The following is a 72,089-nucleotide window of genomic DNA, read 5'->3' as shown; positions in this document are numbered from 1 at the left end:
CTTGAGCCTTGACCAGGAGGTGGTTGCAGTAGCAGAGATAGACTGGGTGTGAAGGAGCAAACACAAGGATGTGGCACTTCCCTTGAGTAGCAGAGAAGGTCATTGATCAGCTTGTGGCACTGTAAACCAATTGTCGACGCGACACTGACCTGGGTGACAACCTTGGGCCAGACTGCCAGGGTTTGGTGACATGACCTCCTCTGCCATTGCTCATGGAAGAGGACCCTCTCCTTTGCATCATTCCTTCACCAGGACCTCTCAGGTTGCTTTGGAGAATCAGGGGACCATCTTCCCCTTCTCCAACTTCTTTTTAATTCCATTTTTGATTGAGCAGAACAGACTTGGAATGCTAACGCTCAAGGAGTAGATTTGGGAGGCTGAATTGCCTAATCCTGCTCCTAGTTCTTATGTTCTTCTGATTCTCTGCACCTCTGGATGCACAGTGGCTTTTTAAATATAACAGGAGTGACAGGGTGCTGGTCTTTTGGCAGGGATCTGGTGAGTGGTGAGTGTTTTGGGGACAATATACAGTACAATAAGATGAAGCTGGAATGGAATATGAGAACATCAAAGGATAGGTTAATTGTTAATAAGATGCACTTGGCACGATATAGTGAGAGATTTCGCTCATCTTAGAAAACAGTCTCTTTGAAAAGTTTGACTCAATAGGTGAGGTCCCAGAAGACTGAAAAATAGCCAATTTTGTTCCTTTGTTTAAGAAGAGGAATATTGGTTAATCCAGGAAATTGGAAGCCCATGAGCCTTGTTTCTGTGGAAGGGAAATTATTAGAGAAGATTCTTAGGCACAAAATTTACTTGTATTTAAGAAAAGAATGGACTATTTAGGGATGGCTTTGTTTGGGGGTAATCTTGTCTCCCAAATTTGAGGAAGTGAAGATGGGTACTGGCAATGCAAGTCATCTACATGGAGTTCACAAAGAAATTTGACAAGGTCCCTCATGATAAACTTGTCCAGAATATTAAGTCATGGGATACATGGTGATTTGATAAGTTAGTTTCAAATTAATTCTGTCTGAGAAGGTAGTGGGTAGTGGTGGAGAAGTGTTTTTCTCACCGGAGATCTGTGACCAGCGGTGTTCCATAAGGATCAGTGCTGGGACCTCTGTTGTTTGTCATATATATTAATGATTTAGATTAAAATGTAGATGGTCTTATTGGTACGTTTGCAGACAGCGCAAATTGGTGAAGTTTTGGATAGTGAGCAAGGTTGTCAAAGGATAGAGCAGGATACAGATAATTTGGAAAGTTGGGCAAAGAAACAGAAGATGGAGTTTAATCCAGAGAAGTGTGAAGGGATGTATTTTTGGAGGTCAAATGCAAGAAGAGAGTATACAGTAAATGGTAGGACCCTCAGGAGCACTGCTATACAGAGAAATCTTTGGATGCAAATTCATTGCTCACTGAAAGTGGCAAAACAAGTGGATAAGTTGGTAAAGAATACAAATGACATGCTTACCTTTATTGTTTGGGTCACTGAGTATGAAAGTTGGCAAGTCATATTGCAACTGCATAAAATTTGACTGATTATTGTGTGTAGTTCTAGTTGCCAGACTATGGGAATGATGTGGAGACTTTGGAGAGGGTGCAAAAGTGTATTGCCAGCATGTTGCCTGGACTGGAGTATACTGGCTACAATGAGTACTACTCCACAACCACCTGATGAAGGAGCAGTACTCCAAAAGCTAGTGCTTCCAAATAAATCTGTTGGACTATAACCTGGTGTTGTGTGATTTTTAACTTTATACATCCGAGTCCAACACCGGCACCTCCAAATCATAGCTACAAGGAAAGGTTAGATAAACATGGCTATAAAGCGGAAAGGCTGTAAGTCACAGTAGGTCAGACAGTATTCATGGAGAGAAAACAAGCTAATGTTTTGATTCTGGATAGCACTTCATCAAAACTGACATGAAGTGTGGAGGGGACAGCATTAATGTAATAGTGATGGGGGAGGTGAAGTGCTAGGGAGAAAGGGTGTTGATGGTGCAGGAATGTGAAAAATGGATGAATTTGAGCTGTTTTTGCTAGACTATCAGAGGCTGAGGGCGAACTGATAGTCTAGCAAATTTAAAAGTATCTGAAGTACGGATAGTCAGAGTCTTTTTTTTCCTGGGTGGAAATGTCAAATACTAAGGGGCATAGGTTTAAGGTGAGAAGGGACAGTGTAAAGGAGATGTGTGAGATAGGTTTCTGCATAGAGAGAGGCTTGTGCCAGTGAGGTGGTAGAAACAGACACGAGAGCAAACTGAAGAGCCATTTAGGCACTTAAGTGAACAGATGGGGAATGGAAGGATAGGAATCGTGTATAGGTAGATTGAATTACATTACAATGGCATTCTGGTCAGCAAAGACATGATGGGCCAAATGGCCTGTTCCTGCACTGTAAGATTCATCTCACCATCTCCAGTTGTTCATATATTCTCTTACGTTCTCTGCCTAAAGGCAAATCTTTGGTGATTATTCAATGTACCATTGCTAAGTACTATGATATTGTAATGACTGGTAGGGCCAGAAGGCAGTGTCCAAGTCTACCTCAGGAATAATGATGATTGAAAGACAAGGACATCTAGAGATGTGCAATAAATGCTGCTGCAATCAGAGACGCACAATCCCATGAATGAATTTTAAAAAAAGAACTCCATGCTGTTGGCATTAATCTGATCTAATCATTCGTCGGCCCTGTTTTCTTCAAATGTAAACTTGTCAAACAGTAACGCATTTCAGAATTTCCACGCAATAATAATTTCACATTTAAATGTGAAACAGTCTAATGAGTTTATCCAACATAATTGATCACAGTTGACTGATTAATTTTTAATTTCTTAATTTATTCATTCATGTCTTATAATTGTAATTGGCAAGCATTGCATTTAATGCCTTCACTACTTGTATTTGAGAGCCATTGCACCTTCTTGAACCATTCTTGAACTTCAAGTTGTCAAAGAAGCCTTTATAACATTTTCTGTTTTTCAGCGGCAGCACCAACTCGAAGAGTGGGAGCTTGAACCAGGGGACTGCCGGAAGTGGTGAGTCACTGATTAGAACCTTTAAAAACTTCCCATGAGCGCGGGATGTAAGGCAGGATTTCAGGGAACACGGGTGGAAGCTGAGAGCTAGAACAAACAGAGTTGTTATCTCTGGTTTGTTATCCATGCCGCATGATAGCGAGGCAAGGAATGGGGAGAGATATCAGCTGAACACGTGGCTGCAAGGATGGTGCAGGAAGGAGGGTTTCAGGTACTTGAATAATTGGGGCTCATTCTGGGGAAGGTGGGACCTGTACAAACAGGATGGTCTTCACTTGAACCAGAAGGGTACTAATTTTCTGGGTGGGAAATTTACTGGTGCTATTCAGGTGGGTTTAAATCAGCTCAGCAGGGGGATGGGAACCTGAGGTGTAGTTGCAGTGCACAGGAGGATGAGAGTAGGGTGGACAGGGATAGGATATCAGGGTCACAGAAATGTGCTGGCAGACAGCAAGTTGGTTTGAAGTGTGTCTACTTCAATGCCAGAAGTGTCTGGAATAAGGTAGGTGAGCTTGCAGAATGGATAAATACCTGGGACCTCGATGTTGTGGCCATTTCGAAGACATGGATAGAGCAGGGTGAGGAATGGATGTTGCAGGTTCCAGGGTTTAGATCTTGCATTAAGAACAGGCAAGGCGGTAAAAGAGGAGGAGTTGTGGCCTTGTTAGTCAAGGATTCGTCTTCTAAAGTAGTGTGGGCTGAGGTTAGAAACAGGAGAGGAGACGTCACACTGCTTGGAGTTTTTTATCAGCCTCCGCAGAGTTCCAGGGAGGTGGAAGAGAGGATTGGCAAAATTATTCTGGGTAGGAGTGAAAGTAACAGGGTGGTCAATATGGGGGACTTTAAATTCCCCAACATTGACTGGAAATCCTATGATTCTCATAGGTCGGATGGATCAGTTTTTGTCCAATGTGTACAGGAGGGTTTCCTGACACAGTCTGTCAAAAGGCCGACAAGAGGGGAGGCCACACTGGATCTGGTGCTTGGTAATGAACCAGATTTAGTTGTCGGTGAGTACTTTGGAGAGAGTGACCATAATTCAGTTACATTTAGTTTAGCAATGGAAAGGGATAGGTACATGCCTCAGGTCAAGAGTTATCGATGGGGCAAGGCAGTAATAATGCAATTAGGCAAGACATAGGATGCATAGATGGGGCAGCAAAATGCGGGGGATGCAGACAATAGGAATGTGGAGCTGGTTTAAGGAACAGATGTTGTGTGTCCTTGATAGGTATGCCCCTGTCAGGCAGGGAGGAAGTGATAAAGTAAGAGAACCGTGGTTTACTACAGAGATTACATCTCTTGTTAAGCAGAAGAAGAAGGCTTTTGTGTTGATGAGGCAAGATGGTTCAGATGAGGCAATGGAGAGTTACAGATTAGCTCGGAAGGATTTAAAGAGAGAGTTAAGAAGAGCAAAGAGGGGACACAAACAGTCTTTAGCAAATAGAATAAAGGAGACTCCTAAAGCTTTGTATAGGTATGTGATGAATAAGAGGATGACAAGGGTAGGAATAGGGCCAGTCAAAGAGAGAAGTGGGAAGTTGAATGTGGACCCTGTGGAGATCGGAGTGGTGCTAAACGAACATTTCTCATCAGTTTTCACTCAGGAAAAGGGGAATATTGTCGAGGAGAAGAATGAGGATGAGATATTAGACTAGAAAGGATCGCGGTTAGTTACGAACAGGTGTTATCAATTCTAGAAGGATTGAAAGTAGAAAAGTCCCCTGGGCCGGATGGGATTTATCCAAGGATTTTCTGGGACGCCAGGGAAGAGAGAGCAGAGCTTTTGGCTTTGATATTTGAGTCATCATTGTCTTCAGGTTTAGTACCAGAGGACTGGAGGATTGCAAATGTTGTGCCCTTGTTGAAGAAGGGCAGTAGTGATGACTCAGGTAATTATAAGACCAGTGAGCCTTACTTCTGTTGTAGGAAAGGTTTTGGAAAGGCAAATAAGAGATGAGATTTATATTCATCTAGCAAGCAACAATTTGATTTCAGATAGTCAACATGGTTTCATCAAGGGTAGGTCATGTCTCACAAATCTCATTGAGTTTCTTGAGAAGATGACCAAGCATGTAGATGAGGGTTATACCAGTGGTATACATGGACTTCAGTAAAGCCACATGGTAGGCTGTTGGAGAAAATGCAGAGGCATGGGATTGAGGGTGATTTAGCAGTTTAGATTAGAAACTGGCTTTCTGAAAGAAGGCAGCGAGTGGTGGTTGATAGAAAATATTCAGCCCAGAATCCGATAACTAGTGGTGTGCCACAAGGATCTGTTTTAGGACCACTACTGTTTGTCATTTTCATAAATAACTTAGACGCAGGCACAGGTGGATGGATTAGTAAATTTGCAGATGATACTAAAGTCGGTGGAGTAGTGGACAGTTTGGAAGAATGTTACAGGTTGCAGGGGGACTTGGGTAAACTTCAGAATTGGGCCGAGAGGTTACAAATGGAGTTCAATGCAGCTAAATATGAGATGATGCATTTTGGGAAGAATAACAGGAAGGCAGAGTACTGGGTCAACGGAAAGATTCTTGGTTGTGTGGATGTGCAGAGGGATCTTGGAGTCCATGTACATAGATCCTTGTATGTTGATACTGCTGTTAAGAAGGCACACAGTGTCTTAGGTTTCATTGGTGGAGGGATTGAGTTGCGGAGCCGCAATATTATGCTGCAACTATACAAAACGCTAGTGCGGCCACACTTGGAATATCGTGTACAGTTCTGGTCACCATATTTCAGGAAGGGTGTGGAAGCATTCGAAAAGTTGCAGAGGAGATTTACCAGGATGTTGGCTGGTCTGGAGGGAAGTCTTATGAGGAAAGGCTGAGAGACTTGGGTCTGTTCTATTGGAAAGAAGAAGGCCAAGAGGGGATTTGATAGAGACATGCAAGATGATCAGAGGATTAGATAGGGTAGACAGTGAAAGTCTTTTTCCTAGGATGATGACGTCAGTTTGTACGAGGGGGCATAACTACAAATTGAGGGGTGACAGATTTAAAACAGATGTCAGAGGCAGGTTCTTTAATCAGAGAGTGGTAAGGGCATGGAATGCCCTACCTGCGAATGTAGTTAACTCAGTCACATTAGGGAGATTTAAACAATCCTTCGATAAGCACATGGATGATGATAGGATAGTGTAGGGGGATAAGCTGAGAATAGTTCACAAGTCGGCACAACATCCAGGGCCGCTGGGCCAGTTCTGTGCTGTATTATTCTATGTTCTAAAAGTTTTTTTAGTATACCTTGTCGTGTAGTGTACACAGCAACCAACTATTTGCTGCAAATGGAGTGAATGATCAAAGTGGTGAACAGATGTCAATTATGTGGGCAGATTGGTTCTTGATGGTGTTAAGTTCTTGAGTATTACTGGATCTTCACTCATCAAAGCAAGTAAAGAATACTCTGTCACACTTGTAATTTGCCTATGGTTAGTAAATAGACTAAGAGGAGTTATGAGATGAGGTACATGCCACAGAAAACACAGCTTCTGACCTGCTGTCATAGCCATTGCTTTTATACCTGGTCCACTGACTAAGTATAATTTGTCTCCTCTCAGCAGGAAAGTCTGTGAAGTCTCTCTCCACCCCTACTTCATGGGGATTGTGCGAAACTCCGTAATCTCTGTCAAACCTTATAATTTATATTAGGAGATATATTTCCTCTTCATCGCTTGAGTGAAAAACATAATCAAAGTGGAATGCATGGATGATAATTAAACAATAAGAATGGTTATCCCCTTATGTGGCTAGCCTGTTTTTCATCTAATTAAATGAGCAGACAGAAAGCAGAAGAGATATTCTGCCGCAATGATGACATCATCACAAGTACTGGAGAAAATCAAACCTATTTATCTTCTACCAGACCTTTTCCATCCCATGAAGTAAAAGGTTCAGTCACATCTACACTTAACAATAAATTCAAATCTTATTCTCACTCCTGTTTTATGCTGTACTTTCAAAGCAATTAATTAAAATATTATTAACTGCTTTTGCTGAAGGTTTGTTCTGCATGTTCTCAATCTATGTTGGGAGAGGAGGCAATTACTTCCACTCTTAGACCTTGCTTGAACTTCATTAATTTTAAACATGTATTTCTAGTTCTGCACACACAGAGTAAGTTAAATATACTGCTTAAACAGACATAATGTATTCATCTCAGCATTTTAAATAACTGAATAACATTTCCCTTAACCTATTCTCCATGAGAACCAGTTCAATTCTATGAATCTTTTTCATTTACTTAGTGTCATTGCGGCACTGAAATTTGGATGCATCCATTTTTGATTGTGTGACATGGCATATACAATAAATAAAGAACAAAACAGCACAGGAACAGGCCCTTCGGCCCATCAAGCCTGCACCAACACCTTTGTCCTTCCATCTTAAAACTGTCTTCACTTACAGGATCCATATCACTCTATTCCCTTGCTAACCATGTATTTCTCCAGGTGCTTCTTGAATGCTGCTATCGTGTCTGTTTTCTCCACCTCCTCTGGCAGCGTGTTCCAAACACTCATCACCATTTGTGTGAAAAAACTTGCGTCACACATCTCTTTTAACTCTTCCCCCCATTGTACCTTGAACCTGTGTCCCCTAGTAATTGACCCCTACACCCGAGAAAAGCCTCATACTTTCCACTCTATCCATGCCACTCATAATCATAAATGTCTGTCATGCCACCACTCAATGTCCTGCATTCCAGTGAAAACAAACCCAATCTATCCAACCTTTCTTCATAGCTGTGTGAAAATGTGCTTCTCGATTTCACTGCTGAACGATAGAGCTTTAGCTTTAAAATTCTGTCCCCTCACTCACGGTCCTTCACCTTGAAGAAAGAGTTATTCCGTGTCTACCTATTGAATCCTTTTTATAATTTACATACCTTAAACAGTTCAGCCATCTGTGTTTTATACAATTTTTGTTTGGCTCCATAGATTTGCCTATTGAACTTTCTTGAGCATTTTCATGCTGGCACGGTGGCTCAGTGGTTAACGCTGCTGCCTCACAGCACCAGAGACCTGGGTTTGATTCCAGCCTTGGGTGACTGTCTGTGTGAAGTTTGCACAGTCTCCCTGTATCAGTGTTGATTTCTTCCAGCTGCTCTGGTTTTCTCCCTCGGTCCAAAGATGTGCAGGTTAGGTGGATTGGCCATGTTAAATGTGGGGTTACATGGATAGGTTAGGGGTGCGTCTGAGTGGGATGTTCTTAGGAGGGTCAGTGTAGACTTGGTGGTCTGAATGGCCTGCTTCCACACTGTACGGATTCTATAATTAAACTCTTGTTTGCTCCTATACTCATGCTTTGTTTCCTCCCAACCAAAAGCTCTGTGATACTGCACCATAATAGCTGCCTTGAAACTGCAAGCACTAACTCTGTCTGCATTGCCACAGAAAATACCATGAAAGATATCTCAAGAGTCGACAGTTGAAAGCTCAACTGCTTCCTCTCACAAATATATGCAAAAAACTGGCTGTTGCTATTCATTTTTCTCAATCCTACGCATCCATGGGAATTCAGAATGCAGTTCCAACTAGCCAGTACCAACACTTTAGAGAAAGCAGAGCAGAGGAACTGTAATTGAACTTCATACACTTCGCAGATTGCTGCTTGGCTGACGAGTTGTATTACAATCCTCAGTAATTAAATTCTAAACTGGATCTTCGTACTTCGCTTGGGAGTACAAGTGCCACTGCCAGAATTGTTCCTATACTACATGCACTCTTGACATGTAGTCAACCCATATTATAACAAAATGTGACTAACATTTTCATGTAAAGATTTCCTGAGTCTAATTGCTGTAAATTAGGTGACTGTCTAATAAATTGAAGACCTGTTTAGCAGATCACTACTTGGAAATTCTGTAACGAACCTGACCAACAAACAAGTGACTTTAGCCTCCTCCGTTCTGTAGGAAGCGGTTGCAACAGGTCTTGAAATTAGAATAGCATCTTTCCTCACTCTGCAGAGAATTTTAAAAGGAGAAAGTGAGGTCTGCAGATGCTGGAGATCAGAGCTGAAAATGTGTTGCTAGAAAAGCGCAGCAGGTCAGGCAGCATCCAGGGAACAGGAGAATCGACGTTTCGGGCATTAGCCCTTCTTCAGGAAAACTTTCCTGATTTCCTGAAGAAGGGCTTATGCCCGAAACGTCGATTCTCATGTTCCCTGGATGCTGCCTGATCTGCTGCGCTTTTCCAGCAACACATTTTCAGCAGAGAATTTTAAAAGCCTAGTGATAGGGCAGACCATAATGAGATTCTGATTCCTAGTCCCAGTGAGAAATAGGACAGTATGTCAACAGGGCAGCATGGTGGCTCAGTGGTTAGCACTGCTGCGTCACAGCAGTAGGAACCCAGGTTCGATTCTAGCCTCGATGACTGTGTGAATTTTCCACATTCTCCCCGTGTCTGCATGGGTTTCCTCTGGGTACTCTGGTTTCCTCTCACAATCCAAGAGGCGCAGGTTAGACGAATTGGCCATGCTAACTTGCCCATAGCTTAAGGAATGTGTAGGTTAGGTGTATCAGTCAGGGGTAAATGTAGAGGAATGGGCTTAGGTGGGATACTCGTCAGAGGGTCAGTGTGCATTTATTAGGCTGAAGGGCTTCTTTCCACACTGTAGGAACTTTTATGATTCTACCTATTCTGTCATTACTTTCCCATTCCTGCTGACAAATGTGGTCAATCAAATTACTGAAGAGAACATTGTGGCGATCCACCATATTTTCCTTTTTTTTTCTCCATTTTTTGGTGGAAGTGTGAGTTGATATAACAGTTAGTTGAACTTTGAACAGCAGTGTTACTTCAAATCGAAGAAAGCAAATGAAGACATTGCAGTTGATGACAGGCCTGGAACTCAATTACTAATTGAAGGAACATTCTAGATGTTTCAGCATGGAGTGTTGCTATGCCCAGGGGCTGGCAGCTGGTTGGATGTGAATTGTTCAATAATGAGAGAGTCAATACTAATCGATCAACCAACCAACCACAGATTCTATTGATTAAAAATAAAAAAAGAGAGGAAACCATCTCTGACTGGTTTTGACAGGCACTAAATGATTTTGGAAGCTTCGAGATCTACTGCTGTTCTTTATTCTCTAGTTTTATGTCCAGTTAAAGAATTTTTGCATGTTATGAGAATAACAATCCCAGACTGTAATTAATTCTGGAAGCCTCCAGAAAGTTTTTGCATGCATCAACAAATTTAAAATTAGTTATACAGTTACGTGCCTGGGAAGAATTCATTCTCCAAGGATTGCATGAGAGCTTAGCATCCACTAAGCTATTCAATTGAAATGGCAAATTACATTTATTTTATTTTATTTTAATTTATCTCTTAATTTTGTCTGTCTATGTGTGAGTGCATATTATGGCTCAATTCAGATCGGTTTTAAATCATACTTATTGATTACTTTACCTAGATGTTAAGCTTCGTCCTGCTAAAGTTACAATATTAATAATAAATTGTGAGGTTTTGTTTAAATGATAAACTTGATATCCTTATTCATAAAGTCTGGTTAGAAATACTTGGGCAATTTTGAGTGTCAGTGAATATTTTTAGTTCGCTGAATTGCAAAACTAGACTTAGTAATATGGATTTGGTTTGACATGCTGTCTCTGAGTCATAACAATCTATAGCATATGACATTACTGTAACACTTCAAAGGTAATAACTTTTCTGTTCAAGTCAATATTTATTTCTATAATGTTTCTAACTCCAAGGTTTTTGTAGTCTATTAAAAACCGCCCAGATTGTATTATAATATAGTCTAAAGCTGTGTTTTGTAGCAGATCAGTTAAGAGTGAGGTCCGTAGTGGTCTATTATAAAAGGAGTTGAGGGCTTTATGTGATTGAAATCTTGCTGATAGATCTCTAGCCATACAAGGCCAGCCAGTCTGAAACATCTGATATATTCAGAGATTGTGTACGCTATGAACTTCCCTGCAGCCTCACATTTGGTAACTGTGAAATTGGTGTGAGTTGGGGCATGACAAATTTGCTGGAGAGTTTTCAATTTCCTTCTCTTACTTTTTTACAACTTGAAATAACAATTTTGTATTGCTAATCTGAAATACATATTTTATTACCTGTCTCTTCCATCCAAGCAATGCTTCTTTAATCTGAATCACCAAACTTGTGAAAATAAAATTAAGCAATCTGGAATTGTAACAATTTTACCACAGAAGGAGACCATTCACCTCATTACGTTTGTGCAGTTAACACCACACCTGAGCTATATTACTTCAGTCAGGATTTGGAGATGCTGGTGTTGGACTGGGGTGTACAAAGTTAAAAATCATACAACACCAGGTTATAGTCCAACCGGTTTAATTGGAAGCACTAGCTTTCGGAGCGACGCTCCTTCATCAGGTGGTTGTGATGAAGGAACAGCTCTCCGAAAGTTGGTGCTTCCAATTAAACCTGTTAGACTATAACCTGGTGTTGTGTGATTTTTAACTTTGTACTTCAGTCATAGTTTTCTACTCCTTCATCTTTTCTTCTTTGTGTGTTTCAGAATTCTATTTTAAATATTATGATTGATTTGGCCTCAATGACCATTTGAGTAGGTTCTTTTTTTATGTTCCAGTTACTGTGAAATAGATCTGGGGCTAGATTTTCAATTATCTATTGAAACAATCTTTGTTGTTGATCAGCTTTGAAAACTATCAATTTGGATGGGATATGTCCTCCAACTGAAGCCTGAGTCCTGGATATGTTGGAATTTTCAAAGGGAGTGGGGGGAATGGAAACATACAATCTGTGTTAACTGGATCCCAAGCCAGAGGGTAAAGTATCTGCAAATCTTTAATAGTTAGTATATTTGTAGAATTCAACATTCACTCTCCTTGCCTTCTGTCTGCTAACCCAGTTCCAGCAATCTCAATTCTTAAGTACTTTAATTAGTTCAATAACCAATTCCTTCATGTGTGCATCTTATAATATCATTAACATATCACTAAAAATATGAATTTTTATCAATTAATTTGCTGTTACATCTTTTGGAGTGCTTGTTAACAGGGTACCTGAGAGAGACATAATCAAATTTTTAATATTAATAATGGAAAAAGTGTATGATTTTGGATACATTGGTACTCAGGCATTGGAAACACAATAGGATTGTGACTGTTTAACAAAAAGGAAATAGTCAAACTACTTTGGTCCTGCAGTGTCATAAGTTGCCATTGCTTGAGCAGTAGCTGAAGCACTTGAAGAGTGAATGTTTGACCAGTTACTTGGATCATGAAGCTGCTGGCTCTCTGCTCTCCTGCTTCATCCGTACCTCCAGGTAACAGCAAGCCCAGTCATAGCTGACATTTGGCTTTTCGGAATCATCTGTTCTGACAAGGTCCTGTCACAAGTTTGCTTCAGACATCACCACTTGGCTGGTAAGCTCACCCATGGACCAATGAGGGTTTTGGCCTTTGAAAGCCATGTGGTGATCATTATGCTGGCGCAGTGCAAGTTCTGGAACCAAAAACGAACCAGCTGTTTGGTTCCAATCCTTAGATTGAAAATCTGATCTCACGTCTCTCTCTTTATATTTTTTGAACCAACTACAAGTCTGCCTTCCACTGCTACTAATGCACAACCAGTAGAAGTAGTTTTCATCACTTTATCCCCTTGAAACATTTCCATTAGATCTCCCTCTTAACTTTCTCTGCTTCAGTGAATACAGCCTAGGATTTTTTCATACCTGTACAGATGGTGTCCCACTATGAAGATTATATTACACTTATTCCATGGTGAGAATGAAATGAAAAGAAGTAGAAAGACTACATGGAATTAAATGATCCAGTAAGATGTGCACTGTGGACTGCACATCCAGAATTGTCTGAAGTCATATTTGGAACCTACTATCCATCTGCAGCATCAATTTGAAACATACTTTTATATCCAAATTTGCCTGTTCTTTAGTAGTTTCTACCTGCCCATTGATCTACTAAACTAAATGATCTCTCTTCAAACTTTTATCATTATAGCTTCTCTATCAATGATTCCATGTCAACGATTCCTTACTGTTCACCAAATGATGTTAACCTCCTACTTTGGCCTCAATGTTTTTTAAAGAAGCAGTAAACAATCGATCCATAATCAATTAGTTGCATCTGTGAAGCCCTATCATTACTGCAGTTGGCCCATTTGGAGGTCAGATTTTCAGACTTTGTTCCTAACCATTATGCAAACATTTGTTTTTTTAACTATTGCAACAAAGAAGCAGATGATTGAGGATTAGCTAATCCTTCATTCAGTGAGATCACCGCACAGTCTTCATAGGTCTGGATTAAATTGCCAATTCCTTTAACAAAAATTTCAAAAAGAGCCTTTGGTGATTTAAAAAAGCAGAAACATTATTTTAAACTTTACTTCTAAAATACGACATGAATTAAATCATATTTCAAAGTCTGTACATGTAGTCTCTTCAAATATTGCAATTAAGTTATTTGAAATCTGTTCATTCTAATAACCTCTTAAATATATAATTATTTGGGATAATATAAATCTCATTAATCTCCTTATACTTTGAACTGAATTATAATACAGTTAAAAAAAGTCACTGAGGTCAATATAACTGTAAGTTAACGTTCATACAGCTAATTTTCACTTAAATGTGTGTGGGTTATTTCATGGAGTGTTATCAATAAAACAAAAGATTTCAATGCCAGACAAGAAACATGTGACTTGCTCTACAATATATTCAAATTTGGTCTCACTGAAATTATGGTTACAAATTGAAAGGGTTGAAGACTGGCACAAGCTAATAGTTTTCTAGTCAGAAACAGCAGAAAATCAGATGGTTCCTTTGCTCAGGCCTGCTCAGTGGACTGAGGAAAGCTAATTTTCACTTAAATGTGTGTGGGTTATTTCATGGAGTGTTATCAATAAAACAAAAGATTTCAATGCCAGACAAGAAACATGTGACTTGCTCTACAATATATTCAAATTTGGTCTCACTGAAATTATGGTTACAAATTGAAAGGGTTGAAGACTGGCACAAGCTAATAGTTTTCTAGTCAGAAACAGCAGAAAATCAGATGGTTCCTTTGCTCAGGCCTGCTCAGTGGACTGAGGAAAGCTAATTTTCACTTAAATGTGTGTGGGTTATTTCATGGAGTGTTATCAATAAAACAAAAGATTTCAATGCCAGACAAGAAACATGTGACTTGCTCTACAATATATTCAAATTTGGTCTCACTGAAATTATGGTTACAAATTGAAAGGGTTGAAGACTGGCACAAGCTAATAGTTTTCTAGTCAGAAACAGCAGAAAATCAGATGGTTCCTTTGCTCAGGCCTGCTCAGTGGACTGAGGAAAGCACTTGGACTCACTAAAGAGCATTCTATAAATGGTGATATATTGGAAAGTGCAGATGTACAAAGGGAATGTTTTTCTCTCACAGAATTCCTACAGTGTGGAAGCAAGCCATTCAGCAACACAAACTCTCCCAACAAAGATCCCAGCCCCCTACCCTATACCACTGCATTTCTCATGGCTAACCCACTTATCCGTGGACACTATGACTTCAGCATGGCCAATCCACCCAACTTGCACACCTTTGCACTGTGGGAGGAAACCCACACAGACACAGGGAGAACATACAAATGCCACATAGATAGTAGCCTGAGGATGGAATTGAACACAGATTCCTGGTGCTGTGAGGCAGCAGTGCTAGCCACTCAGCCATCATGCCATCCCATCTCCTTGTGTCCTTTGAGTGTCCTTGTGCACTGGTTGATGAACATAGATAGGTATATGAAACAAGCAATTCGGAAGGCAAATTGTATGATACTCCCAATTGCAAGAGGACTTGAATTCAGAAGCACGATATCTCACTGGAGTTATACCTGGCCTTGGTGAGATCACATTGGGAGTACTGCATGCAGTTTGTTGTCCTTATCTAAGGATATTCTTGCCATTGAGAAGTGCAGTGGAGACACATTAGGCTGGTACCAGGGATAGCAGGGTTGTCCTATGAGACGATATTGGTTCAGCTGTGTCTGTATTCAGTGGAGTTCAGAAAGATGAGAGGGGCTCTGGCTGAAATGTATAAAGTTCTAACAGGGCTGGACAGACTAGATGCAAAGAGGGTGTTTTCCCTGGCTGGGGAGCCCAGAATAGTCTCAGATATGGGATAGATCATTTAAGACTGAAATGAGGAAATATTTATTCACTAAAAAAGTAGTGAACCCATGGGATTCACCACCAAATATGCTGTGCAGGCCAGGTCACTAAATATATATACAAGACAGGGGTAGATAAAAAGTGTGGGGATAAAATACGAATATGGCATTGAAATAAAAGATCAGCCAGGATCCTTCAAATAGCAGATCAAGTTCAAAGTGCCAAATGACTTACTCCTGCTCCTAGTTTTTATGATTCTCTGTTAACTACTGTTTCTTTTGGATTCATGAAAGTAAACATGCAAAATCTTCAGCCCCCACCTATGAGCTACATAGCGGTTCCACACAAAACAAAATCACTGCTTCAGCCTTGTGGTGCAGTTAGGTAAGTAGTGCACTATGTCATATTTGGCCATTTGCACCATATTTATGCATGTGACCTTCTATAACTGACAAAGTACCTTGATTTTTACCTTTATGTTTGAGTCCCCTCCTGTCCCAAAGAAGAGTCACATTGCACTCAAAATGTTCACTTTGTTTCTCTTTCCACAGAACTCAAAGTCCTGCACTTTATGTTTGTATTTTGTGAATAAAGGCCTGACTGTTTCTGTTTCTGACTCCACAGTTACATTTGGAATCCTCAAAGTTTTCATCTTTTCTTTCATTTCAGTTCTCCATCTCTCATCAACATACGAGCACTCAGCAACATTACCTGAAAACTTAATGTTTGGCTTTATCAGAGAGATACACAGCTCAACCTCACCAGCAAATCTCTTGACATTTTAAACAGATGGAAGCTAATGTCTACAGCCCTGCCACCAACTCCATGTTCATTGATTCCAAACCCATCCTGGTGACCTTTTCAAGCTGAACTACTGAGGGTAACTTTTGGTGTTCCATTCAACCTTGAGTTGAGCTTACAATACCATATTCTCTCCATCAGTGTGTCATGCTTTGCACAGGCCAGCAAGAAATTGAGCTCTCTGAATAAGTTAGTGTCAACAAATAATGGTTTTGAACACATGAACAAAGTGGACCCAATGCAAAATGAATCATTTATTAGTGAAATTTCATCTTTGAAGAAAACACCCTGTATTGCCCTTAAGTTTTATGTTGATGGCATTGGAGTTGAGCAAGCAAATTTTGATCATGATGCAGAGCTTCCAAGTTATTTTTGGGGTTCTTTTGCCACACTAGCAGATGCAGCATTGTCAGCTGATGTAATCCACCACTGAAAAGTTTTCCTGTCACAGAATCATATGTGTTTCCTATACACACTCCTGTCATGTTAGATTTTCATGGCAATCAAAGGATTCTGGGTAATTCAAGACGGGGAATGGGAAAAGATTGTGGCTGTAAGAGTTGCTCCTTTTTTGAGGTATTTCTGGTGCTGGAGGTGGTTTCCTCAAATTCAGGGAGCAGTTTTTACTGTTTATAAATTGTTGCATTGTTGTGGAACTTTCAGGGAAACAAAGATCAAAACAACAGCACTTTAAAAAGGATGAAGTTAGACAAAGGCAGAGACTACGTCAGATTTTCTCTGTGCAAACGTCTTCTCTAGACACGTACCTCAGAAAATTCTGACTAGCAATCTACAGCTGTTGGTCTGGTAGCAGACCTCCTCCCAACTGTTCAACTTTCCCCAGTCTTATGCCCCAAAACATCAGTTTGTGTCATTGGCTTTTAAGATTGTCAATGCACTTAATTCAAACTTGAATTGAATTTGGTATTTTTTGGGGTATAATTTAAACTAATTGGCCTAATTCAAATCTGTTTTGTACTTCAAGACAACTAGCTACCCTAGTAGCTGGAACGCATGTTACATTGCGTCTTATTGAGAACACTTGATGTTGTCACTGCCATCTTTTACTCTCTTAAAGGTACAGTACACCCACATCTTCATAACACATCCCCCTTTAGATAAAATGAACCATCATAATGAAAAGATGGCTTCATTTTTTTCTCTACTTTTTAAACACATTATCCTAACTTTAATATAAGTTCACATTACCGTGTTCCCATATACCTATATATTAAACAAAGACAAATCTCATCTAAACTCTATCAGTTAAATCTGTGATAATGTCTCAGTGATTACATTCTTCTAACCTGCAACATGTACAAATTTTAAATTAAAAGTCTGTAACATAAGACTCCAATGAAATAGCCTCATATTCTTGTCTTCAAAGTGTTCTAAGAATGTAAGCGGATTATGATCAGTGTACACAACTGTCTCCAACACACTGTTCATGACATACACTTTAAAATGATGTAAGGCCAGTACCAAATTAATTGGTACTTTTTTGATCGTGGAGTATTTCCTTTAGTGGATGTTCATTTTCTTCTAAAGTAAGCAACTGGCAGTTCAATCTCATCCTCATATTCCTGTAGGTGTACAGCTCCAACTCCAATGTCACTAGCATCAATGGTGACTTTAAAAGGTTTTGAAAAGTTTGGTGTAGCTAAAACTGGTTAGGTGATTGATATGGATTTCAAATGGTCAAATGCCTCCTGTCATGGTTGTGTCCACCGAAATTTTGGTTTCTTCTTCAGTAAATCGGTTTACGGTGCCACTACACTGCTGAAGTTTGGAACAAATTTCCAATAGAATCCGCTGAGTCTGAGGAATGGAAGCACCTTTTCTTCGAGGTTGGTTGTGGAAATTCCTCAATGGGCTTCGTCTTTGCGTTCCTTGGAATCAACTTCACATGATCGATGTTATGTCCTAAGAACATCACCTCTGCTTTTGCGAATTCAGTTTTATTTAAGTTTATCACCAGTTTTGCATCTCATAGTCATTCAAAGAGCTCTGCCAACTGTACCATGTGATCTTTCCAGAACTTACTAAAGATCACAACATCGTCCATATAGACTGCACAGTTTGTTAACCCAGCTTCAACTCTGTTCATGAGTCTTTGGAATGTAGCCGGTGTGTTCTTCATTCCAAAGGGCATCACTTTAAATTGATATCGCCCATTTGGGGTGACAGACGCAGAGATTTCTTTCACCAACTCTGATAAATGCACCTGCCAGTAACCACACATTAAGTCCAACTTGGTGGTGTCATTGGCTTGTCCAACTTTCTCGATACAGTCTTCCAATCTAGGAATTGGATATGAGTCTAATTTTGTTACGGCGTTGACCTTCCAATAATCCACGCAGAATCTTTGAGTCGTGTCTGGTTTGGGAACTAAGACTATTGGCGAACTCCACTCGCTCTGGCTTGGTTCGATGATGTCCTCGTCGAGCATGGCCTCCACCTCCAACTGGACCTGTCTGGGTTTGAAAGGATTAAACCGATAGAGGTATTGTTTTATCAGAGCACTATTCTCTACATCTACTTCACGTACAGTAGCATTAGTCCTCCCCATCTGATTCTTACATATGTTCTTATGCTGCAGTAACAAATCTTTCAACTGCGTTCTATGCTCCTGGGACAGATAGCTCAGCAATCTATCCCACTCCTCAAAGATTTCTTCAATTTTTAATCTATTTTGAGGGCAATCAAAATCCACATCCTCTGGATTTGATTCCTCATCCTGGGGGCAGTAACGAACACCTGTATCTCCAGTTCTTTCTCTCTAGTATAATACAGTTTCAACACTTTCACATGACATACTTAATACCTTTTTTCTATCTGGCATCTTCACTAAATAGTTAACCTGACTCAACTTTTTCTCAATTTGGTACCAGTAAACCTGGTTTTGATGGGAAGGTAATAATACTAACATGTTATCCCCTTAGGAAAACATCCGAGGCTCAGTGCTTTTATCTGCCACCTACTTCATTCTACATTGTGCCCTCTTTAGGTGCTGTTTAGCTGACTCACCTTTTCAATTTCGTCTCTCCCTCACCTCTGAGACATAATCTAAGTGTGAAAACTCCGGCTTTGGTCCTGTCAATTTTTCTTTAATTATTTTTAAAGGGCCTCTCACTTCGTGCCCAAATATTAACTCAAAGGGAGTGAACTGAGTAGGTTCATTTGGGGCATCTGTAATGGCATATAATACGAATGGGATACCTTTATCCCAATCATTTGGGTAATCCTGACAGTATGCTCTCAACAAGACAGTATGGTCTTCAAGGTCTGAAGCAACCTTTCTAAAGCTCCCTGGGATACAGGATGATATGCACTGGATTTAAAGTGCCGGATACCTAAGCTATCCAAAACCTCCTTAAACAGCCTAGCAGTAAAATTTGACTATTGGTCTGACTGAATCTCTCTGGGTCGCCCATACCATGTGAAGAAAGCTACTAACTCCTCTACCTTTTTTGCCTTGATACTCGGAATGGAATTGCCTCTGGAAATCTGTAGACACGTTGATTAAGGTTAACAAGTACTGGTTCCCAATTTTGGTTCTCAGAAGGGGACCTATACAATCAGTTATAATCCACGTGAAAGATTTTCAAATGCGGGAATTGGCAAGGAAGGTGCTGGTTTTACTACCGCCTGTGGCTTATCTACCATTTGGCATGTATGACATGTTCATCAAAAGTTAACCACATCCTTGTGCATTCCAGGCCAATAAAAATGTTTTTTTGTATCTTAGCCTGAGTCTTTTGTACCCCAGGTGACTTCCTCCAGGTAGATCATGTGCTACCCATAACACCTCCTGTCTGTATGCTACTGACAACACAATCTGGTGCACTTCGGCATTCTGTCAATCACTCCCACTGCAACTTCCCCAGTCTTGAGTTGGCACTCCAACCTGACCTTACATAAGGAAATGCTAAATTTCTGTTAATCTATCCCACAAATTACCACATTCTCAGATAACCAATCAGAAAGTGTGCACATTTGCTCATCCCTTACTATCAGCAACTGGTTAGATCCTGTATCTCTCAAAATTATAACTTCTTACCCTTCTCCCCTGTTCTTTCTGAGTAAACTTTGCCCAGACAGGCTAATTCTTTGTCGAGCTCAGGTGTTACCTCCATACCCAGCCCTTGCCTGGGCTGTGCACTCTCCTGCAGCTCCTTGGCTCTCCTTGGGGTCTCCGTTATCTTCACTAATGCCACAGGGTTAGCTTCTTTTACCACATCTCTTCCCATAGCGCCTTTCTTTAATGACCAGATCTGTATCTTTGTGTGTCCCACCCTCTGACAGTGAAAACTCCTTTTCCCAGTGCCATTCTGAAACCACTGGCACAGTAATTTTCTGTGTCCCACTTCATTTCAGTGAAAACACTGGAGGCCTTTTATCTCCTTTCCACCTCTTGGGCTTTTTTTTTATCCTATGGCAAATTCTTACCAGTGCTCTCTACTTTTGGTTTAGTAGCGTAGGATCTCCCCTTCTCCCAACTTCTATTCTTCACAGGATGAAATTCTGGCTGGAAGCTTGTCTTATGCACCAACATGTACTCATCTGCTAATTCTGCTGCCCTTCTTACTTCCTGAAATTTCTGTTCCTCCACATGAATTCTTACCATCTCAGGAAGTGAGTTTTTAAACCCCTCCAGCAGAATAATCTCTCGTAGAGCCTCAAATGTCCAATCTATTTTTAAAGCAAACACCCATTGAGTTCTTTTGAACTCAACATAAGTCTGACCTAGTTCCTTCTTTGTGTTTCTGAACTGCTGCCTATATGATTCTGGTACCAATTCATAAGTACTTAAAATAGCCTGTTTAACCACTTCATAATCTCTTGACACCTCATCTGACAATGCAGCAACTACCTCAATTGCTCTGCCTCCCAGTTTAGTCTAAACTAACATTACCCATAAATTCCTGGACCACTCCATCTGCCTAGCCAATTTTTCAAATGAAATAAAAAAAGTCTTCTTCAACATCTTTCTCATGAAAATGTGACAGAGTTTTGACATTTATATATGTCACTACCTTCTCTTTTAATCTCCACCCTGTTAACGTGACTTTGTTGACTAAGTCGCAACTTCTCAAGTTCAAATTCTTTCTCTTTTTGCTCAGCTAAGAACTTTCTCTCTTGTTCTTTTTCATCTCTATCTCTCTCCCTCTCACTTCTCTCTCTCTTTCTCACTCCCTTTCTTCTCTCTCTCTTTGCTCAGCCAAAAACCTTCCCTCTCTCTCTTTTTCCTCTCCCTCTCCTCTCTCTTGTTCTCTCTCCCTCTCTTCTCTCTTGTTCTCTCTCCCTCTCTTCTCTATCTCTTTCTCCTCTCTCTCATTCCCTTTTTATCTCACTCTCTCTTTGTTTATCTTCTGACTCCACTTTCCTCAATTGTAATTGAAGTTTTTCCACCTCTATTCCTCTGACACACTCAAATGTTTGAGTAACTCCTTTACAATTTCAGCTTTACTTTTGTCCTTGGTTAAACCCAAATCTAACTTCTTTGCTAATTCTAAAAGTATGACCTTTTTCTTTCTCTCTAAACTTTCTTGGCAAATTTGAGAATCAACTTCAAATCCCAGAACCGCTTTACCAATTTTAAAAGCCTTTTCTCTTACTTTTAATTTAACCAACCACAAGTCACCAAAATTAAACAAGATCCAGGACACTAACCTGCAAGTGTTTAAATCTGCTGGGATTTTTCATACCTCCAAATCTATTCAAATCTGTCTAAACCAGTTCAAATCCCGGACCCGAGCCCTCAGACTGTCTTGCGACACAGGGTAAACCCTCCTGCTTAATTTTAAACCAGCAACACAGAAAAGCTTTATCCCATGCATTAATCTGTAAAGCATTGAGTGGCTAAAAACTATTTAAAGTAAAAATGAACAGCTTTATTTCTTAAAGTATAACAGGGAATACTTAACTAGCAACTATTTACAATTCCCTCCTCTAACCTATATTTTACCTTCCCTTCTATAATACTAGTCTGGTAAAACTCTCATTTAAGATTTACAGAAAATTCAAATCTTAAAACCAGCCAGTGGTTAAATCTTCTCTTTATCTTCGTCGGTAGATTGGCTCTCCAAGTCAGCGTTGAGGCTTTTCTCTGTACAAACCTCTTCTCTAGACAGGTACCTCTCAGAGAGTTCTGACCAGCAGTTTACAGCTGTTGGCCTGGTGGCAGTTCTCCTCCCATCTGTTCAATTTTCCCCAGTCTTATACCTCAAAGCGTCGGATTATGTCATTGGCTTTTAAGATTGTCAATGTACTCAATTCAAGCTTGATTGGAATTTGGTATTTTTTGGGGTAGAATTTAAACTGGCCTAATTCGAATCTGTTTTGCCGTTTCAAAACAACTAGCTACCCCAGTAGCCGGACCACATGTTACATTGTGTCTTATTGAGAGCACTTGGTGCTACCACTGCTAGCTTTTACTCTCTTAAAGGTACACCCACATCTTCATAACAACTGTGATGTCTAGGAAGGGGAGTCTGCTATTGTTTTCTTGCTCTTTGTGAACTTTATACTAGTAAGGGTGTTGTTTATTTGTTTGTGGGTTTCTTCTAATTTGTTGTGTCCTCCACGTAGCAGATCCAAAGCTTGGGCTGGATCGTGGGAAAGACTGTTCATTCTAACCTCTGCATAACTGCTTCAGCTAAAAGTCTTGATTTTGGTGATTGCATTGGCTTTCCATTGATTTGTTTGTTGATCTTGTCATTGAAGGTGAAGTGGGTTGTGAGGCATAGTCCTACGAGTTTGAGGATACTGTTTTTGTTGAGGGAGTTCATGCTGTCAGGTGTTTGTGTCCTTGGTTCGGCTAACAGACAGGCCAGTGTGTCTTTGGCTAGGGTGATGTTTATTGATGTGAATAGGGCCATCACATCAAAGAAAACATGACCTTGTCGTCCTCTACCTTGGTGTCTTTGATGATGTTAAGGAATTCCTGGGTGGAGTGGATGGAGTGGGTTGAGTCTTCAACTCGGTGTTTCACTTTGCGTTGCAGTTCCTTTGCTAATCTGTATGTCAGTATACCAGGAAGTGAGACTATAGGGCCCCCCAATAGTCAGAGGGAAATTGAGAAACCAATTTATAAGGAGATCTCAGTAATCTGTAAGAATAATAGTGTGGTTATGGTAGGGGATTTTAACTTGCCAAACATAGACTGGGACTGTCATAGTGATAAGGGTTTGGATGGAGAGGGATTTGTTTGGAGTGTACAAGAAAATTTTCTGATTCAGTATATGGATGTACATACTAGAGAAGGTACAAATCTTGACCTACTCTTGGGAAATAAGGCAGGGCAGGTGACTGAGGTGTCACTGGGGGAGCATTTTGGGATCAGTGACCATAATTCTATTAGTTTTAAAATAGTGATGGAAAAGGATAGACCAGATCTAAAAGTTGAATTTCTAAATTGGAGGAAGGCCAATTTTGACAGCATAACTTTCAAAAGTTGATGGGGGCAGATGTTCGCAGGTAAAGGGACGGCTCGAAAATGGGAAGATGAGAGTCCAGAGACCGTACATTCCTGTTAGGGTGAAAGGAAAGGCTATTAGGTGAAGGGAATGCTGGATGACTAAAGAAATTGAGGTTTTGGTTAAGAAAAAGAAGGATGTCCATGTCAGGTATAGACAGCAGAGATCGAGTGAATCCTTAGTAGAGTTTAAAGTCATTAGGAGTACATTTAAGAGGGAAATCAGGAGGGCAAAAATGGGACATGAGATAACTTTGGCAAATAAGGTTAAGAAGAATCCAAAGGGATTTTATAAATACATTAAGGACAAAAGGAAGGACATGGTAGACACAGAAAATGGGGAAATACGTGGTGTCATCTTGAAAAATGGAGAAAGTGAGGACTGCAGATGCTGGAGATCAGAACTGAAAAATGTGTTGCTGGAAAGGCGCATCTTGAAAAATGTCCACTTTACAAAGAAGGATTTGCTGGAAGTCTTAAAATGCATGAAATGGATAAATCTCCAGGACTTGATCAGGTGTACCAGCGACATCTGTGGGAAACTAGGGAAGTGATTGTTGGGCCCCTAGCTGAGATATTTGTATCATCAGTAGTCACAAGTGAGGTGCCCGAAAACTGGAGGTGGCTAATGTGGTGCCACTGTTTAAGAAAGGTGGTAAGCAAATGTCAGGGAATTATAGACCGGTGAGCCTGACATTGGTGATGGGCAAGCTGTTGGAGGGAATCCTGAGGGACAGGATTTACATTCATTTGGAATGGCAAGAACTGATTAGGGATAGTCAGCATGGCTTTGTGCATGGGAAATCATGTCTCACTAATTTGATTGAGTTTTTAAAAGAAGTAACAAAGAGGATTGATGAGGGAAGATCAGTAGACATGATCTAAATGGACTTCAGTAAGGCATTCAAAAGGTTCCTCATGGTAGACTGGTTAGCTAGGTTAGATCACATGGAATGCGGTGGGAATTAGCCATCTGGGATATAGAACTAGCTCAAACGTAGAAGACAGAAGTGGTGGAGTGTTGCCTTTCAGAATGGACGCCTGTGACCAGTGGAGTGTCACAAGGATCGGTGCTGAGTCCACTGACTTTTATCATTTATATACATGATTTGGATGTGAACACAGGAGGTATGGTTACTAAGTTTGCAGATGACACCAAAATTGGAGGTGTAGTGGACCATGAAGAAGGTTACCTCAGAGTACAACAGAATCGTGATCAGATGGGCCAATGGGCTGAGGAGTGGCAGATGGAGTTTGATTAGATTCCCTACAGTGTGGAAACAGGCCCTTTGGCCCAACCAGTCCACACCAACCCTCCGAAGAGTAGCCCACCCAGACCCATTTCCCTCTGACTAATGCACTTACCACTATGGGCAATTCAGCACAGCCAATTCACCTGACCTTCACATCTTTGGACTGTGGGAGGAAACTGGAGCACTCGGAGGAATCCCGCACAGACACGGGGAGAATGTGCAAACTCCACACAGACAGATTTAATGTAGATAAATGTAAGGCCCTGTATTTTGGAAAGGTAAATCAGAGCAGGACTTATACACTTAATGATAAGGTCCTGGAGAGTGTTGCTGAAGCAAGGAACCTGGGAGTGCAAGTTCATAATTCCTTGAAAGTAGAGTTGCAGGTAGATAGAATATTGAAGGCAGCATTTGATATGTTTTTCTTTATTGGTCAGATCCTTGATTATCAGAATTGAGAGGTCATATAGCTGTATGAGGAGACATTGGTCAGGCCACCTTTGGATTATTGCATGAATTTCTGGTCTCCCTGCTATCGGAAGGATGTTGTGAAACTTGAAAGGGTTCAGAAAAGATTTACAAGGATGTTGCCAGTGTTGGAGGGTTTGAGCTGGGGCTGTTTTCCCTGGAGTGTTGGAGGCTGAGGGGAGACCTTATGGAGATTCAATGGCAGACGGTAGAATTTGAATTCTATTATAATCTGGAATTAAGAGTGTAATGTTGACCTTGAATCCATTGCTGATTTTCAGGAAAAGCCCATCTGGTTCACTAATGTCCTTTAGGGAAGGAAATCTGCCATCCTCATCTGGTCAGGTCTACATGTGACTCCAGACCCACAGCAATAATTTCTGCAAAATGAATCAATAAGTGCAGAAGTGTTAATTCTCATTTAAGCTAGTCTCTTCAGTAAAGGAGGCAACACAAGAATAACTGCATCATCAGTTTTCACATCCTTTGATCTATTTCCAGAAATTATTGCTCACTATCACTTTCTCAAGAACAATTAGAATTCAGCAATAAATGTTGGCCCAGTCAGTGATACTCACAACTCACAAAATAATTTAAAGTGAGCAAAGGAGAACTATCATTTTAAAATGAATAATCTATGTAAAATGATTATTCTCGGCTATATTTGGCATTGTGGTGTAACATGGCAAAATGAAATGGATTACACAAAGGTTCAGAAACAGTGTGTTGAATTTTCACTTCACATGTAACACAGGGCTGAAGATGGAGTACGTGCCAAGAAAAAAGTGGGATGTTGCTTTGACACATTCCCACCTTAAGGGAACTCTCCAGGTGGTCTAGTAAGTGGGTTGACTGCCTGCACCACAAAGGTGTTGCTGGTATTTCCCCAGAATTGAAAACCCTACACTTCAGTTGGTGGGTTTTAGGGATTAAAGAACACAACCTGAGCCAAGGTAACTCCTGTGGAAGGGTTTTCCCACCAGCCTGATGGTCCCACTGGCTCCATGACTTTATCTAATGTTTTCAATGCTGCTGAACGAGTCTCCAACTATCTCAGAAGCACTTGAGTTTGCTGGCCTGTCATTGCTGCAGGTCCTCTCCATGTGTATCCAATGTTGGGAACCCACCTTCCCTCCTGTAATAACTCAGGAAACGTGACGAGAAAGGAACATCTTTTGTTGTTGAATACCAAAACAGAGCCACTACACATGATATACATAGAACTGTCTATCCCAGACTGGGACTAGCCTTTAGATCCAATCTTGAGTTTGCTTTGTATGTTTTTATATCCAGAAATATTATAACACACAACTGAATGCTTTTTTTTTTCCAATTACAAAAGTAATATACTTTTTATTTCCCTATTAGTCATTACCAATAAATCACCTATGATGCCAATCAAATAATTACACACAAAGCCCCTTAAAGGATAATGCAAACTATTAGAGGGTGAGGGGAAGGTAGCGGGAGATGGAGGAGGTTAAATCAAAATGGAGTTTGACTTGGTCTGCTTTATTTTATCTTTCTCTTTTTTTTCTCTTACATCCAGAAATGCTATCATATTGCAAATGGTTTACACCACCAAATCACTGTGGTGTATTTAAACTATGAACCTGTAAAACGCTCGTGCTGACATTGCATATTTATTTGCAAAGCCTATATATGGGCAATTAAGACCATCAAAGTGAGGGTAGGGGTAGGGAGAGTGGGAAGGGGCTAAATCAAAATGGAGTTGGCGGGAGAAATAGATCACAAAGAATCTCCTGCAGTGATCACCTCTCTCTCAAGGTATTGAGAGTTTTGATGGATACTGCATGCTCCCACTCCATGGAAAGGTTGGTTTCATTTTTTTAAACCTATTTTTCTTATCAACTTGTTCAGAATGTTATTACACACCTATGGAGTAGAATTTTGGTTCACAGGTAGGCACTGAACCTCTGCATTACAAGAGGGTCTGGGGGTTGCTTCAGAAAGACTGCCAGCTAGGCAAGTCATTGTCTGTTATCAAAGGAACTCATACTCACTGAGCTCCAAAAGGAGATTATATAATGATTCTCCGTGAGTTTTGGAGGGTTATCACACCTCTTTAATTGGACAGTGAACACAGCGACAGATTACAATGAGTGGTTGCCATGGGACGTGGTGCATAGGAAAGAGGCAGTTGTGTGAGAAGACTTGTTAGGCCTCACGAAGAGAGATCTTCCATGATACATGATAATTTCCAGTAACAATCTGCCAGAGCTGAAAGGCCATCTTATGTACGATCACAAACCTGGTTATTCTGAGAGGAGGAATAATCAAGTTTTTTAACCCAGTCTTTGTCGGTTGCAATAAATGTTTTAGTTGCATTTCTAGCTTTCAGCTATCAAACAGCTACAAAATAAAGAAACCAATAATCAAGGCTTTCTTGAATTAAAAGAAACAGAATTTTATTTCAGACTAACCCCAAGAGAAAATAATCATATTGAACATCAAATACAAAAAAATGGTAAGTCAAAAGGAATTGGGGAGGGAAGGGTCTGGTATAAACAGACGCATAAAAACAAACGCAGTTTAGTATTCTTAGAATTGAAATTTGTAGAATCCTGAAGGTTTTGCTGAAGGTGGCTTTCCTAACTAAAACAGAAAATACTGGAGAAATTCAACAGGTCTAGCAGCCTCTGTGGAGAGAGGAAAATGGTCAGTGCTTTGAGTCCAATCTGGCTCTTCTTGGAATACATTTTGACGAAGAGTCATTTCAAACTCAAAACCTCAACACCATTTCTCTTTCCATGGATGCTGCCAGACTTGCGGAGTTTTAACAATATTTTTTTTAATTTCAGATTTCTAATGAGAAATTGCAGAAAATTGTGAATACAGCTCAGTCGATCGTGCAATCCAGCCTTCCGTTGACTCTGTCTATAATTCCTGCTGTCTCAGGAAAGCAGCCAACATAATCAAAGATCCCTTCCACCCCAGTTATACTCTCTTCCGTCCTCTTCCTTCGGGCAGACGATACAAAAATTTGAAAACGTATACTAACAACTTCAAGAACTGCTTCTTCCCTGCTGTTGTCAGACTTTTGAGCAGACCTCTCATATTTTAACATTGATATTTCTCTGCAGCTTCTCTGCAGCTGTGAACACTATATTCTGAATTCTGTGTGATTACCTTGATATACTTATATAAGGTATGATTTGCCTGGATAGCACGCAATTCTTTTCACTGTAATAATAAATCAAATCATTGACAGTATTTACTTTTATTTACTGTTTTGGCAAATTACTTTTTCACCAGCTTTGACTTTGAAGATTTGGACAAGCAGGGAGAGAACAAGCCTTATGAGGGCTGTTGTTAAGAATCTATATTATCTCTCTTCTCTGTCAAGCAAACTATTGTAAATGGTTCACTTGCATATTTTTGAGGCTAACACCATTGTCTTTCCAAGCTGAATTTTACAGGCAAAATTTTATCTCCTATTGTGAATTTAGCATGCAATTATGAGTTAAACAGGAGTCAAATTTCTTGATGCTGACTTAATTGTCTAGTATCAATGACTTTCAAAGAAATGGTAATTTTAATGCAGCTGGCTTTTGTATAAATTCCCTGCTCTTGCCTCAATATGTGATCAGATGATCAAAGCAGCTATTTTAGGTCGGTATTTGTTCTCTTTAAAAACTTAACACTTTAAGTATTAAAATCAGCTGATGGAAGTTGAACATTGAAAGTCTATGTTTACCATAATCATGACAGAGTTGAGAAAACAGGACCTGGCAGGAGAAATGCTTTTCAGCCATCCGGATAGTGTCCAGTCCACTATAGTTGATTTTACAGGAGTTTCATGAATGCAGAACTAGTTTCAAGAAGGATGTAAGTGTTTGGTAACATCTCCACATTGAATCAGTGATTGGATCTCTCACCAATGGTGGTGGCCTTTTCAAGAGAGGTGGCTGCCATCATATGGATAGTATTCAGCATTTTCCAGAGTTTCTCCTTCAATGTTTATTGGAAGTGGAATGTTTGGCTGACCAGGTCTCATTTCAGCAACAATCAATGAAAGATTTAAACTTTTATCAATGTGGCTTGCCAATCTGGTGCTGTGGGGACAATAACACCGCAGTTATCTGCAAACTACAGGTTATGTATACCTAAATAGGCTTTCATCTAGGTGGTATGTAAAATAATTACACCAAGGGCAGTTGATCTTTGATGAGGTGAATAGCTCCTTCCAGATAGATTGTGAAAAGTACAGGGGCTATTACACAGCCTTGCTTGACACTAGTCTAGAAATTGAAAGGGTCTGTTTCGGATCTACCATTTAAGACAACTGCAATGATATGATCATGAAGCAATCGCAAAACTGAGCTGATGTTTCTTGGAAACACAAAGCCTTTTTGGCCTCGGATTGTTATGTAAGGCAATGGAGGCTATTTGTTCTTCTTCCAGATCACATTGTTTGGCATGGTTTTTTGTGAACCAGTCCTGGTGATGATGCTACTCAAACCCAATGGTCTGGTCTCATACAGCTTGCTTTATTTAATCCCACTGTTCTGAAATTGTGTCTATCATGTGAAGTGTTTTCAGATTGGTTGTGATGTGATTTGAAATTCCTCTCTCTGGTTGGGTTGGTTTACGGCTGAGACATTGATCTTCTTCCTCTTGAAACTTTGCTTCTTGTGATGTCATTATGTTAGGCTGCTTCATAGAATCATAGACTCCCTACAGTTTGGAAACACGCCCTTTGGCCCAACAAATCCACACAACCCTCTGAAGAGTAACCCATCCAGACCCATTGCACCTCGCCTATATTTTCTTCTGACTAATGCACCTAACCTACACACCCCTGAACACTATGGGACAAGTTAGCATGGCTAATTCACCTAACCTGCACATCTTCGGACTGTGGGACGAAATTGGAGCACCCATAGGAAACCCACGCAGACATGGGGAAAACATGCAAACTCCACACAGTCGCCCAAGGCTGGAATTGAACCCGGGTCCCTGGCGCTGTGGGGCTAACCACTGAGCCACCGTGCTGCCCTGTGCTTTTTATCACTGATATAAAAGTTGATAATCCATTCATCAGGTATCAGTCCCTAGATAGACTGAGTGACATACAGGTCTGTAACATCTTTGACAGAGACATTGACACAATGACATAATTCAGGAGGTACCTGTGGTTTGATCTAGGATATTTCCTTATGGTTTTATATTTATTTTTCTGGTAGAAGATGGTGCTTGTAACAATCAGCCAAATTTTGTCAACAGGAATCCATTTGCATTGGCTTTTCCCATACTGTTTCCTAAATGTTCCTTTCTGGGTGTCAGTGTTTCAGCCAACCCTGGCATTAATAGTCCCAGAAGGAAGATCTTTTCTTTTTAGAGGACTTTAAAACACTTCCTTAATGTCTTCATCTGAATCAAGTGCTGGGCATAAATACTAATGACTAAGTTCGCTATGGCTGAATTGTAGGTGAAGTATTTCAAGTCTTTCATGTATACAATTAGAGGGCTCTCACAGTGGATCCATGATTCTTTTCCAGATGGTAAAACTAACCCGTAGATGTGAAGATCATGGTCAGTCTGGTTTTTCCAGTAAGTGTATCCTACTGCTTGTTCTGTCAACTGTTCGCCACCAGGAAGTGCAGTGATTTCATAGAGTCATACAGCATGGAAACAGACCCTACGGTCCTACCAATCCATACTGATCATAATCACATTGTGCTAGTTCCCCTGCCTGTGCTCAGCCCATATGCCTCCATACATATTTTATTCTTGTACTTACCAAAATGTCTTTTAAATATTAACTGTATCAGCATCCAACACTTCCTCTAACAATTCATTCCACACATGATCCACCCTCTGCGTAAAAAGTTGTCCCTCATGTTTTTTTAAAATCTTTATCCTCTCACCTTAAAAACATGACCCCTTGCTTTGAAATTGCCAACTCTGGGGAAAAGACACACCATTCACCTTATCTGTACCCCTCATGTTTTTATTAACTTCTATGAGGTCACCCCTCACCTCCAGTGAAAAAAGTCCCAGCCTATCCTTATAACTCAAACTCTCCATTCCCAGCATCATCCTGGTAAGTCTTTTCTAAACCCTCTCTAGCTTTAAAATATCCTTCCTAGAATAGGGCGACTAGAACTAGACAGAGTATTCCAGAAGAAGCCTCACCAATATCCTGTACAATGTCAACATGACATCCAAAATCCAGCAATGAGCAATGAAGATAATCATGCTAAATGCCCTCTTAACCACTCTGCCTACATATGATGCAAACCTCAAAGAATTATGTACATAAACTTTAGGTCTCACTGTTGATTGCAATTCGTTTTTCTGGATAGTCACTCTTGAGGCTACGGATGTTCTATAATTCCAAGGTGCACAATTTGGATATTTCTTTCTTTTTTTTGACCACAAAAACAGTGATCTCACTGGCTCACCAGCCAGGCCAAAATGTAACTGCCTATTTTTAGGATCTTTTCTAGCTTCCTCACATTTGCAGTGAACAGAAGGTATTCTGAAGATTGCAGCCCAAACAGAGATGCTGCTGTCCAAACATGCCTTGTTCCCATCAAAATGTGTCCATCAACCTTATTGCATCGATTGCCTATGTGGAGATTCTTGACTCAGTGGCAGAATGGGTTAAGGAAGACTGTGTCTCACATCGGCTGCGAAGGTAAGAGAAGGCTGCAGTGGCAAGTTGATGCCGGTCATCATGCATTGACACATCACTGAAATCTAACCACCAATCATCAAGATCATGCAAAAAATGGCATCACCCCAATGTCCGCCACATTTCCAAATGTTGAGCATAGACTTCTCTCAGTGTCCTTTTGACAATTCCTGTGGCGATGAAGAAGCAGATCAGCCATGTTCTTATTCAGTGATGGATCAGGCTCGAAGGTCCAAATGACCCTACTACTGCTCCGTACTCAATATTCATGCAGTGTGTGATTAATTCATAGTCCTTTTACAAAGCTGAAGGGTTAGTTCGCTGATACATTATAAGGTAAGGAAATCTGGCAGGCCAGCAAGAAGCTGGAATCAAGCTGTACAGTTACACAAAACCCTATAATTTGAAGACTTACGTTCCACAGCAACATACATAATGACCAGCACTGCAGTATACCAAGAAACAAGTCTACTCTCTCCAGTTTGCACTCGATTGCTCTTCTGATCCTCTTGGGTGTCAGTGAAGCATGAGTCAAAGATAAAGCTCTAACTCTAATCTCAATTCTCTGATCCATGCTCCTTGAAGGCAACGTTCTGTGCCAGAAACAGGCATATAATGTTGGCCCTGTAGTTTCAAACTACACTGTACACTTTCATCAGAAATAAACAAGAGTATATAAAAATTTAAAAGCTATGCATTTTAGTTTATGAAGATTAGAGGTACAGTTTTAAAAATGTGGCTCGTGTCCTTGTAGAATTTTACCGCACAGTAAATGGCCATTTGGCTCCTCATTTTCCATCGGTGGGAGAGGAAAATCATGTTAGTCTTAGACCAGTTAGTTCAATATCAATGATGTGAAAAAACTGTAAAATAATAATTCAGGAGAAAACTGACAGGCACTTGGAGAAGCATGGACTGAAAGGAGCTGCAGCATGAATTTCTTAAGGACAAATGGATTAGCTGGAGGCTGGCAATGTGATAGAATATTTTCCGCCTACTTTGGATGAGTGCTACTCCAATAAAAAGTGAAAATACAGGTCTGGCAACATCTGTGGACAGAGAAAGAGTTAATGTTTCAAGTCCAGTTCAAATCTTCTTGGAAAGGCAAACCCAACCCTTAGCATCCACAATCTATTCCAGAGTCAGGCAAAGAAGTGGCTCCTAAATCCACCCCAGCCAGAACAGGGAATGAATCCTGTGTTGTTGGCATCAAACTGATCCTCAACCGCCTCCCAGAAAACTGAGCCAATAGGCCACTGAGGGAGTCCACCTTGCTAAGGTAACATGTATGTATGTTGTAGTCCAAAGCTATGGATAGTAATGGCAGAGGCTCCAATTGCCTTTCCATCACCTGGACTCACAAAATATTTATAGCACACAAAGTGAGCTCCTGAACCATTGTGTTCTAACCACCTCAACAGATCTTCTGGTTCAGAGGCAGGAGTGTTATCTGTTGCACTACAAGGCCTCAGATTAAATTTACCATGATTTAGAAAACAGAGGTTTATATTCACAGATGTAGAGACTGTACAGTGTATTAGAGTTCACCATTAGGTTTGTTGCTGTTATTGAAATATATTTACAATGTGGAGATGGGGCTACAGAACTCAATCCCAAATTTGTGATAGACACAAAACCTGAAAATGCAACAGAAGGTGAGGAAGATAGTAATAGACTTGAAGAGGATAGAGGCAAGCTGGTTAAATGATTGGACATATATCAGATTCAGTTCAATGCAAGAAGCAGGAGGCAATTCATTTAGTCAAAGGAATGAGGAGAGACGATACATTATGCAGTTTTAAAGGAGGCAGATGACCAGAAAAACCTGGGAGTTTTTGTGAACAAACCTTAAAATGTGGCAGAGCAGGTGAAGAAAGCAGTTAAAGCTTAAAAGTACCGACACCAGGAAGTTATATTAAAATGATAACGTAATACAATAATTCATCCCTAACTGGAGAACAGAGTCCAATACAAGGGGTTACATTTTAGGATGGATGTAAAAGCTTTAGTGAGGATAAAAAAAAGTGATATATTTGAGTGGTTGGAAGGATGATGATTTACAATAATAAAGAGAGACTGGAGTAGTTGGAGTTGCTCTCCTTAAAGCAGAAAAGTTAAGATTTAACAGAGATTTATAAATTATTAAGGGTTTACATAGAGCAGATAAATTATTTCCAATAGTGGAAAAGTCAATAATCAAAGGATGATTTTTGTTTTGGGATTTGGAGAAAAGGACCGGGAACAACATGAAGAAAATAATTCTTATGCATCAAGTTGTGAAGAGTTTCAATAGTAATCTTCCAAATGAGCTTGGATAAAACAGGAGAAAACAAAATATTGGATGAAAATCGTTTGAGCTTCCCTGTGAGGCTGTCTGTGCCACAATCATCAGAATGATTCTCATCTAAAAAACAGATTTCCAGAATCTTACATGGTTTCATGCAGTTTTTGAGCAAAGTAAAATGTAATTCTGCAAGTACAAATTCACCCCACAAACTTATATATATGTGTGTGTGTGTGGGGGGGGGGGGGGAGGAGGAGGAGGGTGGGGGGGTTGCGGGGAGGGAGGTTAGCCAACATTGTCTGTCTCATACGCTGCAAGCAAGAATGCCGAGGCATGGTACGTTGGCGAGACCAAGCAGAGGCTACGGCAATAAATGAATGGACACCACACAACAGTCAACAATCAGGAGTGTTCTCTCCCAGTCAGAGAACACTTCAGCGGTCCGGGACATTCGATTCAGACCTTTGGGTCTCCATCCTTTGGGACAGGCAACAACGAAAAGTGGCTGAGCAGAGGCTGATAGCTAAGTTCGGTACCCATGAAGATGGCCTCAACATGGACCTTGGGTTCATGTTATACTACAGGTGACCCCATTGCACTATACACACACACACAGACGCACACTCAGGGTCTCTCCCACACACACCCTCTCACAGACTTATACCCCTTTACACTCACATACAGAGTCTCTCACAGACGGTCATAACCGCAACCCCTCCCCGCACCCCCCCTCTCACCACCCCCACATACATACATACACACACAGTTTGTGGGGTGAATTTGTACTTGCAGAATTACATTTTAATTTGCTCAAAAACTGCATAAATCCATGTAAGATTCTGGAAATCTGTTTTTTAGATTAGAATCAATCTGACCATTGTGGCACAGGCAGCCTCACAGGGAAGCTCACACCTTCAATACATTATCTTGGCCGTTAAAACTCACTTGAGAATGTAACTTTTAACATAGGTTTTGCGATTTTCATATGCAAGAACTGAAACCAACATGGTCATTCTAAAAGATGAGAGACTTAACAAACAATCCACGTCTTTTTCAATATATAATTTCAGTTATATCACACTGTAAACGTTTGCTATAAATTCTGTGTCATAGAGATGTACAGCATGGAACAGACCCTTCGGTCCAACCTGTCCATGTTTCCTGCAATCTTATTCTGCACAACCACCTGATGAAGGAGCAGAGCTCAAAAAGCTAGTGCTTCCAAATAAACCTGTTGGACTATGACCTGGTGTTGTGTGATTTTTAACTTTGCACACTCTCGTCAAACACTGGCACCTCCACATCATGAATAGGAAAGGTTTAGAGGGATATGGGCTAAATGCAGTCAAGTGGGAACTGGTCGAGTTTGAGAAATTTGGTCAGCATGGACAAGTTGGACCGAAGGTTCTGTTTCTGAGTTGTGTGACTCTATGACTCTGTTTGTGGAAATAGCGAGTGAGCAAGGGTAACTGGATTGCTAAACAAAAACTGAAAGAACTGTGGATGCTGTAAATCAGAAACAAAACAGAAATTGCTGGAAAAACCCAGCAGGTCTGGCAGCAACTGCGAAGAGAAATTAGAGTTAACGTTTCAGATCCGGTGGCCCTTCCTCAGAACTGATGGTAGCTAGGAAAATGCTGGTTTATATGCAGAATGTAGTGTGGGGAAGGAGGAAGGGAGTAAGGAGTAAACAATAGGTAGGGAGAGAGCCCAAAGAGAGAGAAGAACAGTTGGACAGACAAAGGAGTGGATAAAAATCTGTCAAGGAGAGTGAATAGCTGTTAAATGGAGACTTTTAGTGACTAACAATAGGTAGTGCATAATGGCAGACTATGTGATAACAAGGTCTGGTGTGTGGGGTAGGTGGATAGGACATGGAAGACTTCAGGCCCTAAAATTATTGAACTCGATATTGAGTCTGGAGGGCTGCAGGGTGTACAAGCAGAAAGTGAGGTGTTGTTCAGTGAGCTGAGCTTCACTGGAACACTACAGCAAGCCTGAGACAGAAATGTTGGCCAGGGAACAGGGTGGTTTAAGAGGCAAGCAACTGGAAGGTCAGTTTCTTCACTCCCAACACGCCCCCATAGACCCACAGCACCTTCCCCTACACCTACCCATTTACCTCCTCCCTCCTCAGTATCCAATGGCTCAAACATTCCTTCTAGGTGAAGCATCACTTCACCTGCACTTCTCACAATCTACCAACTGCATTCACTGCTCACAATGTAGTCTCCTCTACATTGGGGAAACGATGTGTAGACTGGTTGACCACTTTGCAGAGCATTTACATTACATGTGCAAAAAGACCCTGAGCTTCCAGTTGCCTGCCACTTTAACACGCCACCCTGTTCCCTGGCCAATATCTCTGTCTCAGGTTGGCTGCATTGTTCCAGTGAAGCTCAGCGCAAGCTGGTAAAACAGCATCTCATTTCTACCTGGGAGCCCTGCAGCACTCTGGACTTAAATCAAATTCAATAATTTATGGACCTGAACTCTCCCATGTCCTATCCCCCTACCCCACACACCAGGCCTTGTTATCACATAGTCTGCCATTACGCACTACCTATTGTTCGCCACTAACAGCTCCCATTAACAGCTATTCAGTCTTCTACCCAGATTGTTATCCACTCATTATCTGTCCAACTATTCTTCTCTCTCTTTGGACTCTATGTTCGGCTATTGTTTACTATTTGCCCCCTCCTCACACCGTATCTTCTGCATATAAACCAACATTTTCCTGCTACCATCAGTTCTGAGGAAGGGTCACCAGATCTGAAATGTTAACTTTGATTTCTTCTCACAGATGCTGATGAGCTTTTCTGGCAACTTCTGTTTTATAACTGGATTGCTCTTCAAAGAAGCCAGGGTGGAGTTGAGGTGCCAAATAGCATTCTTCATTGCTGTCCTATTCAATTATTTGATGCTGGCTCCTTCAGTGATCCATTAGTCCTTTTCCTCCACTCTTTTTATATAATTAAATATATTTAATGTAAAGGCATTATGCTTAACACATCTTCAGTTTTTGAAGGCAATTTTGAATAGATGCTTTTGGTGCAGAGCCTGCACTCATAAAATCAACTCTTTGAAATTTAATTTTGTTACGCATTGTCTATTGTTCTAGAAACTCATCTACAAGCATTCAGAAACAACAAGCTGCCATGAGTCACAACTCATTCTTAGTAAAAACACAAAAAAACTCAAACATCTATTCACAATTCATTGGTATGTTAAAGTACAAGAGATTAGCAAATATTGTTAGTCCTGTTACCAAATGTAAATATAATGATCAAAGTCGAAATTGGATTATAAACTACTTTTGAGAACTATCATTGCAATCAAACATAGGAACGGAACAGCAATTCATCATTCAGATTCTGAAGACAGCTCCAACATTGAATTAGATCATGAATAATGATTTGTTAGATTTAGATTTTATTGTCACATGTAATCAAGTACAGAAGTACAATGAAAAGTGTATAATCTCAGGCACTTTAGGTGCTGCCTTAGGTACAAAGGTATCTAGGTAAAAAAACCTAGGTACAAAGTAGTACAAGACAGAAACAAAGTTTAAAAATTTAAGTATTAAGGACCTGCATAGAATAAGTAGATAAATATAAAGTAAGGTAATAGTTAACATTCAAGTCTTCCTTAATATAAACTTGAAAAGTAAATGTATTTGCCCTTCATTACTTCTTGTTTTTTGATACTCTTACTTCAAAACGTTAACTGCTCAGTCTTGAAGGAATTGAAGGAAAAAGTTATACACTACATTCTCCTCTTCAGCTGAGTCACTCTACAGATCTTTGCTGAGAATGCACAGTAGAAATGGAAGGGGTATGAGTTCCTGCACAGTTCAAACAAGCAAATATGTGTGAAGTGAAACAGAAACCAAAAGGAATAGATTGTGCATGCATTCATTGAGATGTTGCATGTGGAACTGAGTCACACACACTGCAGCGTAAAGTTTAACTGGCTCATAGTCATGCATAACACCAATACCTCAATCAGGTCCCATAATGTATTGAACTCTGATCTGAAGAATAATTCACACTGACTATGATGGTAAAGGGTTAGTGATTGGTCTATGTGAAACTGAGCAGAAGCCTTCTCTGGCCAAGTATCTGAATGCTTTAGACATGAAAATGAATCATTACATTGATGCTGATTCCAAGGTTGCAGGGCTAAATAGCTGTGGATAATAAAAGCTACAGAGAATTAATGAGCTACGTGCCATATGTATGGAATGCACTATATTATTCAAGGCTACAAATTTCTTGAACATGACTGAGTGAGGAAAAGGAATGGATCAAGCATGATGGACCTCAATATGTTAAAGGTGGCTGGAGGGCAGGCTTTCACTTAAGACAGGAACAGACTGATAGGGCAACTAGGGCAATTTCCCAAAAGAATAAAAACTGGCTCCTGCTCCTTGTTTGTGGATCTATTCTTCAATACAAAATAGATGACCAGCTAGAAGCAGCACCTAGAGATGAAAATCATGGTCTTCAGCTGTTAATGTCGCACAGTGAGCAAGGCCATTTAAGAGGGCAGTTAAAAACCAATGTTGCTGTGGGTCTGGAAACAGAGGTATGATGTCTCCCAGGCATTATTGATATGTTGGGCATTGGTTTCTAAATTTGGGTTCATTGCAACTGTTTGATGACCAAAATTTCGTGTATCAAGGTCCAACCTCGATACCATGTGTCTTTGTTAATTTGTAAAAACAGTTCTATCATTTCCATTGATGCAACCTTGAGCAATTCAAATCAGCAGTGAGCCGTTTTGGTGAAATCTTACTGAGGTCTCACCAAAGTGGCTTCTGGTGAGATTTGTGGCAGAATTGAGTGAGATTTCCAGTGAGCCTTCTTCAATATCTGGAGCAACAGGCTCTATCTTTTAAGAATCTACCAAGCGGTATGCTAAGTTTCTCACTAAGCAGTGGTGAGTTGGAAATCAGGGGTATTATAATTATACAATTCATTATTAATGTTGCAACACACATTATTAATACCTGCTTCCTATCTTACCAAATGCAATGAACAAATGAGAGGTTGAGAATTGTCACCAGAGAGGTCAGACCTGGCAACTTCAGTTCTCTAATGGCTGCAAGGAGCCTCTATGCTACTCAGCACCAAACAGCACCTCAGAATATGATCCATGGCCATAGGTCACTTATACCCATTGCTCCTGGACATTCAATATTTGTTCAGGCATCAATTACTGATCAAAGATGGATTGGACCATGCCATTGGGTTCTTGCAAATCTAACATTGTCATCTCAGTGATGGAGGAGTTGCCAGCAATGACTTAAAAGAAGGCCAATGTTAGCAAAAAGCATCCCAACACTTGTGGAACTTCCCAGGGTTTTGCAGGAAAAGAGGAATATTGTTCCATTATGTCTCATGTAAGATTGAGTATTGAATTCAATATTTTGTGGTTGATGTGAGTCTGGGATGGGAAGGGAGTCAGAGTGCAGAAGACACTCCCTTTTTGATATAATACATTAGCTACTCAACCAGAATGGCACCTTCACCAAACTGGTGCACATGCTATATCCAAGGTCATGGCGAAGCAGATGATTGAGCTCCCGGTGATGTGGTTCCACAGGAGTGGAGGACGGTCTAAAGGAAGGGACACTTCAGTACAGCCCAAACAATGTGCCACATTACTCTGGTTTCCTCTATTGTATACAATTGGAATGAGGTAATATGTTGGAGCTGAGAGCTGGGAAGACAGGAACAGACATGAGGAAAAATTTAAGAACATTAAACTGGAAGATGCTCTCCTTATGCATGACAGAGCATCAGGGTCTGCAAGCCTAACAGGAGCTCATTAACATTAATTTCTATGAGATGTGAAGGGTGTACAGAAACCAAATAGTCATTGGTCATCATGCTTGCATTGGGGGTGAGTGCACTGCAGTCTTAATTCATTTCACTCATGTTCTCTTTTTCTGGCTGTGAATAATACTTCCATTTGGAATTGTCAAATCGTTTGTCTGTCTATAATGTTCCCTAAAGGGACAATAAGAAAATGTGGAAGTCCATTTGGAAATGGAGGATGAATAGCAGTGACCTAGAGAGGGTGTTAAGAACATGATATAGCTAAGCACCAGTAAAGTGTGTAGTCTGATGGTTAAACAGTAATCAAGCTGAGAATGGGGTTGAATATGTAAGGGACTGGCAGCCACAACAGCTCCATGCTGTGAGCAGTGTGGTTAGGGCTTTTGCCCGAAACATCAATTTCGAAGCTCCTTGGATGCTGCCTGAACTGCTGTGCTCTTTCAGCACCAATAATCCAGAATTTGTAACTGCTGTGCCATGTCATTGCCAGTGTCCGCTGACATGGATTACCAATGCTTGTTTGGGTAAAAAGCAGCCTTTTAAATATGATTTGGATGCAAAGCGGTTTATTTTAATGGAGTGGTGGTGTCCCAGAAACGTTGCATAATGATGGGAATAAATATAATTATTTGAAATGACTTAGGGTTGGGTGGGTAGTTAATGGAGTGTGATCAGTAAGAAATGGTGAGAAATCTTGCTAGATTTTGCGGCAAGTATCTCTCCAAAAAAAAATCATTGCAGCTCCTTTTTAGCCAAAGAAGCATAACGTGCAGCCTTTTTTTTAACTTCAGTTGATATATAGCATAGTAATCAACAGAGATAATAATACTTGGTGTTAAAATAAATTCCATAATTGACACTACAAGGCAAGGCAAGTCATTTCAACTTATTTGGATCATTTGTGAAGTAAGATTGCAATATTGTATGCTATTCTGGGAACAATCTTCAGAAACATTGTGGATTTGAAGAAAGTTCAATGTTGAATCACATTGATGTTTTAGCACTAGTCACTCTAAGCCATCAAGACAAATCTTAATGATGGATTTTCTTGCTTCCATCATGTCAAAAAAGAGACAGGTATATTTAATCTGACAGATAAGATCAGATTCCAGATCCCAACTGGTTTCTGGGATATGGGATTTAATGGACTTAGGATAAGGGTGTAATAATGAGCCTGAAGGCAATCCTTGCCAACTCCATTGTGAGAATGGGTAATTTATGTGCCATAGAGCCAGGTCCTTTAGTAGGTGGCCATGGTTCATAGACCTAGAAATCTTTTGATAGATAATTTCAAAAGCAGTTGGTCATTTTGCATGTCATAACATAATGGTGTCTGAAAAGCTCAATACATTTTACAAATAATGATTGCTGAAATGACTTTGTTCAGAAACAGTAAGTGGCCATTAAATTAACCAGCATTGTTCAAGTACTTTATCCAGAGTAAAAAAAATACTCTTACACATTCAACAGTATTGAGATTCAGATTTTAAAGTTTCAATTTTCCCTTGTGATCTACTTTCTTTCTTTGAGTGATAGCCCAACCATCTACTGAGACTTTGTAGGAGTAGAACAGATAAAATCTGTTCTAATATTCCAAATGTTTTTAATGAATTCAGCTCTGGAAGCTTTTTTGACAGTGCTGTGCAATGGAATCCAATTATGAATCCTTGCCTCAACATTAAATCCCATAAATTCATTCAGTTCAGTAAAGGTAGTAAGTGTGAAATAAACTTTGGTGGGATGACATTGAGTAGTGAGAAGTTGACACCTAAAATCCTGGTGCAGGATGGGACCAATGCCAAGTGAAAGTAACTCAGGTATGCCATGAGGGTAAGGTGCAAAATTGTGACACAAGGAAATGGCTGAATTTGCAATTTTCAGCACAGCATTGAAAACCTGGGCATTAGAATTAAAAGCTTTGATTATATGCAACAATCTAACAAGGACATGGTTCAGCTTTGGTTAATTAATTCTTTTGAAGTAAGTAGACGATTTAATTTGAATTGCACATGCAATGCTGGATAATTAAGTTTGAAAATAACATTGTAGATCAAGAGAAAGGTGAAAGGTTTATGATAATTTTCTTTCCTTAGAGCTTTTACATTTTGAACAGAAGCAGTTAATAATATTTTGATTGGTTTCTTTTTTAAGAAAAAAGTGCTGGGTAAATATTTAAGAAAAGAATTAAAAGTTGTCAGACACAGTCAAATATGTTTTATAATATGATGGTACTATGTGATTGGAAGCATAGGTGTTTCATCTATTGAAATACAGTTCAAAAATAATCGATGTATAACTTAAGCTTGAACTTATATCCTGTAAGTCCATTTGATTATCTGTGAGATAATTGTCAAAAGCTTGTTTTTTTTTAAAATGCTGTCAATGATTGGTGGCTAGCCTCAGAAAAATATGGAAAGTGATTGTACGTGTTCAAATGTATGTGTGGTGTGGGTAGGACATGTGGAATAGTTTTTCTTCTTCACATGTTTTGTTACCTCATCAAAGCAGTCAAAATATTACAAATTTGTGAGTTCAGTATGAAAGTGGGGATTGATTTTGGGTTTTCCAAGAATTGCAGCATACATTTAATAAGTGACAAAGAAGCTCAGTGGATTTCCGTTCCTCAACCACATTGATTTGGCATAACGTTATTACAATTTTGAAGTCTACTTTTGAGGCTATTCCCTAATTGTTTGATTCTTTGTGACTTCAAAGTTGAAAAAATAATCTATTGGCTTTTTCACTCATTGAGGTGGCTTTAGGTCAACTGACATCTAACAGTCAACTCTGAAAACTCTGCTCACATTTGACAGTTATACCAAATTATTCCTGATGAAGGGCTTTTGCCCGAAACATCGATTTTCCTGCTCCTCGGATGCTGCCTGAACTGCTGTGCTTTTCCAGCGCCACTCTAATCCAGAATCTGGTTTCCAGCATCTGCAGCCATTGTTTTGACCCAATTTTAAGACAAGTCAATGCTAGCATTTGAGTTCTGAGGAAAGGTCACTTGACCTGAAACATTAACTCTGATTTCTCTCCAAAAATATTGCCAGACCTGCTGAATTTTTCCAGCAGTTTCTGTTTTTGTTTCTAATTTACAACATTTTCAATTCTTTTATTTAAAAAAAAATACATTTCCCTTATCTCCCAATGTTAATGATCATTAAAATTGTCCAGGAGCTGAATACATATCCAGATCTTTGCCAAAAAATAAGTTTTTTCTTGGGTCATTTATTTTCTATCTATCAGGTGTTGTTGAAATTCATGCATTAGATTTTGAGATTAGATTAGATTACCTACAGTGTAGAAAACAGGCCCTACGGCCCAACAAGTCCACACTGACCCTCCGAAGAGCAACCCACCCAGACCATTTCCCTACATTGACCCCTTCACCTAACACTACGGACAATTTAGCATGGCTAATTCACCTAACCTGCACATTTTTGGACTGTGGGAGGAAACCGGAGCACCTGGAGGAAACCCATGCAGACACAGGGAGAATATGCAAACTCCACACAGACAGTTGCTTGAGGCAGAGAATTGAACCCAGGTCTCTGGTGCTTTGAGGCAGCAGTGCTAACCACTGTGCCACCATGCCGCCCAAGATGCATTATTTACAAACTGGAGATTATTCTGGAAATGTTATCTCGTTTGATGCCGATATAACTCAGTAGTTTTTAAGCGTAGCATTTTCAATGTTGATGCAACTTTTCTGGTTATGAATGCTGAGTAAATGAAGACTTCTGCAACTCAACCCTTTTTTGACCATATCTTTCCATCCCACCTGAAATATCAAAGGATCAGAGACATGAATGGGAAGAGAATCAGACACAAGAAAAGGTGGATGATTGAAGGCACACCAACATTTTACCACAATAGCTGCCATAATCAGATTAAGTTTTGAAGGTCCAAGTCTTTCAATAAAAGTGATTAGGTGAATAGGTAAATGTCTAATTGCGTGTGTGAGGTGGGTAAAGTAGATAAAGTGATTACGCCAGTGCGATGATATTGCTTTGGTGGGTGAATGAGTAGTTAGGTCTGGGAGCCAGTCAGATAGTTAGATGTGGAGATAATTGATTGGAGGTTAGTTGACAGATTAAAAAGGTAGGAGTAAGTGAGGACTGCAGATGCTGAATATCAGAGTCAAAAAATGTGGTACTGAAAAAGCACAGCAGGTCAGGCAGCATCAAAGGGGTAGGAGAATCAACTTTTTGGGCATTAATCCTTCATCAGGAAGGTCGTTGAATTAGCTCTGGCAATATTTGGGTTGCATCAGAGTGCAACATTGAAAAACTACTGATTTACATTGGCATCAAACTAGATTACATTTCCAGAATAATCATACAGCCAAGTCCCATGTATCTGGCTGAAGTTTCTGTACAGAGTTCAGGGTTTGTGAGGTATGTGGAGTTCCAGGGAACTCAGTTGATTAGAAGTTTAAACTTCCTGAGCGATTAAGCTACGTGCCACTGTGTCAGGGCTTTTGCAAGGTCCTGAAATGCATCTTCCAATTTACAACCCATCTGAGATGATCTGGAGATTGGAAGATTTGGGCCACCACCTCCTCCCACATTCACTTGCCATGGTAATAAGGTTGGAGGTAGGATCACAGCAAATTGATCAGCTGGCTTTGTTTGCTTGCTATCAGATATGCTCATTGTGAAGTATGGTCTGTGTCAAAGAGATGATGGCAGCCATAGATATTAGAATATTCTAGGGTTTTGCAGAGTGGAGTAAATTAGGGGTGGAAAAATGCTCGTTGCAGTGGCCCATGGAGTTAGAATGAAGTGGAAAAAGAGCATATTTCATTGTGGAGCCTGGGGAGGAAGTAAGTAAATGAACATTTCCGTCGAGACCTGTGACAATCCAGGCTAAGCACCAGAGAAACTGACTACAACTTGGATGTCTTCATATTATGAGTATGTCCCTGCTTACAGCATCTGAATTTGTTATTATTTATGAACTGCAATGAAATTAGTTCATTTTCTTAGTCTTAGGGTCACAGAGATGTATAGCACAGGAACAGACCCTTCGGTTCAACCTGTCCATGCCAACCAGATATCCCAACCCAATCTGGTCCCACCTGCCAGCACCCGGACCATATCCCTCCAAACCCTTCTTATATGCCCATCCCAATGTCTTTTAAAATGTTGCAATTGTTCTGGCCTCCACCACTTCCTCTGGCAGCCCATTCCACACATGCAACACTCTCTGCGAGAGAGTTGCCCCTTATGTCTCTTTTATATTGTCCCCTCTCACCCTAAACCTATGCTCCCCCACCCCAGGGAAAATACTTTGTCTATTTATCCTATCCATGCCCCTCATGATTTTATAAACCTCTATAAGGTCACCCCTCAGCCTCCGATGCTCCAGAGAAAACAGCCCTAGCCTATTCAACCTCTCCTTATAGCTCAAATCCTCCAACCCTGGTAATATCCTTGTAAATCTTTTCTGAACCCTTTCAGGTGTCACAACATCCTTCCGATAGGAAGGAGACCAAAAGTGCACGCAATATTCCAAAGTTGGCCTAACCAATGTCCTGTACAGCCCGCAACATTACTGCCCAACTCCTACACTCAATGATCTGACCAATAAAGGAAAGCATACCAAGTGCCTTCTTCATTATGCTATCTAACTGTGAAGCCATTTTCAAGGAGCTATGAACCTCCACTCCAAGGTTTCTTTGTTCAGCAACATTACTAGAACCTTACTATTAAGTGTATAAGCCCTGCTAAGATTTACTTTCCCAAAATGCAGCACCTCACACATATCCAACTTAAACTCCATCTGCCACTTCTCAGCCCATTGGCCCATCTGATCAAGATTCTGTTGTAATCGGAGGTAACCATCTTCGCTGTCCACTACACCTCCAATTTTGGTGTCATCTGCAAACTTACTAACTATACCTCTTATGCTCACATCCAAATCATTCATATAAATGACAAAAGTAGTGGACCCAGCACCGATCCTTATGGCACTCCACAGGTCACAGGGCTCCAATCTGAAAAACAACCCTCCACAACCACCACCATCTCTCTTCTACCTTTGATACAGTTCTGTATCCAAATGGCTAGTTCTCCCTGTATCCCATGAGATCTAACCTTGCTAACCAGTTTCCCATGAGGACCCTTGTCAAACGCCTTACTGAAGTCCATATAGATCACATCTAGCACTCTGCACTCATCAATCCTCTTTGTTGCTTCTTCAAAATACTCAATCAGATTTGTGAGACATGATTTTCCACACACAAAGCCATGCTGACTATCCCTAATCAGTCCTTGCCTTTCTTCGTTATACTCTTTTCTTCACCCGAGAATATTCAATGATTTCAACTGGAAAACAAATTAGGCAAGATTTAACACAGGCCAGGATTCATTATTGTCACTTCATTCCTTTGGCAAACACATTAGAACCATACCAAAATTGTAGTATAGAAAGAGACCATTCAGCTCATTATGTCCACACAAGCTGAATAACCTAGCCAATCATTCTAATCCCCACTTCTCAACAGCTAGTCTCTTGCCTCGGAGGTTACAGAATTCCAGGTGAAGTTTTGGTTTCCCTTCAAATGGTTTCTGTCTCAGTCATCAAATATGCAGTGGATTCAGAACTTTATTACTCTTAGGTTTCCTGTAACCCTCAAACCAATCACCTTCAACTTGTGAGCTGACCCCTGGTAATTGACCATTTGATAGGAAAGTAGGTATTCCTTGTCGACTCTGTCCAAACACTTCATTATTTTGTATAACTCAGATGAGACTGGAAGATATGGTCAAAGAAAGGGTTGAGTTGCAGAAATTGTCATGTATTCAGCATTCATAACCAGAAGAGTGGTATCAACATAGAAAGCAAATGGCCCAAGAAAAACTGTTCTTTTTTTCACAAAGATGTGGATATGTATTCAGTTCCTGGAGCATCCTTTGAGGGAAAGCAATCCTCACTTATTGAATCTTTCCTCATAGTTACGCTTTTGAAGCTCTGGCAACGTTCTTGTAGATCTCCTTTGTATTTTCTCTCAAACAATTATGGTTGAAACTTTATTGCTGGAACAGCACAGCAGGTCAGGCAGCATCCAGGGAACAGGAGATTCGACGTTTCGGGCACAGGCCCTTCTTCAGGAATGAGCAGAGAGTGTTCAGCAGGAGAAGATAAAAGGTAGGGAGGAGGGACTTGGAGGAGGGGCGTTGGAAATGTGATAGGTGGAAAGAGGTCAAGGTGAGGGTGATAGGTCGGAGTAGGATGGAGGCGGAGAGGTCAAGAAGAAGACTGCAGGTCAGGAAGGCGGTGCCGGGCTGGAGGGATTCGGCTGAGACAAGGTGGGGGGAGGGGGGATGAAGAAACTGGTGAAGTCCAAGTTCATCCCCTGTGGTTGGAGGGTTCCCAGTCGGAAGATAAGACGCTCCTCCTCCGACCGTCGCGTTGTTGTGGTTTGGCGGTGGATGAGTCCAATGACCTGCATATCCTCGGTGGAGTGGGAGGGGGAGTTATATTTCCCTCCCCTCCCCTATCAGCTTTCCGTAGAGACCACTCCCTCCGCGACTCCCTTGTCAGATCCACACCCCCCACCGACCCAACCTCCACTCCCGGCACCTTCCCTTGCAACCGCAGGAGGTGCAACACTTGCGCCCACACCTCCCCCCTCACTTCTCTCCAAGGCCCCAAAGGAAACTTCCATATCCGCCACTGATTCACCTGCACCTCCACCCACATCATCCACTGCATCCGCTGCAGCCGGTGTGGCCTCCTCTATATTGGGGAGACAGGCCGCCTACTTGCGGAGCGATTCAGAGAGCACTCTGGGCCACCCGGACGAACCAACCCAACCACCCTGTAGCACAGCATTTCAACTCCCCCTCCCACTCCACCGAGGATATGCAGGTCATTGGACTCATCCACCGCCAAACCACAACAACGCGACGGTCGGAGGAGGAGCGTCTTATCTTCCGACTGGGAACCCTCCAACCACAGGGGATGAACTTGGACTTCACCAGTTTCTTCATCCCCCCTCCCCCCACCTTGTCTCAGCCGAATCCCTCCAGCCCGGCACCGCCTTCCTGACCTGCAGTCTTCTTCTTGACCTCTCCGCCTCCATCCTACTCCGACCTATCACCCTCACCTTGACCTCTTTCCACCTATCACATTTCCAACACCCCTCCTCCAAGTCCCTCCTCCCTACCTTTTATCTTCTCCTGCTGAACACTCTCTGCTCATTCCTGAAGAAGGGCCTGTGCCCGAAACGTCGAATCTCCTGTTCCCTGGATGCTGCCTGACCTGCTGTGCTGTTCCAGCAATAAAGTTTCAACTTTGATCTCCAGCATCTGCAGACCTCACTTTCTCCTCTCAAACAATTATGTCCTTCCTGCAAGGTGGTGACCAGAACACTTCAAAAAACTTGTGTTGTGGCCTAACCAGTGCCTTACATAATTACAGCATTGCGTTCGTGCTGTAGTAGAGATTAGAGTGGTGCTGGAAAAGCACAGCAGGTCAGGCAGCATCTGAGGAGTAGGAAAATTGATGTTTCAAGCAGGAGCCTGATGAAAATCATTCCTGATGAAGAGCTCCTGCCCGAAATGTCGATTTTCCTGCTCCTCAGATGCTGCCTGACCTACTGTGCTATTCCAGCACCACTCTAAACTCTGATCTCCAGCATCCTCAGTCCTCACTTTTGCCTTCCTGCTGTAGTATTCAATTCTTTGAAACAGAATGGCAGAAATTGAGATTGAGGAACAGAGTGGCAGAAACAGAATCCCAGAATAAAGGACTGCAAACCACATGCCTTCTTTACCACCTATCAACCTGTCATGCTACCTTCAGGGACCTATAGATATGCACTGCATGGTCTTTTACTTCGTCTACTCTTCTCAAAATCTTTTATATTTGTTTCATCCATATCAAGCAACTTAGTGCAGCCTCAATGGAGTCAAGCAATTTGACTCGACAGAAACTTTCTTCTATGCACACCATGATTACTGGTTATTGAATTATTTATATATGAGCAAAACTAAATATTGTTTATTTTCATCACAGAGTCAGATGGCTTTAGATCAGTAAGAAATTTGAAACTGAACCCCAAATGCCTCCTACTTTTAATGGAAGTCAAATGTGAACTGGTGGTGATTGTGGAGCAGCTGAAGGGTGGTGATGGAAAAGTTATTGATCGGTTGTCAAGATGTAGGTCAATAAGTTCAACCTTTTAAGGAAATTTGTCTTTCTAACATTGCTGCAGTAGCTAACTGAGTAATGAGATGTTGGCTCCTTAAGCTGTGCTTTTACAGCACTGCTTGTGGGGCTCGTTGCACTACCAACCACAACCTACAACATTACTGGCAACCAACAACAATCTTCTCCACTGCCACTGACTAGGACTTTTATCATTGTCCACCTCGCCACCTTCATGTCTCCCTGTCTACTCTTCTCTTCAGTTGCAATACTGTGTCAGAGGCTTTCCTATCAAAAAGCAAGTTACGCTGGCAGCTTGGAACAATTTGAATTGAATCCTGCAATTACTTTCAGGAGGTCATCTGGAAAATCTGCTCTATTGGGTTTCCATCCAGACCTCCACCCCACCCCTTCCCCCTCCTCTACAAATATTAGGGTTGAATAATATATTGTTGCTCGAGTCTGATTTATCATCCTTTTCTGAATATGGAAATTGCATGAGCCTATAGACAATGTATGAATATATCAGTGAAGCCATGATTGTCATAATATCTGATGAAGTAGTGCTTGGCATGCTATGGAGCCTGGGGCATGCCTTTCCTTGAGAAACTGAAATTTACATGAATCATGTTGTAATCTGCTTGATGCGTTTCCTTGTTCTTCATACTGATTTATCTACTCTTCTCCCAAGGGCATAGCATAAACAAAAGTTGGGATTCCCAACAGTATCTAGACAAGACCCATTCCCTTGTTCATCAATCTTATTAATTGATGTAGATAGGGACTACCTCAATGTAATTAACAGAAATATCTGTCTGTCTCTTGCTGACTCCTTGTTAATTCATCCATGTACAGTCCTTAAGGGGCTAAGTATTTACATTTTATGCTTTTTAACCAAAGACATAGCTAAATGTCTTTTATCGGCACCCCTTTCCTATAGTTCTATCATTCTCCCTCATTCTCAGTGTTACTTTGCAGTCTTTCTCACTTAATTAGTTAGTTCCCAACTTTCTCAGTCTCTCTATCTTTCTCCTTAGCTCTCACTTTGTTGGTTTTTTAACTGTCTTGAGCTCAGTTTTTTTTTTTATTTCAGTTGTATCAACTTTGTTGTACTCAGGTTTTTTCAATGTCTCAATTGTGATCTTTGGAAATAGAGTCATAGAGCTGTGTAGCATGGAAACAGACCCTTCGGTCCAACTCGGCCACGCTGACCAGATATCCTAAATTAATCTAGTAGCATTTGCCAGCATTTTGCCCCTATCCCTCTAGAGTCATAGAGAGATAAAGAGTCATAGAGACTTACAGCATGAAGAAAGGCCCTTTGACCCAAACTGGTCCATGTTGACCAAAATGTCCATCCATGCTAACCCCCATTTCCCTACACTTGGCCTATATCCTGTTAAACATTTCCTATCGTGTATTTGTCCCAATATCTTTTAAGTACTGTTAATGTACCCACTTCAACTACTGTGACTGGCAGCTCATTTCATATGCATACCACCTTCTGTGTAAAAAGGTTACCCCTCAGGTTCCCTTTTATTGTTTCCCCTCAAACTTACACGGATGCCCTCCAGTCCTGGATTTCTCCAACTTTAGGAAAATGACCGAGTGCTTTCACTCTAGCCACGCCTCTCATGATCTTATACATACCCCCTCAGTCTCCTATGCTCTAAAGATAAAAGTCCTAGTTTGTCCAACCTCTCCCTATAACTCAAACCCTTGAGTCCTGGGCAACATCCTTGTAAATTTCTTCTGCACTATTTCCAGTTTAATAACATCCTTCCTTTTGCAAAGTGACCAAAACTGAACACAATACTCCAAGTGCAGGCTCAACAGTGTCTTGTATAAGTGCAATGTAACTTCCCAATTTTTTTAGTCAAAGCACTGACTGATGAAGGCCAGTATGCCAAAAGCCTTCTTCTCTGACCAGTTTACCTGTAACTCCACTTTAGAGAACCACGTACCTGAACTCTAAAGTACCACATTTATCTAAATCAAACTTCATCTGCCACTCCTTACATTGGCCTATTTGTTCAAGATCTTGTTGTACTCTGAGGTAATCTTTTTTGTTGTCTACTAAACTTCCAATTATAGTGTCATCTGTAAACTTACTAACCATACCTCCTATGTTCATATCCAAATCATTTATATAAATGACAAAAAGCAGTGGACCCAGCACCAATCCTTGTGGCAGTCTGAAAAGCAACCCTCCACCACCACCCTGCCTTCTACCTTAGAGACAGTTATGTATCCAAATGGCTACTTCTCCCTGCATTCCATGTGATCCAACCTTGCTAACCAGGCTACCATGTGGAACCTTGTTGAATGCCTTACTGAAGTCCATATTGACTATGTCCACTGCTCTGAATCTTCTTCACTACTTCTTCAAAAAAACTCAATCAAGTTAGTAAGACACAATTTCCCATGCATAAAACCATGACAACCATCCCTAATCAGTCCTTGTTTTTCTAAATATAGATAAATCCTATCCCTCGGGATTCTCTCCAACAACTTGTCCACCACTGATGTCAGACCCAACAGCCTATAGTTCCCTGCTTTTTTCTTACCCCCTTTCTTCAAAGGTGACACCATGTTAGCCAACCTCCTGTCTTCTTGGACCTCAGTGATCCAAATATGTTAGCAAGGTACGGGGCCAGCAACCACTTCCCTAGCTTCCCAAAGAGTTCTAGGGTACACCTGATCAGGTCCCATACCTAACTGTATCCTTTTCCTCCACTTGATGTCATTGTCACTTGCAAACTCTTCTAACTCCACCGCCTCATCAATGTATATAGTATTTCAAGCTTTCAGTTGATCAAAGTCAGGTTTGCATTCCCCAAGGGTGGAACAGTGAACCATAAATTGCATAAGTTGAGCCACCACTTGCTAAGGTTCTACACAGTTTATCAGTGCATTATATAAAGTGTTCCATGACTCACGTCTACTTGCAGTTGATCAATGCATTGTGCAAAATGTTCTCCTGCTTCACAAATTCACATAAAGTTGATTAATGCACTGCAAAAGATGCTTCTCTCTGCAGTTGATGAATGTGTTATCTACTCCATAACTACTGAGTAACTGATCGATGTGCTGTTAGCAACTTAACGAGTTTGAAAAGCTAACCTGAAGCTACTACACAGTTAGAGCTAACATTTGTCAGGACAGTAACTGTTAGCTTGGTATGAAACATAGCTGCATTTCTCTATTGGCACACTAAAGAATGTGAGGAGATGAAGGAAGGGAGCGAATGTTTCCCTGCTGCCTTGTCAGTGATGGGAATGTGGGCAGCTCATTGATCGGATAACAAATTGAGCCACTTAACTGGCCAATTAAAGACTAATTACCACCTCTTGACAGTGTTCTGCTGGCATTATGGGTGACATGATGGCTCAGTGGTTAGCACTGCTGCCTCACACTGCCAGGGACCGGGTTTGACTTCAGCCTTGAGCGACTGCCTGTGTAGAATTTGCACATTCTCTCCGTGTGTGCGTAGGTTTTTACCAGGTGCTCCAGTTTCCCTCCACAGTCCAAAAGTGTGCAAGTTGACTGGATTGGTCATGCTAAATGTGGGGTTACAGGGACAGGATAGGGGCTGGGACAGAGTGAGATGCTCTTTGACAGGTTGGTGCAGACTCAAATGGCCTTTTTCCACACAATAGAGATTCTATGATCAAGAAGAGCTCGCACCCCGAAGGATTCTAGTGTTTGGGCCCTCTTAGATGAAGGAATCCACATTTATGGGTGCTGTATGACCCACAGAGAGGCCTCCCACCAGCATTGACAACAATGGTGTGTCTCAGCTGCCCAATGAATCAGTCTGGTTTTGGCTACCACCAACCCTTCTCCTCCTTCTGTGATGCACTCCCTCCATGCACATTCAGCAATTGTCACCGCTAGTGGTAGAGGTGCTGAGCTGTTGATCCTTTAATCAGTTATCTGCCACTTGGGGGGTGCGCTGCAGTCCCAGAAAGTTTCTTAATTGGTCTACCTCCACAATACACTGTATCAGGTCCCAACACCAACTGCAGCTGGCTGGCTTTTGGTTCTGATTGCAAGACTTCACTGTCATCCACAAAATTCAGCTTTAAATTTCTGACTTTAACACTGGTAACATGAGGGCAAAAAAAGATTAATCTTCTACGTAAATGTATCATCTAATACCACCAACTTAATCTTCCATCAGTGGTCTCATTACCCCTTTGGCCAATGATGTTAATTGTTTTTGATGGCTTTTAAAACTTGGTAAATGCATTTGGAATTTTTGTAGTTGATTACGACATTCTCTTTTACATAATAGTCCACCCACATAAATTAGATTTGCAGCAACATTCTTCTCCTGCCGCTACTGCTTCTTTAAACTGGTCTAAATCAGCACCTACTGCTGTGAATAATTAGGCAAGTGAGTTTACACTCCAAAATTGCACTAACATTTGATCATCCTTGTGGGATTTGCATCAATCCTGAATAATTTAGAGCTGGTTTAGATATATACTTGAAACTTGGACTTACTATCATCTTGATAAAATGTGGAGCTGGAGAAAGCACAGCAGGTCAAGCAGCATCAGAGGAGCAGGAAAGTCAATGTTTCAGGCAGGACCCCACAGTGTCCAACCTTATAGTTCCCCAACCCCACACCACCCATTTCTACCTCCTACAAATTCAAAGCCTCACTGCCTTCTCCAATCCACTCTTCATTGGACATTCAAGCTAACACTTATCTCCCTCTATCCATTTCTCTTTTGAATTCTGATCAACCTGTTGTTCATAGTTCACTAGGTAAAACAATGACTGCAGATGCTGGAAACCAGATTCTGGATCAGTGGTGCTGGAAGAGCACAACAATTCAGGCAGCATCCGACAAGCAGCAAAATCGACGTTTCGGGCAAAAGATTCATACTTCACTTCCTATTCAAGCTGATGCTTTTTATCCTTCTCCTCACTACATGCTACCACTCTGCCTCCCCTCCCTTAATAAATGCCACATTCTACCTCACCCCTCACTTCATTTTGGCCTTCCCCTCCATTTTCTCCTAAATGCTGGAATAATTCTTTTGTAACTTTAAAACCCTCTGCTTTCTATTTTTCCTTCTGCCTGTGACAGTGTTATCAAGTAGTATCTAGCCACAAATAAACCTACATAATAATGTTCAGTTTGAGTTCAGCCAGGACCATAGCATCGCCAGATTTCATTACAGTCTCTGTCCAAACATGGGTAAAAGCCTTTTTGGGTAAGTACAGCTCGAACACAACACTCAGGACATTTGACATTGTCTAGGATAAAGGAGTCCACCTGATCACCATCACAGTGGCAGCAGGATGTATCATCTACTGGATGCACCACCCAACCTGCCACACCTCCCTAAACAGTAACTCCCAAATCCCGGGTTTCTCCCATCCAGAAGTATAGGGACACACAGGAATATCTCCTGTAAGCCTCCCTCCAAACCACATACCATTCTGACATGAAACTTCATTGCTATTCCTTCATGTTACTTCATGTCAGAATATTGACACTTCCTTCCTAATGGCAATATGAATGTTAGATACATAAGATATTAAAAAAGACAGATGGCATGCTTGCCTTCATTGGAAGGGGCATTGTGTATATTGATAGGCAAGTTGTGCTGCAGTTTTATAGAACTTTACTTTGGCCAGTCTTGGAATATTGTGTACAGTTCTGGTCACCCCACGAGCAGAAAGATTTGGATGCTTTGGAGAGGATACAGAAAATGTTTACTAGGATATTACCTGATTATGGGGGAATTTAGTTATGAAGAAAGGTTGGATAGATTCGGTTTATTTTCACTGGAACACAGGCGATTGAGGGACAACCTGATAGAAGTCTATAAGATTGTGAATTGCATGGGGAGAAAGTGAGGTCTGCAGATGCTGGAGATCAGAGATGGAAATGTGTTGCTGGAAAAGCGCAGCAGGTCCTGAAGAAGGGCTAATGCCCGAAACGTCGATTCTCCTGTGAATTGCATGGATAGAGTGGAAAGTATGAGGATAGAGGGGTCCATTACTAGGGGACACCTGTTCAAACTGCGAGAGGGGATGTTTAAAAGAGATGTGCGAGGCACATTTTTCACAAAAACAACAATGGTGAGTGCCTGGAACGTGCTGCCAGAGGAGGTAACGAAAGCAGACACAATAGCAGCATTCAAGAATGACTTGGGCGAATACTATATGAAAGGAATGGAAGGATATGGATCCTGTAAGTGAAGACAGATTTAGTATGGAAGGACAAAATGTGTCGGCACAGGCTTGGAGGGCTGAAGGGCCAGTTCTTGTGCTACATTGTTCTCTGTTCTTTGTATATCCCTCAATAATGCAGCAGTACACCACCACCTTCTCAGTGGAACTTAGGGAATGGATGGCAAACGCTGGCCTTACCAGCCTTCTCCACATCTCTTGAATGAATAAAACATTTCTGTGCCTTCTTTAAAATTTTATTTTAGAATCATTGCATTAGATATGTTATTTTGATTCTACTTGAAAATTTTCAAACTCTCTTTGAGCGTATAACAGTGAGGACCCACTGTACAACCTCTTTTTTTTGCATACAAATCTTCTTACAGATTACATTCTACATCTACTGATACATTTCCAATTTATACAGTTCTAATTTTAGTTGAACACTGATGTGCATCTGCTTGATGTTTTTATGGCTAGATACTGCCTGTGCTTTTGATCTACTTCCTTTATAAACTTGTTACAAGCTTTTCAAAAAAAAAATCATGTTTTTAATTCAAGTTCTTCTGAGCATTGTCAGTATTCTAAATAACTGTTATTCTTTTGAGCATATGTTATTATAATCGCAATAACCTACATATATCTTGACTACCTGATGATTTGTAAAATTAACAAATGTGTCTTAATGCTGTAAAATAGTGGGGGAATTTCCTTATCAGGTAAGAAGTTTCACTGCAGGATCAAAACGGGAATCCCCACAGGGCAGTGGGCAGCAAGATCCGAGGTGGCATTTCATTGGAGGCAACCAATCAAAAAGCCAGTTCTGGCACCCCGGCAAGATCGCCCATGAAGTGGCCACTGGTTAAGGCTGTAAAAAGAAGGAAAGCGTGCCTCTATGCTAATGCCCCCCTCAAAGGCAATGTAGGTTTTGCTCAAATGCCAACTAGGTGGGGAGGCTTCAGCAATTCTGAGGAGGTGGGGGAGGGTGTGTGTGTGAGAGGATGAAGAGTTGATGGTTTACCTACCTACAATGCCATTTTCTAGAAGGGCAGTGGGTGAGTGGCAGCTTTGACGTTCCCGCTGAGGGTAATATATCGTGGTTGTGGGAAGACAGTGAGGCTCCCATCACCACATCATCTGCCATAATTTTACCATGCCTGCAACCTTCTAATCCACCTTTGTAAGGGTAGTAAATTCAGACCCATGAAATGGATACATTCCAATAAAAGCTTCTTGTGTTTCATTCACAAGAATATCCAAATCCATCTGCACTGCACATTTTTACAGTTTTTCTACATTGAAATAATTGTTTGCCTTTTGATTCTTTCTACCAAAGTATATGATCTCACATTATCCTACATTACGGTAGCTCAGTGGTCAGCACTGCTGCCTCACAGTACCAGGGTCCCAGGTTTGATTCCAGCCTTGGGCGACTGTCTGCATATTCTCCCCGTGTCTGCGTGGATTTCCTCCAGGTGCTTCGGTTTCCTCCCACAGTCTAAAAATGTGCAGATCAGGTGAATTGGTCATGTTAAATTGTCCATAGTGATAGGTGCATTAGTCAGAGGGAAGTGGGTCTGGGTGGGTTACTCTTCAGAGGGTCAGTATGGACTGGTTGGGCCGAAGGGCCTGTTTCCACACTGTAGGGAATCTAATCTAGTCTACATTAAACTCCTTCCACCAAGTTTTTGCCCACTCACTCAATTTATCTATATTCCCTCACAGGTTTCTTATGGCTTCATCAGAATATGGCCTCCCACCTATTTTTGTGTCATCAGAAAATTTTGATATATTACATTCTGTTCCCTCTTCCAAGTCATTAATATAAATAGTAAATAATAGAGGTCCTGAGCCTTATGAAACTTTACTAGCTATGCCTTCCCATGAATCCTGACCTTCTGCATGGCTGGTTCATTCATCCTAATGAATCCTTCTGTAATAAAGTTTTGATGAGCCTTATGAAACATCTGTTCATATGCCTGCCAAAGCTCATTTAGTGATTTTCCCTATAGTCTATTTTCTCAACCCATTTTAGATAATTCTTTCCTCATACTTCTGTAATTGGCCTTTTTTTAAAGTTGAGGAGATTGGTTTGAGACCGCAATTGCTTTCTCTCAACATAAACTTAAAATTCTACTCCGTTGCAACCATTACTCCCAAGAGGATCCTTAACAGCGAGATTTTTTTTTCCACTAATCTTACCTCATTACAAATTACTATATCTAAAATAGTCTGTTCCTGGGTATGTTTTGCTACATACTGTTCTTAGAAACAATCCATTGTGCACCCTAGAAATTTGTCTTCCATGTTATCCTTATCTATCTGATCTGTCTAGTCAATATGCAGGTTAATGTCACCCATGACAATAACAGTGCTCTTCTTACTGACTGAGCTCCATTATTTGCCAGATCATACTTTATTCTAGAATGAAGCAACTCTTTGTGGGTATGTGGGTAACTACCACCTGTGATTTCATTACCTTGCCATTTCTTATTTTGACCCAAATTGATTCTAAATCATGATCTATTGGACTTATATCACTACTCAACACTAGATGGACATTACCCTTTATTAACAAAGCTACCCCTCCACCTTTTCCTTTTTGCTTATTCTTCTGAAATATTCTTGACTATTGAGTTCCCAGTCTTCATCATCTTGTAACCACGTCTCTGTAATAGCTGCCTAGTTATATTTGTGCTGTTAACTCAGCTATCTTGTTACAAGTGCTTTGTGCTTTCAAATAAAGAGCATCGAGCTTTCACTTTTCATCATTTTACTGTCTGTAGTTATAATTTCCGCTGCACTGTTCTGTGTGTCTTCTCTACCACTTCCTGGAAAATTAATTATTGTTCATCTCTTAACTGCTCTGCACCTATCCTCTCTCATTTCATTTTGATTTTTAAAACTTCCCTTCAACCTTCTCCACTAATACATTTTAAGCCCTATCTGCAATCCTAGTTGTATGATTCTCCAGAACACTGGTTGCATGCAATAAATCCTGTCACACTTGAGAAATGGAGATGTAAATGGCTGGAAGTGAAGGCGTGGAAAGGAGAAAATGGATCTGCTCAGCTGAGAGCAGGGTTAACAAGACACAAATAAGACACGACTTAGGTGGATAGGGGTGGGACATAAGAAGAATTGAAGACAGAAGTCATGTGGAATTCAATAAAGTATCAAAGCAAAAATGGAATGTTGTTCGTTGAATTTGTATTGAGTTTAATTGGGTAACTGTAATAGCCTAAATTGGAAATGTTAGCGTGAGAGTAAGGTGGTTTATTGATATGACACACAACTGGAAAGTCAGCATCATTCTTTTGTACAGAGCAGAGGTGATCTGCAAAGTGGTGACCAAATATTCAATTCATATTACCGTTCTGAAATAGGTGAATATGCAATGGATATCACTAGAGCTCCTGAGCTACCAACAATAATAATGAGAATAACAATTTTAAAAACAATACAATTTTTAAAGCTAATAACTCCTTTAGCTGCTGTTAGATGAACTAGCAACAACCAGAGTGGAATTAGATGGATGTGGAAAAACTCCTAATCTTTTACATTGAAGAAACTCAACAGTAGATGTCTCATATAAAACTAGAATTGCTAAAAAAAAAGCAGATCTGGCAGCATCTGTGGAGAGAGAAACAAAGTTAACATTTTTGAATCTTATTTGATTCTTCCTCGGAACTGGCTCTGAGTTTGCTACTTATTGAAAAAGTAATATCACGGTGATCTTCCTTCCACCTGACATCACTTTTATTTTGCAGCCTATGGGTCTGATTAGCAAAGTTTGCACAATGATCTGAAGAGAAACTTGATAAGAGCTCAAAAGCAGAGCATTTTGCAAGATATAAACGTGTGCTAACTTGCATAACATTGCTAGTCAGTAAATTGCAAGTGATGATCAAGTAGCTAAGTCCTTCAATAAAACATTGATAAGGGTGAAAATACTCTTCAACCACAGTTTAATGTAGATGAAACTAGCTCATTCTGCCTTTGACAGACATTAAAAAATTCCAGGCTTTGAAGCACCAACATCATTGCTTGAAGGAAGTGCAGCAAGTGATTTTGAAGTGAAGCCAATGTTTACTAACCTTTCCCAAACTCAGTACAATGTAACGCTATTCAAACAACAAACCTTTAGCAGAAGAGCAAACAGGCATGGGTAACACAAGGAACCTTTGAGGTTTGGCTTACATTCTACTGTTTAAATCAGTCATTAAGAATTCATTTTCATCAAATTTATTTGCCAATGAAGCTTGAACTATACCCCAGGCCATCCTGTGACCCCTGGTTAACTCTGTACGAATATAAAGGTGATTTTCCTACCACCTCCGTTTTACAACCTATGGATCAATGACTGATTACAACCTTTTAAGGCCTATTATCATGGAAGATCATGAGGAAACTTGAATGTGATGATACTCCAGGTCTAAAGGAGTCTGGGAAGAATTCTAACAATGATAAGGCCATTGATATCAAAGCTGTGGCAAGGAATGAGGTGACCTTAAGACATAACTGCCAAGCTGGTTCAGTGTGCTATGTGCTTGATGTGGGAGGTCAATGACTCTGGTGTGTCTGGCTCATACAAGTGTGGAAAGTTGTGCACGTTCAGCTACTGACAGAGCAGATTGCAGCATTGATGAAAGAGCTCGGGGACCTTAGGCTCATCCGAGAGAACGAGATCTTTCTAGACAAGACCTTCAGCGAGGTTATTACACCAACCATACCAGAAGAGAGCAGACCATGAGGAAGACAGAGAGGAGACAGGTGCAAGAGACCCCGGGGGAAGTACCTGTCAGGAACAAGTTGAATCTTTTGGAAACAGTAGAGACAGATGACACTGCCAGTCCACGAGGCAGCCAGGTCTGTCAATCAAAAGTTGGCGTGGAGGCAGAGGGGAAGAGTCGGACATCGCACAGAGGCGTGGTAATAGGGGACTCCATAGTGAGAGGAACTGACTGGGGTTTTTGTGGCAGTAGGCGGGACTTAAGGATGGTGTGTTGCCTTCCTGGTGCCAGGGTTAGAGACATCACAGATAGAGTGCAGGAAATCCTCAAGGATGAAGGTGAAGAACCAGATGTGGTGGTGCATGTTGGCACAAATGATGTCGGGAAGAAGAGGAGGAACATACTACAGCGGGACTTTGGAGAACTAGGAAGAAGGCTGAAAAGCAGGACGTCCAGAGTGGTTATCTCCGGTTTGCTTCCAGTTCCTTGGGCTGGTGAGGCCAGAAACAGGGAGATAATGGACTTGAACGTGTGGCTGAGGAACTGGTGCAGGAAGCAAGGATTTAAATTCTTGGATCACTGGGGTATGTTTTGTGGTAAGCATAAATTATACAAGAGAGACAGTTTGCACCTTAATAGGTTGGGGACCAGCATTCTGGCAGGCAGGTTTGCTACTGCAACACAGCTACATTTAAACTAAGTAGCGGGGGGAGGGGACAAACTGGATGTTAAAGATGGAAATTGGAGGGAAAGTTCAAACAAGGGAAGTCAAGAAAGACAACTGTATCAATGAAGCAGAAAACTCAAAAAAGGATCATGCTGTAAGGTTGAGTGAAATAGGAGTTGATGGGAAGGGTGAGGGCAGTAACAAATTAAAAATACTATATATGAATGCACGAAGCATTAGAAATAAGATGGATGAGCTGGAGGCTCTTTTGGAAATTGGCAGATACGATATTGTGGGGATAACTGAGACGTGGCTTCAAGTGGACAGGGCCTGGGAAATGAATATTCAAGGCTACACGTGCTATCGTAAGGACAGACTGACGTGCAGAGGGGGTGGGGTGGCCATGTTGGTAAGGGATGATATTCAATCCCTTGCGTGGGGGGACCTAGAATCAGGGGATGTAGAGTCAGTATGGATAGAGCTGAGAAATTCTAAGGGTAAAAAGACCCTCTTGTCGAGTTATCTACAGGCCCCCAAACAGTAGTCTGGATGTTGGATGTAAATTGAATCAGGAGCTGAAATTGGCCTGTTGCAAAGATGTTACTATAGTTGTTATGGGGGATTTCAACATGCAAGTAGACTGGGAGAATCAGGATGGTATTGGACCGCAAGAAAGAGACTTTGTGGAGTGCCTCTGAGATGGATTCTTAGAACAGCTGGTGCTGGACCCTACCAGGCAGAAGGCAATTCTGGATCTGGTATTGTGCAATGAACCAGAATTGATCAGGGACCTCAAAGTGAAGGAGCCATTGGGAAGTAGTGACCATAATACAATAAGCTTCAATCTGCAATTTGAGAGGGAGAGAGTACAATTGGAAGTGACAATATTTCTGTTGAATAAAGGGAACTATGGAGCTATGAGGGAGGAGCTGGCCAAAGTTCAATGGTGCAATACTTAGTAGGAATGACAGTGGAGGAACAATGGAAGATATTTCTGTGTATAATGCAGATGATGCAGGATCAGTTCATTCCAAAAATGAAGAAAGATCCTAGGAGGAGGCATGGGTGGCCGTGGCTGATGAGGGAAGTTAAGAAACATATAAAGTTAAAAGAGAAAAAGTATAACATAGCAAAGGTAAGTGGGAAAACGGAGGACTGGGAAGCTTTTAAAGAACAACAGAGGATTACTAAGAAGGAAATACGCAGAGAAAAAATGAGGTACAAAGGTAAACTGGCCAAAAATATAAAGGAGGATAGTAAAGGCTTTTTTAGGTATGTGAAAGGCAAAAAAATGGTTAAGACTAAAATTGGGCCCTTAAAGACAGAAACAGGGGAATATATTACGGGGAACAAAGAAATGGCAGAAGAATTGAATTGGTACTTCAGATCTGTGTTCATTGGGAAAGACACAAGCAATCTCCTGGAGGTAACAGTGGCTGAAGGACCTAAACTTAAAGGAATTTATATTTGCCAGGAATTGGTGTTGGAGAGACTGTTAGGTCTGAAGGTTGATAAGTCCCCGGGGCCTGATGGTCTATATCCCAGGGTACCGAAGGAGGTGGCTCGAGAAATCGTGGATGCGTTGGTGATTATTTTCCAGAGTTTGATAGATTCAGGATCAGTTCCTGCGGATTGGAGGGTGGCTAATGTTGTACCACTTTTTAAGAAAGGTGGGAGAGAGAAAGCAGGAAATTATAGACCAGTTAGTCTGACCACAGTGGTGGGAAAGATGCTGGAGTCTATTATAAAGGATGAAATTACGGCACATCTGGATAGTAATAACAGGAAAGGTCAGAGTCAGCATGGATTTATGAAGGGGAAATCATGCTTGACTAATCTTCTGGAATTTTTTGAGGATGTAACTCTGAAGATGGACGAGAGAGATCCAGTAGCTGTAGTGTACTTGAACTTTCAGAAAGCTTTTGATAAAGTCCCACATAGGAGGTTAATGAGCAAAATTAGGGTGCATGGTATTGGGGGCAAAGTACTAACTTGGATTGAAAGTTGGTTGGCCGACAGGAAACAAAGATTAGTAATAAATGGCTCAATTTCGGAATGGCAGGCAGTGACCAGTGAGGTACCGCAGGGATCAGTGCTGGGACCGCAGCTTTTTACAATATATATTAATGATATAGAAGATGGTATTAGTAATAACATTAGCAAATTTGCTGATGATACTAAGCTGGGTGGCAGGGTGAAATGTGATGAGGATGTTAGGAGATTACAGGGTGACCTTGACAGGTTAGGTGAATGGTCAGATGCATGGCAGATGCAGTTTAATGTGGATAAATGTATGGTTATCCACTTTGGTGGCAAGAACAGGAAGGCAGATTACTACCTAAATGGAATCAATTTAGATAAAGGGGCAGTACAAAGAGATCTGGGTGTTCTTGTACACCAGTCAATGAAGGTAGGCATGCAGGTACAGCAGGTAGTGAAGAAGGCTAATAGCATGCAGGCTTTCATAACAAGAGGGATTGAGTATAGAAGCAAAAAGGTTCTTCTGCAGCTGTACAGGGCCCTGGTGAGACCACACCTGGAGTATTGTGTGCAGTTCTGGTCTCCAAATTTGAGGAAAGGCATTCTGGCTATTGAGGGAGTGCAGCGTAGGTTCACGAGGTCAATTCCTGGAATGGCGGGACTACCTTACGCTGAAAGACTGGAGCGACTGGGCTTGTATACCCTTGAGTTTAAAAGACTGAGAGGGGATCTGATTGAGATATATAAGATTATTAAAGGATTGGACACTCTGGAGGCATGAAACATGTTTCCGCTGATGGGTGAGTGCCGAACCAGAGAACACAGCTTAAAAATACGGGGTAGACCATTTAGGACAGAGATGAGGAGAAACTTCTTCACCCAGAGAGTGGTGGCTGTGTGGAATGCTCTGCCCCAGAGGGCAGTGGAGGCCCAGTCTCTGGATTCATTTAAGAAAGGGTTGGATAGAGCTCTCAAGGATAGTGGAAATCAAGGGTTATGGAGATAAGGCAGGAACAGGATACTGATTAAGGATGATCAGCCATGATCATATTGAATGGTGGAGCAGGCTCGAAGGGTAGAATGGCCTACTCCTGCACCTATTGTCTATTGTGTCTATTGAATGGTGTGTGGACAAAGTTGTAGCCAAGTTCTCTCAATGGCAATGATTATTTGGATCCTACTGGGAAAATCCAAGAAATTGTTGTGGAAATGGCCAAGCAAATTTGATTGAATGAATTCAATACCGAGTTGCTTGCCTCCCATATTATTGTCTACTGTGCACTTGAAGGAAGAAACAACCGAGGATTGTACAGAGAGAGATGTTGATGAGAAAGAAGAGAAAACAACTCATTTAGTTCACAATCACCTGATCATGAACAGGCAATGCCTATCTTTGATCAAGATGATCCTGACAGAGATGCAGTTCAAGAATGAACAGAAGCATAAACAAAGTAGTGAGCTGCTACAGAGAGGTCTACAGACAAAAGAAAAATACAAAAAAGTACAGCTATCAAGGGAAAGGTTCTTTAAAATGCCTATACAAACAACACTTCAAAGGATGTCCTAAGGACCTTAGCCACTTTTACTTACAAAACCCTTCTAACAATCTTCCTAAAAGTCTTCCAAACATCCAGTAAAATACTTCCTCTGCTATTTACCCATATTCCTAAATGAGACAGGGCTTCACAAATTGGTGAAGACCCAAACAATGTATTTTCTTCATTTTCTTACGGTATGAAAAATTGAGGGTTGAGGTGTTTTTTGCCTCCCATACTTTGTAATAAGTTAAAAATCCTACAACACCAGGTTATAGCCCAACAGGTTTACTTGGAAGCACTAGCTTTTGGAGTGCTGCTCCTTCATCAAGAGGTACATCCCAGTCCAACACCGGCACCTCCACATCATACTTTGTAATGTTAACGTGCATGTCTGTATAGAAACATATATTCCAAAAGCCTTCAGGTAGATTCCAATTTATAAAACTGCTTCTGTATTTATCAATAAAGCCACTGTGCATAACACTTCCTTCCAGAAACAAATTAATAATGAGAACTTCATTTACTATTATCAATGATTAACTGTCCAGCCAGAGAGAGAGACTTGTTGGTTGTCTTCTCCATTCTCCTCCTCATCATCCATTCATGATATAGCTGGTGGCAAGACTTGCGCCCTTTAGATAGCAAGCTTCTATAATATGCAACAGACCACCACCAATATTGATACGCATTCAGCTGAGTACTTTAGGACTCAACTATGCACTTCAAGTGCTAATCATGCACTCCAAACATCTGCTCTATTGCAATTTGTGTGATGCCTCAACATGGACAACCTGCAGGTTGTGGATTTTGCATCAGAGTCATGAGCCTTTTCGTTAAAGGGTATGGTTTGTCACTCAGGAGCCATCCTCTTGTTTATTGTAGTGGCTCAAATGCAGAAGATCGCTCCAAAATTACGGTTGCTGCTAGGATACTGGGCACTGACCTCTGTATTAGGCTGCACGTGATTGTACACCATATGGGTGTTAAGCAAGTTGAACCATTTGTTATAGTGAAACATCTCAGAGCTTACCAGTAGCACTGACAAAACAAGGTGCGTGAAAACATGGAGAAATCAGTGCACCTCTCAAGTCATATGCTTTCACAATTTGCTTCCATCAGGTTAAGAGAGAATGAAATGCATTAAGCAGTCTTGGAATCTGGAGTCGCAGGTGACTTGACTTCTTCAACAATGGACGGCTCACCATTAATCATTTTTAATTATCACCCATTCCAGTCTGGATAGATAGGCACTAATTGAAGTTTGTGGTCACTCACAATACCAACTTAACCTTGTTCCAAAGCTGCAGTTGTGAATTCCAGTGAGCATCTCCTTAGTTAAGTGGGGATATCTAGGTCACTGTTCCTTACTATAGGCCAGTGAAGCCAGGTGTTGCATATAGATGTTACTGAACCCATATGGGATAAAATGATTCATACAGAATCATTGAAATCAGAAACAAATAGTCTTTCATCATTTGACACTTTGCTTCCTACAGAACAGAAACCATTAAAACTTCCATCACCCTACAATAACTAACAGACATCAGTCAGCAACTAACCTCAAAGTAGTTGATGGTCCCTTTATTTGATACTACTGGAGTGTTCTTCCTTGTAAGGACAGATTGTTCAGCTGTGCAATCCTAAGTGAGGCTGTTGACTGCTGCATTCAGTTCCTCAGCCACAGTGCTGACGTTAAGTCAGTTTGATATGCTGGTTAACCTCACAATTTGCCTTCTCTGCATACTTCTAACACACATCCCTGCAAATGTGCTCATGCTCTTTCACAATGGCATCAACGTAGCTGGCATCACAAGTATAATTCCACTGTGGTTGGAGTTTAGAAGCAAAACAACACTCATCGCTGGAAGAAAATAAGCACAAAGGAGCCACAGTTTGTGGCTTCTGTGTTTTCTTTGATTGAAGTTAGCAGGAGTATTAAGGTGAAATCTAATAGAATTTATTTTTAACTCATGAACAAATGTAACAGGGAAAATAGTGAATGATTGTCCCTTTCGTTGATAGATTGAGGAAAAGGATGTGAATTTAGAATTATTGCAAGAATGTATAGGAATGTTAAAATAAGATTTTAAAGTACAGATCTTTAAATATGTTGCATGGGAAACTGCAGCATCCTGTAAGAAGGATAAGTATTTTGAATAGAGTTATATAAAAGTTTGCGGGAAGGAATAGGGAAATAGGATTAGAATAATTGGCTTGTATATATTGGTTTTGGCACAGTCGGTTGACCAGCTGCCTCCTCAATTCAATTACTGTATGATTATCATTGAAGAATTAGTTCAACTGGCTTGTTTGTAAGAACATCTTGCAGCTTACTGCAGTGAGACACATGAAGAACAACATGATGGCATTTAGCTATATATATATATATATCATCAAATACATATACTAAGAAATATGTGAGCTTAACTTATATCACATACACCTCTTCAATCATTCCATTAACACTTCATCATGGAAAAATACTTTTACCCAGTTCAGTGCACAAATGACCTATGGTTGAGCTAGTGGACAATTATTTAAAAATAATGACCAAGTAATTAATCATGTGAGTTTTTGCTGCTTTTGCAGTAACATGAAGGGACAGGGATAATTCTTGTTGACTGTGCCATATGACTTTTCTCATTTCCATTTAGCTTTTCAACATATATTTTTAATTAATGGCATCCACCACATTTTATCTTGAAGAAGTCAATTACAATTTACTGCAAATTAATCAAGAAGATGGGGCATGGATTGGACTGTTTATATGGAATCATTCATTATAGTTCCGACAAGGTCACATGGCTGCATTTAATTGAATCGTGTCAATTTTGTTCTAATCAATTCTTTACTGATGAGATAATTTCAGATACTTAGATTCACAGGATAAACTATTTTAATATTCTTCTTCAATTGTAATGACTTTAATTGTCCATCATCAGGTTGTATTCAACTACTAAATAACTTGTAAAATTCACGAGGAGTTTAACTTCATGCCCTCACTTTTTGGTTAGATTATAATTACTGGATCAATGGGTGCCTTGTGTCTGATCAGGGGATTCATTTTCTCATTAAATTGTATTTCAGTGAACTTCTCCAGTCAACCTTAAATTGCTTGATCTGAGTTTGAAACCAATATCAAAACTCTTTCACCTGAAAGTTTACATTTGACATAGTATAAAGCTAACATTGTTTAAAAACACAGAATGTTCATAGGCGCATCCATGAATTATATATTATTTTTCATAGTCATTTCAATGTATCAGTTACAAATTGAGGCTTTTATCTTAATTGGCATCAATTAAGCATGAGTGATCAATGCAACAACTCTGCACTTGTATTTGCTTTTAAAGTGTCAATATTTTTCTTCTGAAGTCCAAAATGGATATCTTGCCATTTAACTAACCTTAAAATAATTTATTTTCATTGAATATGAAGTTGTTTGCTTTTGGACTTTTAAACTGACCTCAATGTAATCAGTAAATTGAGATGATTTTACTTCTCTTGGAGGTACAGTGTCCAGGTGTGTAGTAGGTACATAAATATTTATGTCAATATGCTTATTTATTGTATTTGAGGAGTGATGGCAAGTCATTTGGAAAGTAGTAATCAGTGAATACATCTTCCTTTCTGCTACTGAACTTACAGAGAAAGATGGTCCACAATTCAAATTTGTTTTCTGCTGAATTACCTGAACTCAGGAAGACCATAACAATATCTTCAGTAGCCCTGCTCTTTGGATAGAAAAATCTAATAGAATTTCCACTTCTAACTGTTGCCCAGTCACCCACATTAAAAGTGGAACTGTGTTGACTTAGAACAATGCCAGGCTTGCTTCGTGATCACTTATCCGACTAACTTTAGTAGGAGAATGCTGCTTGAGCACACTGCGAGGGGCTCTACTCGAAATGTGAAGAAGAATTCGGAGAAATTATTGGCTTTAGAGTTTTAACTAAACCTTTTTCAGTTGTTTGTGGCTTGTTTCTTTAATAGATATGAAAATTGCATTTTATTTTTAAATTGAAAGGATATTTTATGATGTAGTCGTACTCTGTCACAATCAGTTAAGTGTTGCATTGAATTGTATGTCATACATAGCACAAAATCTGCCATTTGGTCCCTACCAGCACCTGTAGTCCCATTTTCTCTCATTTATTTATTTACACCCCCAAACCCAATATCCATCTACTTTTTTCAATTTCATATGTATCAATTCTCTCGTCAAATATGTCAAAACTTTGAATATTTCATATAACAATAAGTCCACAATCTCACCAATCTTTGGTGACTCCTTTATTGGTCAGAGTATTGAGTACAGTAGTTGGGTAGGCCATATTGCAGCCGTACAGAACATTGGTTAGGCCACTTTCAGAATATTGCGTGTAATTCTGGTCTCCTTCCTATTGAAACGATGTTGTGAAACTTGAAAGGGCTCAGAAAAGATTTAGAAGGATGTTGCCAGGGTTGGAGGAATTGAGCTTTCGGGAGAGGCTGAATAGGCTGGGACTCTTTTCCCTGATGCATCAGAGGCTGAGGGGTGACCCTACAGAAGTTTATAATATCATGAGGGGCATGGATAGGATAAATAGACAAAGTATTTTCCCTGGGGTGGGTGAGTCCAGAACTAGAGGGCATAGGTTTAGGTGAGAGGGGAAAGAGATAAAAGGGACCTCGGGGGGCAATATTTTCATGCAGAGGGTAGTGCGTGTATGGAATGAGCTGCCACAGGAAGTGGTGGTGGCTGGTACAATTACAGCATTTAAAAGGCTGGGTACATGAACAGGAAGGGTTCAGAGGGATGTGGGCCAAGTGCTGGCAAATGGTACTAGATTAATTTAGGATATCTGGTTGGCATGGACGGGTTGGACCGAAGGGTCTGTTTCCATGCTGTTCTTTTCTGTGACTCTAAACTCCACCTAATTTTCTTTATTGGTGTCTATCTTTATACTTCATTGTCCTCAACCCGTTACAAATTAGAAAATTGTTTGCTACATTAACTCTGTTGAAATTTCCTCTGCCAGATTTTCTTTTAGTCTTTTCTATATCTGGGAAAATTAAGAATATTTCAATATTCTTTCCATGGTTTGGAAGCAAAAGCGACAAAAATAACCCCATGTATGATCAAACCCAAGACTTTATATATATTTAAAATTACCTCTCTCCTTTTGCACTCTATTCCATCAGAAATGGCCAATAGTATTTTGTGTGCAGCATCATAATATTAACATATACTGCCACTTTTAACAATTTATGTGAGCATTAACATAGATTTTCTTTACTCTTTTGCCCCTTCAGCATCTTACTTTGCTTCCACTAAAATGAACCACCTCACATTTTACCATAAACCTCCCAGCCTCTTTACATCTCTCTACAATGAATAGGACATTTTCACACCTGCAAGGAATGTTAGGAGATTTAATGCTCTCAATCACCAGAGACTGGGGAAGCAGCAACTTCAACAGCAGCAGCAATGGCATCATGGCCAGTGCAGGAAGAACGAGCAGTGAAGTCCTTTGGTAACTGTGGTGGTGGCAGTAAGAACAGGCAGCTGAGGTCTCCTGGACAAGTAGGAGACTGGAAGAACACAACAAGCCAGGCAGCATCAGGAGGTGGAAAAGTCAACGTTTCGGATGCAACTCTTCTTCAGGACTGGGGGTGGTTGTATAGAGAGCTGCAGATAAAGGGGGTCGCGGGGTCATGGTGGTGAAGTGAGGATAGATGAAGAGAGGTAGAGGGTATGATTTGGTTGGTCAATGGAAGAAATGAATCTGGTAGGTGGCGGTGGGGAGGAGTAGGGGCTGGGGAGGGAGTGGGAAGAGAGTCGGTGGATGGGAAGAGGGGTTATTTGAAATTAGAGAGCTCAATATTGAGTCCTCTGAGCTGTAGCCTGCCCAGGCAGAAGATGAGGTGTTGTTCCTCCAATTTGTGGTTTGGTTCGTTGTGGCAGTGGAGGAGGCCAAGGATGGTCATGTTGGAAAGGGAGGGGGAAGAGGATTAAAATGGATGGCGACTGGGAGGTCTGGTCAGCCTATGCGTGCTGGCTGAGTTCCCAGATGTAAGCGGAGGACTCCTCAAAGACAGTTGAACTTTTATCTTTATTTCTTTATTTTACTATTTAATACTTTATGCTAAGAAGCTTTAATATTACCTTATTTCTTTTCTCACTTATTCTTTGAAGGTAATGCATAATTTTTAAACTTTGTTTCTTTTATTACTTCGCACCTGAGTTTTTTGTACTTAGGTAACTTTGTACCCAAGATGGCGCTATGTGTATTGACATTATATACTTTTCACTGTACTCCTGTATTTCTGTACACGTGACAATAAAACCTAAATCTAAAAATCTCTCTCTTCAATGAATGAGTTCCTTGAAATCTAAACTTTTAACCAGGTTTTTGGTCAGCCTTTTGGTCATCTGTTCTAATGAGATAAATTTTACCAAAACTTGGCTAAGTGTCAATTTCAGGAAGTTTCATGGAAAGTTTCTGTCAGGGAACTGTAGCAGGATATCCCAACCAATTCTTCACTGCTCATCTCATTGACTATGTGCCACATTCGCATAGCACAGCACTTGCTCCATTCTGCGCTCAGCTGTGGTAGATATGTTGGCCACTGAAACCTTCCAGGTTTTGTGTTCTGGTGCCATATTTAAAGCCCAGCAGTCATCAAAGAATACCCTTCAGAGTACTCAAAGCAATTGAGAAATGTAACAAAAAAGCTTCATGGGTAGCACAGGACATTAGGATTAGATGCTCGTATTTCTAAATTTATTGCTACTTTATATCATCACCTGCCTGATTGGCTGTTATAATAATTGCAAGCACGCGAATGAATCTACAGAGACCTCCAATACTTAGTGCCACACCATTCTAAAATTGTCTAAAGGAGCTCTACGCTTTCTCTAACAGCCAGTGTAGCATAACATCTTATCATTTTTCAATGAAGGAGCATCACATGTTGTGATAACATTAATCTTTATAGAACACCAGGAAATGCAAAGAAGAAATACACACAAACATCAAAGCAGTATTTGTTTCTAGAAATAAACAGGAGCTGCTTGCCCTTCGAACAACAACAAATTTACAGTCAACGAATTATGATCTCACAAACTCCCATCTATTTAAATCGGATGTCAATTAAGTCCTGCCCAGCTTGTGGTATCTGAAGTTGCTTTACAATGCCCTGTGCTGCCTGTATCTACCCTTGGCCTCAGTCCGGGGGTTGTGTAATGGAGATATCAGCCATGATGCAGGGGATAACCCTTGCCTCCCATTAACAGCCTTGAGACATAAGTGGATTGTGGATTGAAATAGCACTGGAACCTTGGAAACAGCATAAATGTTTTTTGTGGCTATCACTTTGATGACCACTGGGATGGAAAGGTCACCCACCCCTTCAATTCACAAGTCCCACTCTAGCAGATGAAACAGTTCTGTGACAATGTCATTGCGTATGCTCAGGTCTGTTGTGGCAATATATCATGCTCCTCATGTGGACATCAGAGATGATATATTCTGGGCCTCCTGTTCCTCCTTCACATTCTGGAGGGACGGTCACCTGTAGCTGCTTCATGTGGAGGCTGTCTAGCAGCAACAAGAGCTTTCTACTGGTCCTGTGCTTATTGGTTCATTTCTTCCTCCTAAATTTCTCTGCAATTTTTTTACACCACAGCCAAAGTAATGACACCCCCCTGCTGTGGCTCCATCTATTGGTCACAGTTCCAATGTAACTATATGAGGAGGGAATTTCCAAAACAGAATAGGTTATTAGTATTGTGAGCATCAGTACTCACAGCAGCACACAAATGAAAGTTTAACTTAGTCCTCTACACAGTGGGACAATGGAGAACTCAAACATGGA

The sequence above is a fragment of the Chiloscyllium plagiosum genome, unplaced genomic scaffold, assembly GCF_037043375.1.
Source record: "Chiloscyllium plagiosum isolate Xiang-an unplaced genomic scaffold, Cpla_swu_hap1 HiC_scaffold_22, whole genome shotgun sequence".
Taxonomy (NCBI): Eukaryota; Metazoa; Chordata; class Chondrichthyes; order Orectolobiformes; family Hemiscylliidae; genus Chiloscyllium; species Chiloscyllium plagiosum.
Note: the sequence above shows the minus strand (reverse complement) of the source record.